We start from the raw sequence: 72,089 nt of genomic DNA, 5'->3' as shown, positions 1-72,089 counted from the left end.
CCGGAAAGCTGTCTGTGGACAAACACCGGCTCCCTCGGCCTGAAAGCAAGATGAGTGCCACACCCCATTGTCATCTTTGACTGGACTGAACCATCCAGGGGTCCTTTACCTTACTACAAACATATAAGACTGGCAGATCAGTTTAACTGCTGTGGCTTCCCTCAAAAAACCCTGAGAATTATTGGTTAAAGATACATGCTCCATTCCCCCCCCCAAAAAAAACCCCAACCCGAAAAACACACAGTTCCCAGGTTCCCTTGGGAAAGTGAATGCGTGGATGTAACAGAATCAAGGCTTTACAAGGAGTGGGTATTTTTGTGGCAGCCCATTTCCCCCCACCTATCGTCTTTGGGCAGCCTCATAAGTCATTTTTTATTGTTTACAAGAATGGTGCACTCAGGCAAAAAGTGCAATACGTGCTGCAAATGTGGTGTAAATTATACTACTGGCTTCCAAAGGTATTTGGAAGAAGGATACACTTGCATTAAGAAGGAGAGTTGCTGAGTAATTGCTCTGCTTGTGTCTCCTTCAAGCAAGAGAGGGGGCAAGCCAAAAAGCAAACAAAAGTTCAGGCATCTCTATGAAATGTTTTCATGCAGTACTTCAGTGCATAGAGACAACTTCACGGTATGATTTCTACCATAAGGATTATAATGGACAGTGTGTTAAATCTCTTCTCCAAGGTACTTTGTGTGGCCCCAATTGTCTGACCAGTAATACTAAGAGGTAGGGAAACAGGAGGTGTATGGTGGCAGAGTCCCAAACTAGACATAACAGGACACTCACGAACATTTTATTCAGATGTCTGCTCAATTTGCATATAATACTGTACAGGGGTGTAAGATGCTGTTCTTTATATCAGGGGTGGGGAGCCTGTAGCCCCCAGAGAGGTCTCCAGCTCTCATCAGCCTCAACTAACATGGCCATGGTTAGGGATGATGGTATCCTCAGGACTCACAGGGAAATTGGTAATGAATACCAGAACTTCTTTCAGTCTGGAGAGAAGTCCTGGGTAGCTCCTGGTGGGACCTGCTAGCTGGGTGTCAGAGCTGGTTCAGTTGCAGGTCAGTACAGAGACTCAGAGACGAGCAGTAAAGCTGATTCAAGGAAACAGAATACAAGCAGAGAAACCTATGGGCAAGACTGGCCCCCAAGCAGTTGCCAGAGCGGACAATTGTGCCTCCCACTTCTCCCTAAGTCTCCTTCCTGGCTGACTGTTCTCCCAGCAGCCATGGGGAGCTCAGTTGGATTGGGGGATTGGGGGAAAAGAGAAACACACATGTGCATAAAGGGTGGTGTGACATGTCCAATGTTGTCTTCTGTTGCATCATATACCACACCACACCCACTGGTGTGAATGAAATTTAACACAACGTGGCAATATAATGATAAAAAAAAGCTGCAGTTCCATAATGTGCCAAGCGATGCAGTGTAACAAGAACGTAACATTAGGAACTGGGGCAGAAGCACTAGATCATAACCAGGAAGGCTAACACAGCAATCCCTCATGTCTGAATTCACTTTCTAGCTCATCCAGGCAGCACTGATGTGGTAGCACTGGGAAAGCATTGCAGAACAAGCTAAACCAGAATAAATTCACTATTACTGTGTCAAGAACATGTGTTCCAGAAAGCACCATGTACATCCACAATTAAACAGCCTGGAGGAGCCCCTAACATAGGAGTTTCTCAATACCTTCTGTAGCCCTTTTGGAAAGCTATGTCCAACAACAAGTTCAAACTAAACAGGTAGGCATGCATACACTGGAGTTTCAACTGGCCACACAAAAAACATGAGCTTATTATGATGGCTTTTCTTTAAAAACCTTTCCCTTCCAGTTTGCTGCTCTAAATCAGTCTTTCGATGGACAAAGATGGCTTGTCATCATCTCCCCTCCTGTTAAGCTGGATTGGCAAGTGGATAAACATGCCTGAAGCAGCTAACAAATCAAATACTAATCAAAGGTGTAAAAAACCGTTCTACAGATGCCCGACATGAATGCAACTGCCCAGTAGTTATTCTACTGTAATTACAAAATACACTCTATTCAATGTGCGAAACTGCCATCAGCAGAATTTCAGGATGAACAAAGAGTTTTCCTCTGTGTATTTCTGGTTATCAATCCTTGGCAACTCAAAAGTCCTCCCCCCCCAATCAATGTAAGGCCAGATTCCTATTCCTACAGTCACCCAAAGAAATTGTGGCATGCAGATTGGAGAGAGAGAGAGAGAGAGAGAGAGAGAGGAATAATTTCTCACACTTTCCTGTTAAATGTTTCATAGGTTACATTCATGCTGCACTCTCTCTTTTCCTCATGTGTGTGTGTTTGTGTATTTATGCTGCCCTATCAAATGGCCAGAAGGGACGTGGGTGGCGCTGTGGGTTAAACCACAGAGCCTAGGACTTGCTGATCAGAAGGTCGGTGGTTCGAATCCCCGCGATGGGGTGAGCTCCTGTTGCTCGGTCCCAGCTCCTGCCAACCTAGCAGTTCGAAAGCACGTCAAAGTGCAAGTAGATAAATAGGTACCACTCTGGTGGGAAGGTAAACAGCGTTTTCCGTGCGCTGCTGGTCACATGACCCAGAAGCTTTATACCGGCCGGCTCCCTCGGCCAGTAAAGCGAGATGAGCGCCACAACCCCAGAGTCATCCGCAACTGGACCTAATGGTTAGGGGTCCCTTTACCTTTACCTATCAAATGGCCAGAGAGGAAAATATATTTTGTTAAACCACACATAAGGCAAATGCCAGCTGATATTAATAAATAACCCACCTGATAGCCGCAATAGCTATCTTTTTTGCTTTTTTAAAAAAACTTACTATATCTAAAGTATATATTTTATCAAATATCCAACATGCATATTTGTATATGTGTCAGAAAACAGGCACTCTTTAAAAGCCCCCACAAACCCCTAATCTTATTCAGATTGCCCTGTCTGGCTCAGGCTAGGCTCTCATCTCTGTTCATTTAGAATCGAGCAGACTTCAGTCTTGAGGGAATCAACTTTATGAAGCTTTATGTGAATTCCAGCTGTGAGGTTCATGTGCCTGATCTGAAGGTATGATATGAGCTTGTCCAGTATTATTTCATTTGTAATCTACCCAGTATTTATTATTTCAAGACGTAATCGTTCCATTTCCTGCTGCCAATTCATCTAGGACGGGAAAGTGGCATTTGGCATGCGATCAACATGACCAGAAGTTTGCTAACAATATATTCAATCAGTATTTTATTCAACAGCATTAATTGTGCAGCAGTGGATGCAATGCAGACCCTCCCAAGCATCCCTATTTTCCAGGGACATCCCTGATTTAGAGAAGCCATCCCGGTATCTGATTTGATCCTTAGGGTGTCCCTATTTTCATTGGAGAAATGTTGGAGGGTATGGAGTTAACTAACCCATGAGCCGGCAATCCTGTATAGGGAAGTTTTTAAAAGAATGTTTAATGTTTTATTATGGTTTTATATATGTTGGAAGCTGTCCAGAGTGCTGTAGCAACCCAATGAGATGTGTGTGGGGTATAAATAGTAATATCATTATGGAATGGGACGTCCCTATTTTCGTCAGAGAAATGTTGGAGGGTATCTATTAACTCTCCAGTGCAGATTCTTGGGATAGACAGAGCCTGCAAGGAGCACAAGAAGTTTCTGCAAATGGGGTATAAGTTGTATTCACCTTGTACTATTATAAGGTATAAATGTGTATCCGTCTTACACGCCGCCGCCCCCCATTTTTGGGGGGAAAGTGCTAAGGATTCTATCAAGGCACTGAAATGGAAGTTTGCTAGTAAGCATGTAAGCAATAAACAATTACTGTACTTCCGAATGGAATGATCAGGCCCAGATTTGTCCAACAGCAATTTTTTTTCAGAAGGAGAAAAGGTCTGCATTTGTGTTACTTTCTAATAAAATATTAGAAAGCAAAGTAATAGAATAGAATAAAAGAAGCAGAATGAACACATACCATTATGGTGCTTAAATTTGATTTGAAATATACTCAACTTTAACTCTTCCAGCCCATTGTTGCTATGAATCTAATTTTTGGTTTAGCCCCGATGCCTTCCTAGTTGATATAGAGTTCAATAAGAAAACAGAGAGATACAATTCTGGGTTATGTTAATGTCTGTCTTAACAAGAAATAGCATCCACATTCAATTGAAATCTTGAGGGTTTCTGATTTTCATCTGAACAAAGATTACTAAGGGGAAGATGATTTATTTTGTGGGAAAAACCCCCTGCAGTTGGTTTTCCCCCATAGAAGTCACAGTGATGACAAATATGACACTTACCAGTATGATTCATGAACTTCTTTGGGAAAAAGGGGAAATGACAGTGCCTCATTATCTAATAGCTTTTTCTTTATTAACCCAATTTCTGCAATTCTAATTTAGACAGCCTCCCTTAAAATGAAGATTTTTGTAATGCAGAAATATTGCTGTATTTACATCTGATGCTTTATTGCTATTGGTCTCACCATAATGTTCCCCTAGGGCACAGAACCCATTAGTTTCTAATAATATTAAAGCAGATGGGTGGGGAAAACAATTTTGATGGAAAAGAAATTCTAAGCAACCCACCAAGAAATTCATTTATAATCTTAGTGTTCATCGCAAAGATGATGTTTTCTTTGCCATCACATCAGAGCACAAAGTGCTTGTACCTTTCAGTGCAAAATGGGACTAACTTAATTTCGCCCCTTTTTCCACTGGTAGTTTCAAAGTTATATAAATGTAATCTTGCTTACTCTTGCAGTTCCAAAATGATATAAAACAACCAATTTGTCAAGAGTAACAAGATTGTCTTTAAATTCAGGGGCTCGTGTTTTTTTTTACTTGCCCCACTACCAGCAGTTTTACAGCGATAAAAGAAATTTCAAACTGCATTCAGTTTGGGTGTAGAGTGTACTCAAAGCTCCTAGCTCCCTTCTAATAGTAGGAAAAAATGGTTCTGATTTGTGCATTGGTTACAGCAATTTTCCACACGTGTTGCCTTAAGTGAAGCCCTATTCAGGGATTGACTTCCATGTGTTTTCATTGGAGAGAGCCACTATTTGGGCACTACTACATGGAACAGTGAAGTGTCTCACTTTCTTTTTAGGCTTGCCTTCAGGGATGGGTTGGTTGATTTCAACAAAGGCACTGGCTAGCTGTGGATTTTGAAGTTTCCCCTCCTTCTTTATCAGAATCAGAAGAGCAATTCGTGAATGGTTGAGGATAAGATAAGGCACAACCTATTGTCTGGTAGTGCACTGTCCCAGGTTAAAGGTGTTAGATTTTGGGTGGAAAAGGAAGTAGCTACTACAGTCCAGATATTCTAGGCAGGGGTATCAGGTGACTTTTTGACGGCAACTGTTGAACAAGAGAAAAGTATGTTCTTTGCTCATTGTATAACTTTAAAGCTTATCCCTGATGGAATCTATAAACATTAAAAAATGGTCTGAAAATGCTTTATTATTATTAAATACATTCAATTTTTCATAGTGCTCACCATCACCATCTAGTGTCACATTGTATATTGCACCTAAACACAATTAAAACGTTTTATTTGCAGTACAGTGGTACCTCGGTTTGCGAAAGCAATCCGTTCCGCAGAGGTGTTCGCTCGCCGAGGTATTCGCTCGCTGAAGGTATGCTTCTGCGCGTGTGCGAAGTGCCGATAGAGCGCTTCTGCACATGCGCGAGCTGTGCAGATCACGTCTGCGCATCCAACGCCATGTAACCCGGATGTAAACACTTCCGGGTCCGTGGCGTTCGTAAACGGAGGTAGTCGTTAACCGAGGTTCCACTGTATAACTGAGTCCCCTAACTGATTCAAATCACGTTTTGCCAACACCTCTATTTAGGGCAGGCCTCTCAAGCTATAGAAATAAGCAACCACTGATCTTTAGCTCTTGCTTGGTAAAAACATCTCTCAGAAAGTAATTTTGTCTCTGGGCGCTTTATTTAGGAGGCTGGCAATTGTTCACCCCTCTGTTCCATTATTAGCCAGGAATATTTGCTGTGGAAAAATCCCCAATGCCTTTCTTGTCTGCCCTTTATGCTGATGTTTGTCTGTAGCTCAGCCGGATTCCTCCTCTCTTCACATTTTGTCGTACTGTGAATATATACCGTGTTTCCCCTTTTTTAAGACACCGTCTTATACCTTTTTTTCCTCAAAAAAACACACGGTGTCTTATTTTCAGGGGATGTCTTTTTTATTATTCTTATTGCAGTACCTTACAGCTGTTCTTGGTAATATATGGGAAGCCAGAGCAGGTGGAGAGCATGCAACACTGTCCAGGACAGGGGTCAGCAAACTTTTAATGTGGGGGGCCAGTTCACTGTCCCTCAGAATTTGTGGCGGGCTAGACCGTGCGCGCGTGCACACACACACACACATACGCCCATGCCTTCCTTCCCTCCCCGCGTTCAGATGGAGCAGGCTGGGCTGAGGAGGGGGCACCCTGTCAGCGCTGGGTCTCGGCTTGTGCTGAGGGGCCGCAGCCACCCTGCCAGGAAGGGCCCCTACCCCGGGGTGTCCATGACCATGCTGCTAAAGTGCCACCGCCAAGCAGCACAGAGGAGTCCTCCTCCTCCTCCTCCCTCCTTGCAGGCTCTCTGCTTCCGCGGCGCTGCTGGGCTCTCCGAGCGCTCTGCGCTGCAGCAGCCGCCAGTTCTGGGCTGCAGGGAGAGCAGGCAGGGCGTGTGCGTGCAGGAATCAATGCACTCCCATCTGCGGCACGTGAAAATGGCCCGGGAGGGCCACCTCCGCCACCTCTGCTGCCAGGTCAGGTCCCTGCCGTAGCTGCAGACTTCCCGCGGGGGCCGCCTGCGAAGCGCCGCACCGAGACTCCCCGGGAGAAGGTGCGCGGGGGCTGAAACCAGAGGCAGCGGGGAGCGGATTCCGGCCCCGCTGATGTCAGGCGTGTGGCAGTCCCCTGAGCCGAAGCGCAGCTCGGGGGACTGGCGGCAGCAGCGGGGCTTCCTCGGGGAAGGCAGGCAGGCAGGCAACAACAGTCCCGGAGCCGAAGCTCAGCGGGCGCTGCTTGCCGCCTGCCTGCCTGCCTTCCCCGCCAGTCCCCCGAGCCGAAGCGCAGCTTGGAGACTGGCGGCGACAGCGGGGCTTCCTCGGATCGGCAGCTGGGCGCCGACTCGGCAGGCCACCGGATCAAGGAAGTGGCCTGCCGGGTCGGCGCTGATCAGTGCTGCACGGAGCACCAGATTGAGGAGCCGGTCTGCAGAGTCAGCGCCCAGCAGCGCCGCACAGAGCATCGCCTCCCACGGCGTTGCTGGGGGCTGACTCTGCAGACCGGCTCCTCGATCCAGTGCTCCGCGCAGCACTGATCAGCGCCGGCTCGGCAGGCCGCCGGATCAAGGAAGCAGCCTGCCGGGTCGGCGCCCAGCACGGGTTGAGGAAGCTTCCGGGGGGGGGGGGGAGAGAAAGAGGAAAAAGGTGTCGGCAGGGAGGGAAAACGCGCAAGTCCTCTCCCCTTTCTTTCCTGCTTAGCCGGCTTGCGGGCATTTTACAGGAACAAACAACGTGAATAGAAAAAAGAGGCAACGAGCCCGGTCAGTGGTGTCTCCCTCCCTCCAACTCCCCCCCACACCAAATGGAACTTCCCGACCCCCCCCAACTTTTGGCCAAAGGCATCCTCGGCCCCGTTCCCACCTTTGCTGCTGGGTGCCTGCATGTCTTATTTTCGGGGTATGTCTTATATTTTAAAAATCTCAAAAATCCTGCCATGGCTTACTTTATGACTACGGCTTAAAAAAGGGGAAACACGGTATATATATATTTAGTATATATAATCTATCACCTACCTACCTACCTACCTACCTACCTACCAGTATCTCAATCTATATCTATCTATCTATCTATATCTATCTATCTATCTATCATCTATCTATCTATCTATCTATCTATCTATCTATCTATCTATCATCTATCTATCTATCATCATGTGGAACTTGGGCTTCAATCCACTGCCAAACTCAGTGGCAAAGCTCTTTTCAGTTTCAAGGGCTCAGGAGTGACATTGGGGACCACAGAGTTTTGCACAATATTGCCAACTCATCTTCTAGCAAAGCAAACAGGTCAATGTCAGGGCAACACAGCACTCCATCGCATTAATGCTTGCATGCAGAAGTGCTGAAGTCACCTGTTGTTTTCTTAAGAAGCTGAGCTAACCTAAATGGAAAAGTCACTGAGATTCATTATCTCCAAAGGAGAGTAGCTCTGTCTCCCTGCTGAGAAGCTTCCCTCTCTGAAATCAGCTGGAAAACATGTAAGGTCAAAATGCCCCAATGTAAAAGGAAACAATTATCTTTTTGAAGCACCCACACTCGTAAGATTCAGCACTGCTTATGATGATCGTATATTGAGATTTACAAGTAACTTATATAATGTTGTGGTTTGGTTTGCACTCAGTAAAATGTGTGCTTACTCAGGCACTCTTTCATGTTAGAAGGCCTCCAGCTTGTCTAGAACTGTTCTGTTGAAATATTCAGGCTTGTGCACATGGCAATTTGCTACAGAGGCTCTTCAGGGCAAGAAGCAACGACACAGTTTCGTGGACTGAATTAATAAGTCGCCATTCACACTGCATAATTTCTGCCAGTCCCACAATTGGATAGGCAGTTCTAATGGACTGGCATGGGCTGGCATTGCTGTTACTTGTGGCAGAGCCATTTTTCAGGGACAGGGTGGGCCTCTGTGAGCAAGACTCAAATCAAGGCCAAGGGAAGAGCTGAATATCTTTTTACTCAAAAAGGCATTCTCCTTGCCCCTAACCCCTGAAACAAAGTGGCAGCTCGAGAGGAACATGCTGCTCTCCAACAATAACCATTGGGGTGGGTAACCTCTGGCCCTTCAGCTCCAGTTATGGTTGCCAACTCTCCTGTATACTGGAAGGATTGTCCTGTATTTCAAGGCCTCTCTCTCTCTCTCTTTCCCTCTCCCCCCTCCCCAAGTTAGGGATTCTCTTCAAATGCATGTGTTTAAAAGGGTTTCAGAAAGGTCAAGTATTTAAGCTCTGGGTAGCAAAGCACAGAAAGATTTACACATTCATGTGTGTGTGTGTGTTTGTGTGTGTGTAAGACAAACTCCAGAAGGGCCATCCTGTTAGACTGCAATAGATCGGAATGGATTGCTTTGAAGTCATTTCAGCACCAGATTTTTTTTAAAATGCCCCCCCCCAGCTCCGCCTTGCCCTGTCCTGTATTTGCCAGAACAAAGGTGGCAACCCTAGCAGAATGACCCATGGTCAGGGATGATGGGAATTGTATTAGACAATGATTTGTGCTGTGATAGGGAACCTCCTTATGTTGCATGTTGGAACATTTATGCTTCTGGTAGGAACCAGGCTACATGGACAGTTGAAGGCATAGGGAGGGTTCTCCTCCGAAACGGGTCAGTGGCAGTAAGTAAAATCTGGAAGACACTGGCCAAATTGCCAGGTACAAAATGATTCTCTTGGATCTGCAAAAAGCTTTGATGCTGGAGGCATAGCGATGAATCATTGATGAGATTTTATCTACTGAGATAGATTAGTTCCATCTGCCACAATAATAAAAACAATAATCCTTGGCAACAATTACATATCCTCTACAGTTTTCAAAGTGCTGTGCAAACATTAACTAATCTGAGAACCAGCTGATGTACATTTTTAAAAAGAGAGTTTATATCAAAGTTTGGCTCTGGCCATACCGGCTTTTAAACTATTTCAGTAGGGAATGCAAGCGCGGCAATGAACGGTTCGTGGCTTGCTTCCTGTGAGGCCAGGTTCGGTAGCAAGCAACCTATGCGCCGCAGCATGAGAAACAATACCATCCCTGGCAATCGCTGAGCATCACTGACAGTTACTGAGAGAGGGGGGCAAAGCAGCAGGGAGCTTGGCACACTGTAGGCACAGTGGTGGGGCATTGGGATTGGCTCCACTGCCATGACCTCACTGTGCCGCCGCCACTCCCCTCTCCCTCTCAGCAAGCCAGGTGAGAAATGCCATCCGTTGAATAAAATGGAGCGCCTCTCCGCACAGTGTGAGCTTCCCTATCCACTCAACAGATGAGGCTCCTTGTCCTTGTTGGGATCTGGTGTGTGCAGCCTGGAGGCAGGCAGTAGTTTTATTGGCAATTAACCACCAGAAGTTGCCCATATTTGAAAAGCAATTGCACTGTGAGATGCTTAGCATTGAACATTCATTTATTGTGCTCTTAGATACACATGTATTAAGATTAGGGAGTTAGCCATCTTTGTGTGCCCTTCAAGCCTGTGGCTTTATATCCATAAGATGGGGTTTTGCCGTGACCCAAGTAGTCTCTTTGTCAAGTTAATGGTCCTTGATAAGTCTGTGAAAACATTTGTTTACAGTACTAGAGAGCTGGCCACGTACAGGTGTGTTGCCACTAGTTAGTGATGGAGGGGGGGGCAGGCCTCTCTCTCTCACCTGGCTGGAGACCACTTCATCCGAGTTGTACGTAAGGAGGGCATTAGACTTGGGATCTGTCTTGTTACGTCTGGGCTGGGATGGAGGTGGGACGATGTGGAGGCTTGTCTTGTCCTCTCTGCTAAAACCAAAGCTATGCCTTTAGGAGCCCCTCTGAAAACTTTATGGAGGAGCAAGATTGGTTGGAGTGTTAAATGATGTGAGAGCACACATACTTGTGTAAATAAAACCTTATGCCACAAAGGCACCACGATCTCTAGTAACCTTCCTTTCAAGGAAACCAAATTGAGGTATGTTCTGCCCCCCCCCTGAAGTCTTTCACCACTTGGGATGCATGCACAGAAGGCCTTCTCGGTGGTGGCACCCGCCCTGTGGAATGGCCTCCCATAAGATATCAAGGAAATAAACAACTATCTGACTTCTGAAGGTTTAGGGAAGTTTTTAATATTTGATGTTTTATTCTGTTTTTAATCTGTTGGGAGCCACCCAGAGTGGCTGGGAAACCCAGCCAGATGGGCGGGGTATAAATAATAAATAAGTTGTTGTTGTTGTTGTTTAGTCGTTAAGTTGTGTCTGACTCTTTTCGTGACCCCATGGACCAGAGCATCCTTAAATTATGTGCAATCTTATACATATTTATTCAGAAGTAAGTTCCATTGGGTTTAATGGGGTTTACTCTCACGTAAGTGGGTATAGGATTGTAGTCTGGATTTCTAGTTGTAACCATAAATTCTAGTTGCCTAATTTTACTCAGATAAGGAGTTAAATGACATGAGATCCAATGGCTGATAATCATTGTTTGTGTAATGACTATGAGATGCATTTGACATATATGTTCAATCACACTGCATATGGGCATATATGCATTACACGTTCCATATAGCAACCTGTGCTTTCAGACCATAAATAGCCCTGCTAAGATATAGATGTCAAATTTGCAGCCTGATTTTATTGCACAGCACTTTATGTCCTTGACGGACAAGGTGCTCTTTGCATTGCTGCTTTGTAAATCTGTTTATCTGTATACGTCATAGATTAGACCTCGGGTTTACAGTAAAACCTGCTTTAAGCAAATGGCATTAATACCATTAACTTTTCTCCTAACATGAAGAAGTAGCATACAAATTGCCAGATTGAACAGGGCAGTATGTGTGCCTTGTAAAAAGTGCATACAACCTGGAATTGCTTCAGGCATTGTGTTTTACCTATTATGAAAATAGACCAAGAGGGTTTTTTGTTCTTTTGTACAGTATTAGTAAAACAGGACATTAAAAAAGAGGGTGAAAAATGAATTCTGCTTGCATACGAAAGGGGGCACAAAAAAAGGAGAGTTTATAACTCCTGGGATGGGACTGCAAACTAATGATGGGTGGGGTGGGAGAGAGAAATGCTTAAAAGCTGCCAGGCACTTTGACAGACAGGACTGGTGGCTTCCCCTTTACATGGATTGCTTTTTGAGACATTAGTCTGATGGGAAGAGAGAGACAGACTCTAGGGCAGTGATCAAAGATGTTTATTTAATTACCAGAACATTAAGTTCTTCCATATAGAGCCATGGGGGTAAAAGGTTTTATGCGAAAAGAACCAACCATAAAACATCAAGGCAGGGCTTTACATTTTACAAAACAATCTGTGCTGCAGAAGGACATTAGGTTTGGTTTGTGCTGGCAGAGTACAGAGGAACTGTGTGAAGACAGCAGCGCACACTAATACATTTTGTAGTGGCTGGTGGATGGCCTGCAGTTACCTGGGCTCAACAGCCGCCAGAAAGGACCGATGCATATAGTTCATTGTGCTTGGTTTTCAGGAGCAGTAATGCTTCTGAATACCAGTGGCTGGGAAACACAAGAGTGGGGAAGTGATGTTGCGCTCAGGTCCTGCTTGTAAGCTTCCCATCCCACAGGCTTCTGTGTGGCTGGACTACTGGCTTGAATAGTAGAACTATTCTTATGGACAGGGGGAGACACACATCCACAAAATTGACTGCCACCCGAGCAGCTAAGCAAAAACACTGTGCTCCTTCTTAATCTTTCTTTTTACCATTCCCCCCCCCTTAAGGCTAACTCCTTCTACAGTGGTACCTCACAAGACGAATGCCCTGCAAGACGAATTTTTCGCAAGATGAATGCATCTTGCGATCTGATGGTGACTTGCGAATCACGGTTTCGTCTTGCGAATCACGGTTTCCCATAGGAATGCATTGAAATTTAATTAATGCGTTCCTATGGGCAAAAAAAGAAATTTCAATGCATTCCTATGAGAAACCGCAATTCGCAAGACGAATTTTTCGCAAAACGAATCGACTCGCGGAACAAATTAAATTCGTCTTGCGAGGCACCACTGTATAGGGTATACTGCAGGGGTGCCCACACTTTTTTCCAAAGAGGGCCAGATTTGATGAAGTGAACATGCTTGAGGGCCGACCAAAGTTGTTGACCTTTTTTTAGGATTGAAGTTGTTGAGCTTTTTCTTATTATTTTACCCCAAAACTAAGCTTCCCCCCCAATTTACCCCAAAGTTTTTGAGCCTCTTTCTAGGCACTTCTTTCAGAAAGCTACACCTTCCCCCTTAAACCTTTTCCCTTCCAGACAGGGGCTCTATGTCAAAACGAGCCACAAATACCTGATTTTTCTAGGTGCATATTGGAAACATTAAGTTTCTGTGTCGTGGCTATTGGTTACTGTTCTGCCACTTGCTGTCCGCCCTAGTGGACCGTGGGGGGGGGGGAAGGGGGACTTGTACCTGTGTCTGGGTTGTGATTTTTCACCCTCCCTCCCCCACTTCCCCTCCTTTGAAGTGCTCTGGGTTTTGATTCGTCTCTCCCCCTCGCCTCAACCAGCTTGGATCTGAAGCTGAGTCAAAGAACAACCTATCTGTATTTTAAGTCAGTGATGTTTTCTTTACAGTGGTCCCTTGACTTACGAATTTAATCCGTTCTGAATGCACATTCGTAGGTCGAAAAGTTTGTAAGTTATAAAAGCGGTTTCCCATAGGAATGCATTGGAAACGGAAAAATTCATAGGTCGAGTAAACCGTATCTAAAATTGATAAAACCCCATCTAAACCGCAACGGTTTTCCTTTCGGATGTCGAAAAAAAGTAAGCATGCGGCCATTTTTTTTCCCATTCGTAACTCGGAATTTTATAAGTCGAGTACTTCGTAAGTCGAGGGACGACTGTTTATAAATACTAAGTCTGGATGTTTACAGGGATTCCTGCTGTCCTACAAGTACCAATTGTAACAAGTCAATTTGTTCTTGGCTATGTGTACACATTACTGGAATGAAACACAGCTAAGTTGTTGCTTTTCTCAATTCCAATTGAATCTGGTTTGGGGACGAATAGATCAAAAGGCCCAATTTCATAATAAACCACAGGATAGTTACAGGTAAGAAATGAATTGTGGCTAACATTGTGTGTATACTGCTTCCCAGACCTGTGATGGGAGCACCTAGATGCAATGTAAATGGGAGTGTCTACAGACCCTGAGTCCATTTCGATCAAATTTGTGTGCTAAACAACTGCATTATGCTCAACTCATACAGCTGCATTGTAGTCACCTTTTTAAGATGAAGTGGATTCTTCTTCTTCTTCTTCTTCTTCTTCTTCTTCTTCTTCTTCTTCTTCTTCTTCTTCTTCTTCTTCTTCTCCTCCTCCTCCTCCTCCTCCTCCTCCTCCTCCTCCTCCTCCTCCTCCTCCTCCAGAGTCCATTTTTTTGGTTTGTTGTTTTAAACAAACACCATGTCCCTGTGGTTGAAAATGTCAAACTACATTTATGTCTGGTGAATTGATGCTGGACGGCTGCCCTTTTACTGGGTATCTGCCCAAGTTCCAGAGCTCTGTAATATTTTTTAAAAATAAAAATTAATGAAGTACTCAATGCAAATGCTGCTTGTGTGGCGTACTTAAGTTACCAGCTGTGTAACTGAGCAGGAAGGAATCCAGAGCTTAGCAGCAGCCCAGCATAATAAATGAGGTTGTTTGTCTTGCAATAATGGAATGATAATTGTGATAATTTCAGAAGTCGCTCTCATTAGGCCCCATGAGATCTCGTGCTTGCTTCCCATCGTTTAAATATGTATGTCGTCTCCCTGAGAGTGTCTTCTTGATGAGGAAATGTAAGCACAGAGATACTGGAAAAGATGATGGCAAGTTTCTCCACCCCCCACCCTCCGCCCATGAGAAGCCTTCAAAGGACAGACTAAAGTTTCACCTGAATTTGCATTGCCAGTTGCATAAAAAAGCCCTGGCAGAGTAGAGAAGGAGGACTTGGAAAAGACTGCTTTCTTTTCCTTGGCAGACAATGTATATATTTACTGACTTGTAAAATAACAGTAAACCGTCTGGTATGTAGAGACAGCAGATGGGAAAATAGTATATTATGGGTATTGATTTTCATTTTCTTACTCAAGCGTTAGGCATTTATTAGCCCTCTGCTTTCCCCAGATGTAAAGCACAATTCTACACCTGGTTTCTACCAAGTGAGGGGCTATAGGATTTGGTTACAGGTAGGTAGCCATGTTGGTCTGCCATAGTTGAAACAAAATTTTAAAAAAATTCCTTCCAGTTTGTCATTGGTATGAGTTTCATGTGCATACACACACTTCTTCAGATATAGGATTTGGTGACAGCCCTCCTCAGGCAGTATATAGGAAGAGGCCTTATATCTTAGTCTGAAGATTAGTCCATCTAGGCCAGGGGGTCAGCAAACGTTTTCAGCAGGGGGCCGGTCCACTGTCCCTCAGGCCTTGTGGGGGGGCCGGACTATATTTTGAAAAAAAATATAGACGAATTCCTATGCCCCACAAATAACTCAGAGATGCATTTCAAATAAAAGGACACATTCTACTCATGTAAAAACATGCTGATTCCCGGACTGTCCACAGGCCGAATTTAGAAGGTGATTGGGCCGCATCTGGCCCCCGGGCCTTAGTTTGGGGACCCCTGATCTAGGTAAAAAAAGGTCAAGGTCAAGGACCCCTGGATGGTTAAGTCCAGTCAAAGGCGACTATGAGGTTGCAGCGCTCATCTCGCTTTCAGGCCGAGGGAGTCAGTGTTTGTCCACAAACAGTTTTCTGGGTCATGTGGCCAGCATGACTTAATGCTTCTGGTGCAACGGGACACCGTGACGAAAACCAGAGTGCACGGAAACGGCATTTACTTTCCCACCACAGCTTTACCTATTTATCTACTTGCACTGGTGTGCTTTTGAATTGCTAGGTTGGCAGGAGCTGGGACAGAGCAACGGGAGCTCATTCCGTCATGGGGATTTGAACCGCCGACCTTCCAATCGGCAAGCCCAAGAGGTTTGCTGGTTTAGACCACAGTGTCCCATTGGTCCATCTAGCTCAATACTGTCAGCACTGACTAGCCATGGTTCTCCAGGGTACCAGACAGGCATGTTCCCAGACCTACCTGGAGATGTCAGGTATCATGAGCCTCAATGACAACCATTGTCAGAAAAGGGGTGAGAACAGCTTGAGGGGCTGCAGGGTAATGATTCTGGGGAAGGACCATGTCAGTCCCCCAGGAAGCATCAGAGCTGTCCAAGGGAGATTCCACAGGTGAGTAATCCTAACCTGGGAAGGCACCCAGCAGGTTGTGCACCCACCACCCTATGTTAGAACTCACACGCAGTCCCAGCGCCAAGTCACACCATGCCAACTCTGCCACCAGCCCTGCCATTGCTTCTCATGCCACCAGAGCCTAACCCTCTGTCAGTTCTGCCCACCAAGGAGGCGCCAGAGACCCAGTCACCTCCTCTGGGTGGAATTCGACAGGTCACACCATGGGCCAAATGAGAATGTCTGGGTCAGAGGTTCCTCGCTGCTGTTTTATATTACAGTACTTACTCTGAAATCTGAAGTGCATATTGCTCACCTTGTGAAGCTGAATTAATACACAAATAGGACATAGCCAGGACTTCTCATTTAGGCCTTCTAAGGTTTCCAGCAAGGTTCAAGTGCCTGATATTGAATATATTCAAGATTAAATTGCATGTGATGATGATACTATAAAAAACATTTGAAGAGGGCTGTGGTTATTTTTTATGTCTTGTAAAAGCCAGGTATACAGAGCTTGAGGAATATAGTCTGAAATACAGGATAAGAAAGCGATTGACTACTCTTGCCCCTGCAAAAATAGCACTTCAACGCAGATCAATCCAACATTTAGGATTTTAAAGCAACATATATTTCACCTGTTTGTGTGTTTGTGTGTAATTTGTACATTTTGATGCACCCCACAGTTGCGTCAAGGAGTTCGGCTTGTGCCTCCATCACAAACAGATAAGGCTGAGAAATGGTGTTTGGCTTCATGAGTTGCTAATAATTTTAAACCAGGCCTCTCCCAGGTGGCTTCCAGACCTGGGATTGCTCATACAATACAGGATGAGACTCTTAATCTTAGGGTCATGGGTTCAAGCCCCACTTTGGTCAAAAGATTCCCACATTGCAGGAGCTTGGATTAGACGACCCTCGTGATCATCACCAACTCTATAATTCTATGATTCTACTTTTTAGGTGGGATTCAATCACATTCCAGCAAATTCAGGGGCACAATTATAGTTGATTCAGAGGTCTTGCACCTCAAACCCCCTTCCCCAAAGACTGGACATTTTGCAATAAGGAAAGTGATGGGGAAATGCACTGGAAACTGTGCCTTAGCAACTTCACCACAACCAAGGTTGTGTGGGAAGCTCTAGGGACCAAATATGGTACTGGTCCCTGGCACATGGGGGGGGATTGCTGGTCCACCCTATCAGCTAGTTTGAGAAGCACTGGCATAGCATTGGCTTTGATGAAACATCATCTAACCTCCCCACAAACAAATTGGGATGATGCTTAATAAACGGGTTGTGCAGCCAAAGGCAGATACATCCAGCCTTCGTTGTTTATTCTCCTGAATTATTTCCTTTATTTGTATTTCTTTATTATTTGTTTGCATTTGTATTTATTATTTGTTTGTATTTGTATTTATTCATTATTTGTATTTACACACTGCCCTTTGCTTAATGTTCTCAGAGTGGGTTGCAAACAGATCACAGTTTGTAAGTAAGTACAATGTACAATGGAAACCATAAAATAAAAGCAACCAACATCCAAATAACAAAGACAGGAGCAAAACCAAGGTGGAGAATTTGCAAAGCACAGCAAATACAGGAAGTCAGTTCTCCTGTGCAGGAGAAGCCCGGGTATCTCACCTCATGAATAGATTCATTATTCTCCAGAGAGCTGCTTCCCACTTGACAAAGGTCAGTACAGTGGAACCTCGGTTTATGAACACCTCGGTTTATGAATTTTCGGTTTACGAACGCCGCGGACCCATCTGGAACGGATTAATTCACTTTCCATTACTTTCAATGGGAAAGTTCGCTTCAGTTTATGAATGCTTCAGTTTATGAACAGACTTCCGGAACCAATTGTGTTCATAAACCGAGGTACCACTGTATTATTCCCCAGGGATGCAGTAGACACAACCGTATTAAGTTGAGGCTGAACACACTGTTGGCCTGCTGCTGCTCCCCAAGTAATGAAGCTGCAGAGAGGCAGTTTCCCTAGTGCAAACCTAAAGAATGGAATGCTCACAAGTAGGCACAGGACCAGGATCAGAACCTGGCCCTGTGGATAGCTTGATGAAAGGAAACCTGATATCCCCTTGGTCACTGGCTTCCTCTGGCTTTTGGGATGTGCTAATGAAACTAGATGCCCATGGTGAACTGCTAGCTGGTTCCCTGTGAATTCTGACTCATCTAGCAAGGGTCACTTCACTGTGAGGCTGCACAATGTTGACAAGGGTGAAAAACAACAACATTGACCCTACATCTAGGCTGCAGCGCTTGAAGCGTTTTGCGGCTGAGTGCTCCCACTCACCGTCAACGAGCTCAGGCTATAGTTAGTAAGTAGGTTTGAAAACTGAGACTTTGCAGACGTCTCCTTTTACTACATAGCCTCAGCTAATTTTACACCGAACCACTGTTAAATTACTTATTTCTGGTACGGTTGTATCTTTTCTTTTTTAAATATAAAAACCCTCTGCCAGCTCTATGAATCCACCAAAAGCATTGGGCAGAGGTTGTGAAGTGCTTTTACAGCTGTATTATCTTCACGCGGTAATTTCTGAAGTAGTTATCAAGCCGAAATGGTAAATGTGCGTATGCGTGCGAGAAATGTGTAATTAAAAGTAAAAAGATTTCATAGTCTGTAGATGGCTTCGTGGTAGTTTCCCATACCATTTAAAATGGATATTACACTTGCATCACTGAGATAATGGTGATTAAAATGACATTTTCATTGATGGAGATCCCTTTTGAGGGACTTTCAATCTTGGCAAAAGATTTCGGGGCCGGCTGCAGTGCAGGCAAATGCTGAGCTAGCTTCTCCAAAAGGCTGATCCATTAGAGCGTTTGCCTTACTTTGAGAATACAGTCATACCTTGGTTCTCAAACGCCTTGGTACTCATACATTTTGGCTCCCAAATGCAGAAAACACAGAAGTAAGTGTTCCACGGTTTTTGAACATTTTTCGGAAGCTGAACGTCCAATGCGGCTTCCGCTTGGGTGCAAATGCGGCTTCCGCTTGGGTGCAAAAAGCTCCTGCACAGCTTCAGAAGCCATACCTTGGTTTTTGAACATTTCGGAAGTCGAACGGACTTCCAGAACAGATTACGTTGAACCAAGGTACTGTATGACTGTACTCTGGTCAGCTGAATCCCTAGCTGCTCTGATAAAGTAATTTTAAATCATGTTATCAAGTAAAGAATAGAAAACAATGCATTCCATGTGATGTGTATGCAATTGCTATAACAATGTAGTGTAGCAGCAAAATCATTTAGGGATGCTGGGGCTTATCATTGTGTTGGCATGTGTGTGTGTAGGCAGACTTTGCAGCAGTTCTGGGGAACATTTGACCCTCCAGATGTTGGTGAACCACAGCTACCGGTACCATCAGCCCCAACAAACATAGCCAATGGCCAGGGATAATGGGAGTTGTAGTTTTTAGCAATATCCGGAAGGCCAAAGGTTCTCCACACCTGCCCTATGCTGTAGGGAGTATATCAGTGATGGCCAAAGTTGTCCCTCCAGCTGTTTTGGGACTACAATTCCCATCATCCCTGACTACTGGTCCTGTTAGCTAGGAATGATGGGAGTTGTAGTCCTAAAACAGCTGGAGGGCAAAGTTTGGCCATCACTGGAGTATATCACAAGTTGCCTTACCCTAGTTAGACCATTTGCCCATTCAACCAAGGGTGTATAGACTTCAAGCTTGTTTTTCACAAGAACCCTGAGTTCCACCAACCACCACACCCTAGAGTAAATTACTAGCTCGGCTAGGAACGCTAAGAAACAGAGTACCTCTGAGTACATGTCTAGCTCAGGAATTTGTGATTAGCACCAGAACAAACTCACAAGTCCTTTCACATACAAACCCACTCCTGGTTCCTTTCTCTCCACCCTGCTGCCCAGCATTCTTTCTAGGAATCCTAACTTAGAGCTTTAAAGTTGTTTCTATTGTCAGACAACTGGAAGGCAGAAATTCTTGCTCATTTACTGCAAATCACCTGTGCAGTCAAAGCATAGTCAGGGCTGTTAGAAAGCCCTTTGGTAAACAGTCTCATCCTGCTCTTTAAATGTCCAGCTTTTGGAGATTCAAAGAGCCTGGGGCTGTTTGCAAAAGAGCTTTCAAGCAGCCTCATGCTGTGTCACTTGACATCACTATGATGTCATCTGGAGCAGGTCACACCACTAAGAGGTATCTTGCAATGCTATCACTTTGATGTGTGCAGGATGGGTACCAGCCTTGAGTTTGAGACTGGAAAGTAAATGGCTGGACAAGGTAGACAAGCTATCTGATGCCTCCATGCTCTAGAGCAGGGGTGGCCAACTCCAAAGAGACTGCGATCTACTCACAGAGTTAAAAACTTGTTGAGCTTTTTTAGGAAGGCCATTTTTGGGGCGTTCGGGTCAAAGTTGTTGAGTTTTTTCAGGGAGGAGGTAAAACGTTGAGCTTTTTTTAGGGGAGCCACAGTTGTTCAGCTTCTTTGGGGGGAGCCAATGATCTACCAGTGATCTACCGCAGATGTCCAGTGATCTGCCGGTAGATCACGATCTACCTGTTGGATATGCCTGCTCTAGAGGTGTTAGCTTCTTCTTTTTTTTAAGATGAGGAACTGGAGGCAGAGCATTCCTCCACTCAGTTATGGTGCATCAACATCCAGCCAGCAGCAGGATAGGGAGCAGGTAGCTGCCTCCTGTAGGCTGCAACCCTAACCATGTTTATCCAGAAGTAAGTCTCATTTATTTCATTCTATTTCCTAACCAAGTATGCTTAGGATCCCAGCCAGGAGTGACATATGCCCCAGGGTTGCTGTGAGATGAGATGCTGAAGCTAGGAGTGCCTTGGACTTAATAAAGTCTCCTTTGCCTGTCCCACACACTTCTCTGGGAGGGCATGCCTCGCTTGTTTCTGTTTTCTACTTGTGACACTTTATAGCTCAAATGATACAGGATAGCCTGCTGGGTCAGAAGAATCTTGCCATAGTGTAAGGGATAGGATGGTTTTCAGATGCTTTCCAACCCTACAGTTCATCCAGTTCATTCAAGAAGGAACGGTTGCCTCTTTGCAGAAGCTATTAAGGGCTACAGAATGAGGCTACATAATTTGTCTATTCCATTCAGTTCTCTCCAGTTTGTTAGATTTCAAACAACAGGACACATTCACCATAGCACAGTAGCAAGCAAGCTACACCAGAAATCTCCCAGGGTCCCCCCAAATGAGCATAATCTAACAATGAATGTGGAAAGCTGTCACTCCCACGAAAGCCCACATTTATATTTTCTCCTAAGAAACAGGAAGCTGCCTTAACCGAGTCAGAACCATGGATCTATCGAGCTTATAGTCAGACAACTGGTCCATGTTAGAGCTGGAGAAGGTTTAGAAAAGGGCAGCCAGGGATTTAGCAACTCCCCTATGAGGAACAATCCCAATATCTGGGACTTTTCAGTTAAGAGAAAAAGTGAGTAAGAAGAAATGTGGCAGAGGTGGATAAAATTATTTATGGGATGCAGAAAGTGGACAGGGAAAGTTTCTCTCATAACACTGGAACTCAGGGACATTCAATGAAGCTGGATGTTGGGAGATTCAGGACAGACAAAAGAACGTACACAGTGGCTAGAAGCCATTAATTTCCTTTTCCTCCATAAATTTGTCTAATCCTCTTTTAAAGCCATCCAAGTTGGTGGCCATCACTGCATTACATAGAATTAATGGAGGAAAAGGAAATCAATGGCTTTTAGCCATGCTAGTTTGGGTTTCCCAAACTTGGGTCTCCAGCTGTTTTTGAAGTACAGTTCCCATCATCCCTGACCACTGGTCCTGCTAGCTGGGTTAATGGGAGTTGTAGTCCAAAAACAGCTGGAGAGCCAAGTTAGGGAAACCCTAGCCTACACTGTCCAGCCATAGCTCTATCAAGTTTCAGGGATGCGGGTGGTGCTGTGGCCTAAACAACTGAGCCTCCTGGGCTTGCCAATCAGAAGGTCAGCAGTTCAAATCCCTGTGATGGGGTGAGCTCCCATTCCTCTGTCCCTGCTAATGCCAACCTAGCAATTCGAAATCCCATCAGTGCAAGTAGATAAATAGGTACCGTTGCAGCGGGAAGGTAAACAGTGTTTCCTTGTGCTCTGGCTTCCGTCACGGTGTTCCATTGCACCAGAAGTGGTTTAGTCATGCTGACCACATCAATCGGAAAGCTGTCTGTGGACAAAATGCAAGCTCCCTTGGCCTGAAAGTGAGATGAGCGCTCCAACCCTGTAGTCGCCTTAGACTGGATTTAACCATCCAGGTGTCCTTTACCTTTTTTTTTTTAACCTATCAAGTTTCAGCCCTATCTGAAGATGCCAGGAATTGAACCTAGGTCCTTCTGCATGCAAAGGCAGCTGATCTACTACCGAGATATGTCCTTTCCCTGAAGCTGAGTTCAATCACTGATTTACTCAAACATGGATATAGGCTTTTGACAGTTAATGGAACCTGCTCCCTGTCTCCTTCTTGTATTCCTTATGATAAATGTTTCCAGCTCGTTGATAATGATCAGAAGCATCTCTGTGTTGCAAGCTACTGCATAACTTTTTACTTGCATTCCAGATTAAATGTTCTGCCTTCCCAAGTTTTATTGGGGAGGCATGGTGGCACTCCATTGCGGTTCTGGGCTGCTGCTCTGTTAACTTTCTTATTGGTTAGTTTTGCGGTTTCCTTGTTTGCTTGCAAGTACCTAATTCGTACTTGCTTTCATGACATTTTTGCAACCCACCCTGGGACCATTCGCTGAAGTGAAGGCTATGAGTATAAATAAGAAAACAAATAAATGCAATATTTTGAAGCCATTATTTAAGCAGAGTCTTTTTAAAAATAATAATAACCACACACCAAGAACTTGGGAAATTTAGACAGTGGATACTTCTAGGAGGATCGACCTCAGTTTGAAGTGTGTGTATTCAGGAACAGATGCCGGCCCCACTACACATCAATGCATCAGATTTCCTTTTACCTCTGCTGATGACTTTGCTGTCAGATGCATTTATTTTATAAACCAGGACCACAGCCAGTCTTAGTCAAATCAAAGCTCTTCCCTTGCTTCCGCGCAAGCTTTGCAAAGGCTGTCTGTTTGCTGATCGTTTTCTGGGCCTGAGCCAAATAGTCTGGGAGGCGTCTTGCATCTCTGCTTATGTCTGGGGCACTGTTGCAGCATTTCAACAAGGCCAAAGACATTTCGATTGGAGGCTAATCCAGATCAGACTATATTAAATCTAAACAACCTATGATCATAAAACGATTCCCCTGCTTTAGAACTGCATATTTCTCTCTCTCTCTCTCTCTCTCTCTCTCTCTCTCTCTCTCTCTCTCTCTCTCTCTCTCTCTCTCTCTCTGTGTGTGTGTGTGTGTGTGTGTGAGAGAGAGAGAGTTTACCTGTACATTGCAGCATTTAGAGAGAGTCAGAAGGTGAGATCTCGTTGGTGTTTGAATGCAGGGATCAGAAAAGAAATGCATAAATGGGTTTGCCCAACGCTTTCAAAAAGAAGGAGCCCATCTTTTCTCCTTGTATTGTTTGTAACAGTGCTGCCACAGAGATAATGTAACATCTAGTTTTGTTGGAGAGGCAGAAATTTGCACCGAAATATTGTGCATGCTTGCTTTTGGGCATGCCCACCCGCTGGCACACTTGCACTCAACCAATAGCATCCTTGCATGATCCTCCTTTCAACTCAAAGTGAAGTTGGACAAACATTCCTATGGAAATGCTGCTCTTTTCTGTACAATACAACCTCAATCCTTCCTCTAGTCAAGGCATTCAATCCCTTCTTATTTTGAGATTTATTTATTTTTGATGAAACTGCTTGGAAAGCTATTGCTTCTTTCCCTTTTGACACCTTTTGAGATTGCATATTTCCAACCGTCGAAAAGCTGCTTACCCTCAGGTGCCATAAAACCCTTGGTCAGCCCAAGGGGACAATCTCTAGGCACACAATGCAGCTTTACCATTGGTGTCTTGCATGGGCATAGCTGGGGGGTGGGTGGGAGGCAAGGGGCAGCTGCCCCCCCAAATCAAGTAAAACAAAAAAATACTTAAATAACTGAGGTTATGCCCCCCCCAAGTCTGCCCACCAACATAAATCCTGGCTATGCCCATGGTGTCCTGTCATTTTAGTTGTCTGGCTGGAAGAATCATAGAATCATAGAGTTGGAAGAGACCACAAGGGTCATCCAGTCCAACCCCCTGCCAAGCAGGAAACACCATCAAAGCATTCTTGACATATGGCTGTCAAGCCTCTGCTTAAAGACCTCCAAAGAAGGAGACTCCACCACACTCCTTGGCAGCAAATTCCACTGCCGAACAGCTCTTACTGTCAGGAAGTTCTTACTAATGTTTAGGTGGAATCCTCTTTCTTGTAGTTTGAATCCATTGCTCCGTGCCCGCTTCTCTGGAGCAGCAGAAAACAACCTTTCTCCCTCCTCTATATGACATCCTTTCATATATTTGAACATGGCTATCATATCACCCCTTAACCTTCTCTTCTCCAGGCTAAACATACCCAGCTCCCTAAGCTGTTCCTCATAAGGCATCGTTTCCAGGCCTTTGACCATTTTGGTTGCCCTCTTCTGGACACGTTCCAGCTTGTCAGTATCCTTCTTGAACTGTGGTGCCCAGAACTGGACACAGTACTCCAGGTGAGGTCTGACCAGAGTGGTACTATTCCTTCCCTTGATCTAGATGCTATACTCCTATTGATGCAGCCCAGAATTGCATTGGCTTTTTTAGCTGCTGCATCACACTGCTGACTCATGTCAAGTTTGTGGTCTACCAAGACTCCTAGATCCTTTTCACATGCACTGCTCTCAAGTCAGGTGTCTCCCATCCTGTATTTGTGCCTTTCATTTTTTTTGCCCAAGTGTAGTACTTTACATTTTTCCTTGTTAAAATGCATCTTGTTTGCTTTGGCCCAGTTGTCTAATCTGTTAAGGTCGTTTTGAAGTGTGATCCTGTCCTCTGGGGTATTAGCCACCCCTCCCAATTTAGTGTCATCTGCAAACTTGCTCAGGATGCCTCCATGTCATTGGGTCATTGATAAAGATGTTGAATAAGACTGGGCCCAAGACAGAACCCTGTGGCACCCCACTAGTCACTACTCTCCAGGATGAGGAGGAGCCATTGATGAGCACCCTCATTGATGAGACTATGAGCCAAACTAAATGTAGCGTTTGACACATAGTTTGATGTGGTGTGCTTGATTTTTTTTTTTTAAAAAAACAGCCCTATAAGGATTGTGGTGCTGTCTTGCCCCCACCACAGTTCTAATCAGAATCCACCCCCCCCCAATCACGGCTGTTTGCAAATGGGAGAAAATTGTCCACCATCAACAATGGGAGTTTTCCTTCCAACACAAACTACAAGTATTGGCAAGGGGAGGGCATTCTGAACAAGACCGTGATCCCACAATAAACACAGGACTGGACACATTCTAAGGCTGCAGTCCTAACCCTTCTTACCTGGGTGAGTCCCCATTAATTCAGCCCTGACTAGTTGAGCTAGACTAGACTAGCTAGGATTGCACAGAAAATCTCTCCCAAGAGATAAAGATTCAGATACAAATAATTGAAAAATGCTTCAAACAGAAAGAAAAGCCTCCTAGATACTGGAACCAAAATGCATTTTTCCAGCCAATGGAAACTCAAGCAAATGTATATGTTTTCTAAATAACTTATTCTCCTGAAGAAGCACATTTTGAAGGGAGACAAACTTCCTCATTCTTATCTGCTAAAAATGCTGAGTGATACCAATAATGTTTGTATCATTTTGGTGGCTACAGAAGCTAGATTTTGTAGTACAGCATTTTTGAAAATGCCAGCTAAAAGTGCCCATTTATTATAAGGAACTTGGGTAGGTTTCACATCGGTTCGTTGTGTTGTACTCTGTAATTAGTCATTTAAAATCAATTGTTCAGTGGAAAATGTTGCTAACATAGTAGTTATTTTCCAGTCCGTTACGTCATCACACAGCAGAAAACCAGGAATTTATGGCTGAGAGTATCAGAGTTTTTGACTTGCATTTTTTTTAAACACACACACACACACACACACACACACACACACACACACCAACAAGCAATTCTGAGGGTGGGAGTGGATTCTATTCTTTTCCCACCTCTCACATAGTAAAGTGGTTTAGCAATTTGTGAATCATTTAGCAAAAAGCACTGAAGGCTGAATATTAAAAAGTGAGCTTGTGGCCTGTGATAGCTCAGCCTGTATAGCATGAGACTCTCAATGTGGTGGGTTCGAGCCCCACATTGGGCAAAAGATTCCTGTGTTGCAGGGTGCTGCCCTAGATGGCCCTTGTGGTCCCTTAAAACTCTACAATTCTATGATTCTATAAAGAGAGCTAAGCTGGACCACCCTAAAGGTCCACTAAGTCCATTAAGTCCCCCATCTTGCTTCCTAGAGTGGCCAATCAGATGTCTCCAGGAAGTCCACAAACAGGTCTGCCTCTGAATTTGGAGTAATGTCTAGTTGAACTTTCAGCAGCTCTTCCTGAAGATTCTTTCCCAGTCCTCCTAGAATCTAGATCATGTTTTTAACTGAACTAAAATGATTGAACTTGGGATTTTGCTGCATATAAAGCAGATGCTCTAATGTTGAATTTCAGCTCTTCCCCAGATAGCTCCCCTGTTAGGAATTCTGAGTGCATATAACAATGGGCAAGGTCCAAAGGCCAGGCATGCCCAAGGACAGGCCGCTCTGTTATATTACAGCTTGCAACATTACCATCTACTTTGGAAAGTCTCCTGTGTATCAAAATATGCTTGCCATGCAGCAGGGGGTGGGTGAAGTTGTCCTTTGGGAAACACCAAACCTAAAGCCCCTCTAGACATGCAGATCTAGCTGTGCATCTTTTTGGATCTTAGCCATATGTTATCCATGGTAGAATAGCTGGCAGGTCACATTCCAAAGTAGAAATTCCAAATACCTATATCAAGGGTGGGAAACCCTTGATCTTACTTTCAAAGAGATTTGATAATAAAACCTCACGCACAAAATGATTTTAAATTTTTTATCAGTTTTTTGACCATTTTTGAAGTCACTGTAAGCAGATATAAAATTGAACCCAAGCTTTAGAGTCACATATATACAACATTATATAGGGTCATCAAACACACAAGGAAGCTTATTTTAGCTGCAGTAACAGTATAGACGCCGCTAGAGGACGATGTTTTGCTACCTCTCCTGTAGGTGCTTTTCCCAGCATGCCCGGCAGGGGCTGCTGGCTGAGTTTTGAGGTCCCAAAAGGGGGCTTTTACCTTGCGCAAGTGTGACATTTGTATACCCTATGTTGCTAAGAACACTCCCCATTGTGGAATGTGGTGTTGTGTACAAATTTGATACAAAATATATATAGAATTGTTAACACAATTTTATGAAATGGTAAAACGGCATACAAAAAATAAATAAAAACGGTTTGTGCGTAACCATTTTAAATATTTCAATGGAATATACCTCATTTTAGTCATTAATAGGCAAAAGTTCATCCATTTGTGCTACAGGAAATAATTTTTGAGAGAGAAAAATTAAATAGTCACCACCAGACTGCCTGCATTTCTTCAACAAAAAATGGGATGTTTTCAGTTTGTCCACTCTTACATATACTGTACTTGCAACAAAAATTGGGATGTTTTAATACATATGTTTACACATACTCCCCCCCCCTCAATTTTGCCTTTATTTGCCCCAAGCAAAAAAAACTGGTACAACTGTTGAAAGCTCTTGTTTCGACACAACCTAAAATTCTTTAATAGGCGGCACAGATAGGCAGCCTGATAGAAATTTTGTGATCATTGACTTCCTGTCTTGAGGACCCTGGTACATTAGCTCTTATCAAAGTTGGAAGAGCTGCTACAACATAGTCATTGTAGATACTGGATCAATAGCTGGCAAGCTGCCTGAAGGTCAGATAAAGTACTTAGGCAGGCAGTTTGCCAGGCTAAAGAGATGTCAAGAAAATCAATTAGTCTCTAAAGAAAGAGCAAGCTAACTAAAAATCCAATCGTGAAAGGCTCTCTATATTTCAAAGGCAGCTTATTAGCGTTAGCTATATCTTTATCTCTTTAATAAAATTACATTTGCTAAGCAATTAAACCAGACTCCGGTTATATGAGGCTAACACAAAAGGGATTGTAAACACCTGAACAACGCGAGATTAGAAATAGCGGCAATGGGTGGATATTTAATCAAGTTCCTTCCTAGGCACCCTGCTACATAGTTTTCGATTATGTTGTTCCGCCCCCTCCCCCCCTTTGCCATCCCCCATTCTCCCTATTATTGATTGCTCTACCTATACGCATTTGGCGTACCTAAGATACTCTCTCAGCTAAGCGGTAATGGAAAGCTATAGACATAGAATTTGTCTCATGGAGCCGTGTAGGTTGGATAGTAAATTATAGCTGTCTGAAGTCAGATACAAGGAAGGGGAATGTAGATGTGATTGTTTTTGTATACTTCTTCCCCCCCCCCCCCCAATTCACTTGACGGAAACAAATGAGCTTAATCATCGCAATCAAGAGGAGAGCCGGTGGGTTGCAAGTAAATGATTTTTTAAAAATGCTGCCGATCTGTGTAAGCGTTTCCTTGCAAAAACCTTTTATTACAAAGGACTTCATTGTCACAATTAGCCAATGCCTTATGGCTGCTGTGGTGCTTCTGTTGTTGTTCCTGAAGATAGTGCAGAGGTATGACGGAATGGGTTGATGGCGAAGATGCGCAGCGTGGCTCCTTTTCAGTGCCTTCAAAACAGTCAGTCCTAAGCCATTATGATTTCGCCTGATAATAAACATACATAAAGGGGGGAAACCACCCCACCCCTCCAAGATTAGCTGATAATTGGAATGAGGAAGGAAGCAGTGCAAAAGTAACAGCTCCATAATGATAAAAATCCCATTCTTGGTGAGAAAATCTGAAATACGTTGCATAACCTTCCCTGTTCTTTGAATGTGCTGCTGATAACAACTACTACTAGAAAGAGGTTGCCATCTGACGTATATGGAGTTTTGCGCAAGGAATTGCCTCAGAGGGTCATGCACAAGGGGCAGGGCTAGTGCGTCCCGGGGGCGTGGCATGCCACCTGCGGGTGCGTGGCACAAGCACGGGGGGGGGCAGCCACGATGGCACCCCACCGGGATCGTCCTGCTTGGGGCGGTGCACTCCCTCCGCACTCCTCTTCCTCCACCAGTGAATAGAAGTTCACCAACCTGATTGAGCCAATTGTCCCTGAAGAAGAATCACATGCCTTGAAATGCATTGGGCCATTCTGTTATTTTCAGTGGGCCTCTAAAGACTTTCTCCTCTTTGCTTTGCGTTTTCCGCTGCCCACTCTTGTTCCCTTTGCAAGTTATGAAACACATGCACAAAATCTTGTTCTAAAACTCACATTCCAGATATCCAGACGAGGAATGCGTTCGGAGGAGCTTCTCCCAACGGTGCGGGCGAAGGTGTCTGCGGAAGGCACGCCTACAGCGGCGGTGGTGCCGCTCGGCGAGAATGATTTGCCGGAAGCTCCCAGCTTGAGCCTGCAGACCCGCATGCAGGAGGACTTGGAAGAGTTGAAGGCAGCTCTTCCTGGATTCAAACGTTTTTGGTCGCAGCTCTTGCAGCGACGTGTGTGGCGAAGTAGACGATGCCCAGCTGCCACCGAGAGGGCCAGGAGGCGCATCCAGAGTGCAGTGGCCAAGAAGGTTCTGGCCTTGGGTGGGACGATGATCCATCACCCGGGCATTACCTTCTGTGATGCATCCCTTTACAGGCTTGATGGGGTTAATCTGTCTGTGATTGGGAATGATTTGTGGTTGACTGCTGTGTCAGCGGGGTTAAGGGATTGGTTACAGGTGTGAGTGGTTGGCGGCGAGCGTGGGTGCGTGTGTGGCGGATAGGCACTGGTTCAGCTGATAGGGATGGGAGAACGTTCTCGCCATCCCTATGTGAAGGGTATTCCGTTAAAGGAATCCAGGGACTCAAATGGTTTGGTCAACCCCTGAGAGGGGGTTGTGCCCGTGCCTGAGTCCAGGGGGACATCTGGGTGGTGGAAATAGTCTGTTCCCAGCTTTTCACCTATCCAGGTGTTCACCCTTGGCTGACCTATGCTGGTGCCCTGAGTCAGTGCTACCTGCAAGGGTGCAGGGAGCTAGTTGAACCAGAGCCTATGCAATCACTCACTTTCTGTAATTAATAAAGTTGTGGCCTAAATTCTGTCAAAAACCAAAACTAAAATTTGAGTCATATGTGAATTTATTTAGGGGGGGAGGTCTCTGGGTCTGAACACGCAAACAAGTATGGCCAATCAAAAGTGGAAAACCTGCTTAATTAACAATGCATGAGCTTTACAATCTTGGAATCAGCAGGTACCCAAGCTGCATATAAATACAGTACATATTTAAGCAGTTTTTGCCTTCTCCTTCGAATTGTCTTGGTGTGGGAAACTTTTGGCCCTACAACTCCCATCATCTTTTGCCAATGGGAATTGTAGTTCAGCACTACCTGGGGCCCAAAAGTTCTGCACTCCTACTCTAGAAAGAGTTGTTGTTGTTTTTTGTAGTAAATGCATGATGTAGAAAGTGCAAACCTCCTTTGCTACAGACGTGGTTTTTTGTTTTGTTTTTTTACATGTCTGGGAGGCTGGGAGTTTTGCTTTAAATTCAGACGGTTAATTTAGTTGTTCACATGTTTCCTTTTGTCTTGGATCATTAGATATGTAAACTGCCTGCTAAGTTATTATGGCATTCGAGCTCACATTGTTTCATAGGGAGCACTGGCAGACCCACTGAATTTATTGTCCTGAGAGCCAGATGAATGCAAAGGCTGGTTTCTATTGTAATTCAAAGTAATGCTTAAGTCCCTTTGCTTGGAAGTTATTGGAGTGAAACTGTTCATGTTGTGGAATTACTTTTTGACAATGATGCATGGGGAAATTATTCTGCAGGAACTGAAGGGGGGAAATATGATACATGCAGTAAGAAATTCAATAAACTAACCAGCTTAAAGAACGAGAAAACTAACCAGATGGACATGAAGCTTTGGGAGCCTGTTGAAGGGCTTGTTATCACCCAAACAATGATGTCTAGAGTCCAGCAAAAGGTTCCTGCAGGACAGTTGTGCTTGGAATAGGAGCAGATTACCCTATCATCAGATCCTCAAAGTGTTGCTATTTGAATAAACACAGCTGCTGTTTTCAAGAAATATGGCAAAAGAGCAGCCGGGGTTGGGGAGAGAAAGGGGGAAAGGACAATTAGTGGGTTGAAATGCCAGAAAAATTCAAGTTGACACATTTGTATTTACGGGAATATTTGATTATGGTGTTGTGACTCGGGAGAACAGGAGAAAACCTAAAATGTGAATTACTAATGCATTGTGATACAAGTCCAACATTTTAGGATGTGTTGTGAATCTCTGCTCTAAAGACGGCTATATACCTAGTCCTTGTTTTGTGACATGGAAGGGATGCAGTGTGCAAGTGAACTGTTTCCCTTTCCCCCTAGTTGAACTGGTGTAGGTCACACTTTCCCAAAAGGGCAAGAAGGGCAACCACATTGCTGCACATGGTCTACCTCTGAGCTATTCCCTTTTCCTGCAGGAATGCTGGCAAGCTTCAGCTGATGGGCCCATGAACTACTGCAATGCACAGTGAATAGTGTGGTGGTGTCTGTAGGAGTGGTCAAGTCAATCTTCTCCAGACCTTTCTTTGGACTACCACTGCCATTGGTAATGATTGAAGCATCAGGTTGGGGAAGGCTACCTTAAGTGTTGATTGAGAAAGTGAGGAGCACAGTCCCACTTCTTCCCAAGGGGCAAGATTTGCAGGCTCCCTGTGTTTGCCAGGTTGTGTACTGAATTTGTGTTGTATAGGATAACACCAGGTGGCCATTCTGCAATTACTCTGCATTGATTGGTCCCTTTCATGTATGGGATATGTGGGGGAACCTTCCTTACTAACTGATGTCATGCTCACTGTTGGGATGTGTCAGCATTGCTTGTTAGCTCTTGCTTAAAGATGTATAATTTCGCTTTTTCTTTTGCTGCTGGCAGTTAATAGGAACCTGGTGACAATTGTTGATATTTCGTTGGTGTTAGCAACCTCTTCCCAAGCTGGGCCATTGGGCTGCCCCAGAAATAACAAAAACAAGATGGTTCCTGTAGACCTTATGCTGTCAATGGTTTTAAAAATGAGTTGCATTAGCTTTCTGCTCTCTTCCCTGCTGAGACTCACGTCTTATTTTGTTCTGTTCCATGGGATGTTCAATTCTAGGATCGATGCTGTTGGCATCAACACACTTAAGCACATACAACTAATTGAAATTAATGTATTTGATTCAGCCTATCAAATTTCAAGGCTTAATGTGAGCCAACAAAGTTCAGGAGCCTCAAAGAAATGGAATATTAGGTTAGTGTAAACTGCATAAGTAAGCAAGAGTTTACTTATGTGCATTTTAGTGGTATAACTTTGGTATTTCCTCTTTGGGGGTGATCTTCTTTCTTCTCAAAACTTCTAATGTTCCTGGCGTCTGCTGCTTTCCCCAGAGCATTCTGTTTTTTGCCAACACTCTTTAATCTTTGCGTAGCTGATTTCTTTTCTTAATAGCTCATGGTTCTCCCTGAGTTGGATCAGGAGCATGGCATAAGGAGGACATTTCCTCCCACTGGAGTCCTGAAGCAAACTGGGGCCACCTGCATGTGCTGTTCACACTGGGAGGAAAGCTGTGGTTGCAAACTGTACGGGTTTGGAGAAACTGTGGCTTTACAGATGTTGGTCTCCAGCTCCCATCAGCTGCAGCCAACATGGCCAATGGGTTAGGATGACAAGAGTTTCGGTCCAACAGAATCTGGAGGACCACAACTTCCTCTACTTTGGAACAGCAGATGTACCGCTTGATTCAGATCGCAAACCTGGTGGGGGCAAAGGGCTAGAGACCACCTCACCATGCCATGGACTCAATTTGGCGTGGAGCCCCATTTTAAAAAATAATAATCCAACCATGGGCTAAAGTTATGAGTAAGAGATCACATCTTCCTGAGCCCTTAGCAGAGGGACAGTAGTCCGAAAGGATGTTTGTTGAAAGTTGCCTTCTTTCAGTGCCTTTGACAGAGACGGACATTCTTGCTCTTTGCGAATATGATTACATACGCGTTGCAGAGCACGCTTCATGAAACAATGACAGAATTATGTTTGAGATGAGATCATGGCACAGGAGCTGTATTCGCTCTTCAACGTTGTTAATATTTCAGTCAGAGATTCCAGATATACATTATTAAAGGAAATGAAACTGTCACACATTCTAATGTGGCTTGTAAACTTCATTGCCTCATACTCCAAATTAGGTTTTGTCCCTTTCTAAGGTGGCTCCCTGCTTGTGGAATGCTCTTCCCAGGGAGACTCACCTGGTGCCCTCGTTACATATCTTTAGGCGCCAAGCAAAAACATTCCTCTTTTCCCAGGCCTTTCCCCAATCTATGGCTTTTAAAGTGTGGGTGGGGGGGGGAAGAGGAGGGTGTTGTTTGTTGCTATGTTATGCATTTTTGTGTTTTTATATTGTAAACTGCCCTGTGATCTTTGGTTGAAGGGCAGTATAGAATTAATATGATAATGATAATGATAACAATGGGATGTTAATTGTGCTGAGGTAGCCAAAATAGTGAGAGCTGGACCATAAAGAAGGCTGATCACTGATCGCGTTTAGAATTATGGTGCTGGAGGAGACTCTTGAGAGTCCCATGGACTGCAAGAAGATCATACCTATCAATTCTTAAGGAAATCAGCCCTGAGTGCTCACTGGAAGGACAGATCCTGAAGCTGAGGCTCCACCTCATGAGAAGAGAAGACTCCCTGGAAAAGACCCTGATGTTGGGAAAGATGGAGGGCACAAGGAGAAGGGGACGACAGAGGACAAGATGGTTGGATAGTGTTCTCGAAGCCACCAACATGAGTCTGACCAAACTGTGGGAGGCAGTGGAAGACAGGAGTGCCTGGCATGCTCTGGACCATGGGGTCACGAAGAGTCGGACACGACTAAACGACTAAACAACAACAACAACAACAGCCAAAATAGGCATGTTTCATCACAAGACCTAAAGCAGTGAAGGGTGGGAACCTAAAGCCCCAGGGGCTAAACATGCCCCGACCTATTTTTCTTTTCCCTCACCACTCTTTCCAACGCCACTTTCCCCCATAAGCCACACCCTGCACCAACCCTGAACTGCATCCTCCTCAAGCGTTTTTGCCTGGCTGAAATGTGCCATTGAACTGTGATAATGCCTCTTCAGTACCTGGATGGAGGATAGAGAGATGTGCGTCGGAACTTTCACAGAATCTGGTCCTTGGACCGAAATCAATTCCCTGCCCTTACTTAAAGTGACAATTATATGAAACTACATGGAAAGGGTTTAATGAAGGGGGGGGGGGTAATTTCCCTGATTCAACATGCACTTTATAAAGAAACACACAACCCATCACCTTGGGCATTGTGGAAGGCTTGTTGCCGCTGTGCGAATTCAGACCATAACTGGAATAGTGTGTCTTAAGTTTAATTGCAGGATTTTATTGCTTCGTATTCGAAACCACATTTTATAGGCAAGCCAGCAGGTGCGGATAGTTTCATGTAAAACAAAAACCCAACAAAACTCCCCCACCTCCCTAACAATCCAGTATATATATATATATGGACTGTGTAATATAAACTGTAAGGGGGAGTCAAATATGCAAGACAGCAAAGGCAAACCACAAAAGTTGGATTGTTCTGAATTCCTTGTAAGGGTTTCCCTGAATCAGCAGCATTTCATGAGGATCACATTTTTAAAATCTAATGTACCATGTCCTTTGGAAATCCAGATGTGGTTCTTCTAGTGTTCTAGTGCAGTAGGGGAAAGAGCAATATTTTGAAAGGCCGCTGCAGTACATCGGCATAGCCAGGATTTCTGTTGGGGGGGGGACAGGCCTTTTGTTGGGGGGGGGCAGAACCTCAGTTAGCTATGTATTTTTATTGATGGGGGAAGGGGGCAGCAAAGGAGACCATTTGGGCAAACACCTGATCCAAGCCTACCCCCTGCTTTTGCCATTTGGATGCATTTTTTGGGCAATAGGTAACATTTTCTTTTTTGAAAGAACCACACATATAGCTAGTTCTTATTCATCCGGCAAGTTTTGCCATTTCTGCATATTCCATAAGTTTTTGTATCCATTCTTCCTTTGCTGGGACTTCTGCATCTTTCCATTTTTGCAAGATGTTCTTTTAAAGATTTTAAAAAAATGTTTTAAATATGTTTTTTTAAAAACAACAACAACAACAACCAACTCTTCATTGTATTGTTTTACCACTTTGAGGCTTGATGTCCTCAACTCCTTTGGGAAGAACAGTGGGAACAGAAAATAATATAAACAAACAAACAAACAAACATCAGAAGTCAAGCTACTATACTTGAAAGTGAAGAGAGTTAGTGAACAAGGAAGCTGCCTTATACTGACACGGTCCAGTATTGCCGACCCTGACTGGCCATGTCTCCAAGCTTTCAAACAGGTGTCTCTCTAGCCCTGCCTGGAGAGGCCAAGGATTGAACCTGGGACCCTTGGCTTGCAAAGCATTTGGACTACTGCAATGCACTTTACATGGGGCTACCTTTGAAGGTGACTAGGAAACTACAACTAATCCAGAATGTGGCAGCTAGACTGGTGACTGGGAGTAACCACTGGGACCATATAACACCGGTACTAAAAGATCTATATCGGCTCTCAGCCTGTTTCTGAGCACAATGCAAAGTGTTGGTATGCTGGTCTTTAAAGCCCTAAATGGCCTTGGCCCTGTATACCTGAAGGAGTGTCTTCACCTTCACTGTCCAGCCCAGACACTGAGGTCTAGCTCTGAGGGCCTTCTGGCTGTTCCCTCCCTGCAAGAAGTGAAGCTACTACCTTCTTGGTAGTGGCACCCGCCCTGTGGAATGCCCTCCCATCGGATTTCAAGGAAATAAACAACTATCTGACTTTTAGAAGATATCGGAAGACGAGGAACAGACTCCATTTGAAGATCTCTCCCTCATCACAGTTGATCAAGAATATGAAGACGAGCAGCAAACTCTGACAAGCTGGAACATGTCCAGAGGAGGGCAACCAAAATGGTCAAAGGCCTGGAAATGATGCCTTATGAGGAACGGCTTAGGGAGCTGGGTATGTTTAGCCTGGAGAAGAGAAGGTTAAGGGGTGATATTATAGCCATGTTCAAATATATAAAAGGATGTCATATAGAGGAGGGAGAAAGGTTGTTTTCTGCTGCTCCAGAGAAGTGGACACGGAGCAATGGATTCAAACTTCAAGAAAGAAGATTCCACCTAAACATTAGGAAGAACTTCCTGACAGTAAGAGCTGTTCGGCAGTGGAATTTGTTGCCAAGGAGTGTGGTGGAGTCTCCTTCTTTGGAGGTCTTTAAGCAGAGGCTTGACAGCCATATGTCAAGAATGCTTTGATGGTGTTTCCTGCTCGGCAGTGGGTTGGACTGGATGGCCCTTGTGGTCTCTTCCAACTCTATGATTCTATAATTCTAAGAAGGCAGTCCTGTTTAGGGAGGTTTTTAATGTTTGATGTTTTATCCTGTTTTTAATATTCTGTTGGGAGCTGCCCAGCGTGGTTGGGGCAACCCAGTCAGATGTCAGATGGGCGGCTAATAATAATAATAATAATAATAATAATAATAATAATAATAATAATATTTTTATCTACTGAGTATGGCCCTTCACCAAACAAAAGCACCTAACACAGTCAGTAGTGTAACTAGGGTGGAGAACCTGCCCTGGGCATCATCTGGACAGGAGGCAGGGTGTTTGTGTAACACAACGACAGTAACTAAAGGTAGGAAAGAGAGTGAGCAGAGCCTGGACCTTATCTCAGTTGCAGGAAGCTCTTTGAATCCTGGCTCTTATACTAAAGCAAACCGGAGAAGAGCAGAAAGGCCGCACTGTTCATCCAGGACAAACAATGGACACACTCCCATCACCTTTCTCTGCCATGCAGCGATGCTTCTGCAATACATGTTCTGTGCGTTCTTTTGCTCTGAGAAAAGACAGCTTATGGCTGAGGCGCTTTGATGTGTAGCATCTGCCCTCGTGACCTTGGTTTGCGGCAACAGTGTTCTGTTCCCTCTTCAAAGAACATGATTATCAATTCTGCATGTGTCTCAGAGGCACCTTCGACTGAAATCTATCACGGATGCCCTTTCCTCTGCTCAACACACACACACACACACACACACACACACACACTGCTCTGCTCTTAAATTGGTACAATTTGTTCAACCTGATGTGATTAAGTACTACTCAGGACTAATGCACAACTTACTACTTTGAGCAGGACCACGTCTGAGGAGCACAAGGGCTTGGGACGAGGAAGGTCATTCTCTGAGTACGCACAATACATTGAAAGCACATGGCTTCTGTTATGTATTGAAACTACAATTTCCAGGATATTTTTTTTGGGGGGGGGAGGAGCCATGTGCTTTAAATGTACAGTGTGGAGTTGACCTTAGTGATTTTTTTTGGGGGGAAACAAGAAAACCTAATTCTTCACAGAATCATGGAACTATGATTTTAGCGTCTACGCAACTTCTGGTGTTGCGCGGCTGCCAATCCCGGATTTCTCTGCGAGAGACTTGGCAGGTATGCCCCAAAGAATCTTGGGAGCTGTAGTTTGTTAGGGGATGCTGGAAATCATAGTTCTGTAGGGGGAAACTACAATTCCCAGGACTCTTTGGAGCAAGTCATGTGCATTAAATGTATGATGTGTATGCAACCACTGACACCACTGCGGCTTACTTGCACAGGGCCTGGGTGAGGCAGAGAAGTGGTGAGTTCAGAGCTGTGCAGATTAGCACTGATGAAAGCCCATCCTCACTGCCACAGACCTGTCCCAGTAAGCTATGGTGATGATGGTGTTGGGAGGGTGTCTCTGTGGCTCTGCCCCACCACATTGGCTGCTCCCATGCGCTTTGAAGAGGCCTGAGCATTGTTGCTGTGATCCAATGATGTGAGGAGGGCTGATGCTGCACAACCTCCACAATCAGAAATTTGAAGACTGCTTGAATATCTCCCCTTACCTTTCTTCTCCACACCAACCAACAGAGGCTCCTTGAAACTATCGCCCCTTCTCCATACCTCGCACTCCCATGCCTCTCCTCTACCTGAGTGTTGACATTCATCCATCTCCCCATCACTGCTTGCAATGCCCTCATCTCTCCCCACCCCCACGACTGGAAAATTGTGGCTAAGCAGACCAGGGCCGCACGGACAGTTTTTAGTGGTGCTTAATCACTGTAAAATGAGCAGCAGTATTAAAATAGAGGCCTCTTAAAGGGATGGAATTGGAGGAAGGCTGCAAACACCACGGAATATGATACTAGCACATTAGTTCGACTGTTGCTACCACTCTAAGGAACCAGCTATTCTTTCTGAATTCCATGTTTTGCAAACCCTATCTATAAGGTTAACTTGAACAGCTGGGAGAATTTAGTTACTTAATGTTATCATATCTGTTCCACATGATTATTATTATTTTTTTTAAAAATTGACACACACATCTTTGACAAGGAAGTAGATTAATTCTCTCTCTCACGTGCCGCCTCTTACTGACCTCAGTCTTGCAGGGTAAACACTATTGATTATAAAGAGAGGGTTTCCACCTTTAGCGTTATAGATAGCAGATGCGTATCAAGAATTAATAGCATTTAGTAGGTGCTGCAGAGCTGATCTTTCCCATCAATAAAAAGGAAATGCTGTTGCTTTTGAAGTGACCCTTCAGGGGCAGAAAGAAAAAGGGAAGTGCCTAGAATCAGGTTCCCAGTTGGCAATGTTGTTGTTTAGTAGTTTAGTAGTGTCTGACTCTTCGTGACCCCATGGACCAGAGCACGCCAGGCACTCCTGTCTTCTACTGCCTCCCGCAGTTTGGTCAGACTCATGTTGGTGGCTTCGAGAACACTTCTCTTCTCATGAGGTGGCCAAAGTATTGGAGCCTCAGCTTCACAATAGGACATCCCTATTTTCATCAGAGAAATGTTGGGATGTCCCTATTTTCATCGGAGAAATGTTGGAGAGTATGCAAGCAGGTGATTGGCACAGAAAGCAAGCCAGTTCCAAGGTAAATCTACTTTGAGCCCTCCACACCCAAATTGAAACCCTGTATGAAAACTATGAATGAGCATAGCTTAACCACTACGGCAGATCAAATGTTTCAACTTGAACCAACCTCTACAAAGTAACTGGCTGAAAAGGTTCATGTTGGTGCTGCACTCCTACGCATGCATCCAATATTTTATAATATTGCTTAATCATGTGAACATGGGATTATGGCCTCACCTAGAAATATTTTAGGCTTCTTTTATGACAAGATTTCAAGTGTGATGATCATAATTACATGTGGGCTGGGTGCCTACAGATAGTAGCAGGTTGGCAGAAAGAAGATTATGGCTCTGACTCAGTTAAAGATAAATGGGAATGTGCTCCTCAAGAAGAATGTGGAGACTCGCAGTGCAAACAACAGGAGAGGTTGGCAATACGTCTAATTTTACTTTATATCTCTGGATTATTTTTTTTATATTGATACCCAACATTCTGTGCAAGTAAAAGTCAGTTAGACACAGAGGCTACTTTCAGTCAAGCCAAATCATGGCTGTTACATTGGTAAGCAATTCATTTCCTATGAGTCTCCCCTAGGTGGTTTTCACCATGTCACTATAAATCTTTTGGCAACTAAATGTATTGCTCTGCTTTCACATCAGTGATGACTGCCCAGGCCTGCTTCCCAGAGAGAAGGCACACTCCATTATCTCTTGAGATAGACAGATGCCAACAATAATGCCAAATACAGATGAAATGTAAGATTTCCAATCAATTTACCGATCCACTATGCTATATCTTCACATGTGTGGAAACAGAGTAATTGGGTCAATTAGCTTTTTGATATGAAAATCAACTTCCGGGTCATGTGGCCAGCATGACAAAGCTGCTTCTGGCAAACCGGAGCAGCGCACGGAAACGCCGTTTACCTTCCCGCCAGAGTGGTCCCTATTTATCTACTTGCACTTTGACGTGCTTTCGAACTGCTAGGTGGGCAGGAGCTGGGACTGAGCAACGGGAGCTCACCCCGTTGCAGGGATTTGAACCGCCGACCTTCTGATCAGCAGGCCCTAGACTCTGTGGTTTAACCCACAGCGCCACCTGGTACTTACCGTAATTGGCAGTCTAGGCTTGTGAGGACATCAGGGATCAAACGTCAAAGGACCTTGAGGTTAAAAAGTGGCCTATGAATGCTGGCCAGATCAAGTTTCCCACCCCTATTTTTAAACTATAAGAATTCAGTTAAAACTGTAATAAATTCAAAGTATCATGGATGTGAATTTACTTGTGTAAACACTTTTGCAAGTGTATTCCATTACCAAAGTTTAGTGACCAAGGGAAAGATAGGACCTATGATAAAAGACTGACAAACATTCTATAATGTGCAGAAAATGTGTTTCTAACTTGCAGAAAGGAATATATGACTCAATTATGTGGGCTGAAAAGCAAGCAGACTCTGATGGCTGAGTAATTAAGAAGCATTACTCCTGATAAAGAAATACATAGATCCCCCCCCTTATAACTATGTCCTGTGCTACTTAATACACTCCTACTCTATTTAGCTTCTCCACAGCCGTCAAAATACATTTTGCTGATCAGACTGCTAATTAGAAATGAGTTTGCCGGTCTGCTATTGCACCCATCCTACATGTTATTAACATCTTCTGTGAAGTCAGTGAAACATGAATGAGCACTGGGTGCACTGCTGTGCTAAAATATCTCTTCCAGTTTCTCAAAAGCTTTCTTGCATTGCAAAAGGGGCTTCCATCTCTCTCTCCCCCCTTCCTCTTTCTCAGGGCACTGAAGAATGTCTTTAGAATTTTTGTAGGTGTTGGGTTTTGGATTTCTGTTGTTGTGAGATGGCCAAGAGTTGTGTGTGTGCTTTTATTTCTGGTAACTTCTCCAGCACTCTGTAGCCTCCAGGATTGGGGAGTGGGGGTGGGACCCACCATGGGAGGAATTAATTCAGGGTGTCCTTCTCAGGCACCCAGGAAGACAGCAGAGTGTAGACCTCTAGGGAGATGTTTTGTGGAAGTAAAGAAAGGTCACTCCCCAAAAATAAGCACAGCAGAAACCCTACAGACCATCCATGAGCATTTCACGGACATTTTATTTCCTCTTAGATATTTTTTTGAGGGCAATTTCTTTTCTCATTAACTGATGGAGAATATTCCAGGTGGGCTGGATGAATTTGAGGAGAAATTTCCAGAACAGCAAGACTATATACCTGAAGTTTTACCCTGTGGATTATAATGAATGAGAAATGCAAAACAAGGATAATGGACACTTTTTTGCTGTATCAAGCGTATAAGGAAATGCAGTATTGACAGGCAAAATGGTTGCTGAGAATATTTATGGACAATGTGACATAGGGTGGTTTGGTTTGGCCAGTTTACTGCCTATGTCCACAAGCTTTTGAACCCCAGTTCAAAAACAGGTGTTATGCATCACCTTAACCACAGACTATGAAGGCAAATGAGGCCACCATCTTGCTGAAGCTGAACCAGTCTGGATCTGCTTAGTGCCCGGAAGCGCGGCCAACCTGAGAATCACAAGTTTGCTACTCTGGGTTCCATAATGGAAGAAAAGTGGAATAGAAATGTAAGGAACTAAACAAAATCAAAAACGAAAACAAAATCACAGCAAGATATCCCACCTCTGCCACTTTCCCAAGGTCACAGGAGTGGTTTATGCTGCATCTGGCTAAGGGTCCATCTGGTCAACTGTACCATCTCAAGCAGTGACCAAACATCCGAGAAGCAGGATGGACATACAGTAGTTGCAGGACAGCTGGCTCTCATGCAATAGGCTTCCCTCCCTGCTTGCTCCAGGTTTCCTTGCTTTCACCATTGTCTCTTCATTCTGCCTTTCAAAATGTGGTGCACCAGGGGTGGGAATCTGTAGCCCTCTAGAACAGGCATGTCAAACATGCGGCCCTCCAGATGTTTTGGACTACAATTCCCATCTTCCCCAACCACTGGTCCTGCTAGCTAGGGATCATGGGAGTTGTAGGCCAAAACATATGGAGGGCCGCATGTTTGACATGCCTGCTCTAGAAGTTGTTGGGTTCCATCTCCCATCAGCCCTTAGAGTTGCCAGACTCAATAGAGGACAGGACTTCTGTGCTTTTAATTTCCCTGCTCTCTTTTGAGTCTGGAAACCTTAAAGAGAAACCAGCAGACCCTTTGTTTAATTTCCAAGCGCAGGGTCTGCTGGTTTCTCTTTAAGGTTTCCAGACTCAAAAGAGAGCAGGGAAATTAAAGGCACAGAAGTCCTGTCCTCTATTGAGTCTGGCAACCCTATCAGCCCTATCCAGCATGCCCAATGGTCAAGGATGATGGGAGTTGTAGTCCAACAAAACCTGAAGAACCCCAGGTTCCCCATCCCTGTTCTTTACATTCAAGTGTGGTATGTTTTACACAACAGAATCCTTGCGAATATATAGCAATAACATACTAAGGCTGTGGAACCTTATACTCCCGCTCCTGCAGCCTTCAAATATTGGGTTTATTCTTGCACCTCTCTTACATACCATTCATATCCTGTGTGAACTAAACCATACATACATGAATAGGATGAAGTGAACTGTGTTGCCTTCATCATCATCATCATCTGTCCTGTACTGTCACATAAAAAAAAAAAATCCCAGCATTGAACGGTGAAGCAACATGGCGGCAGTGTTTTGGGGCTGTTGTACATCCCTATTATCTTTACTTTATGATTTCCCCTTGGGAATAAAGTGCTATTTGTTTTTACCGTCAGTGAAGGAAGCAATGCTTGTATTCTGCTGAACTAGCGACCGTTGAGCAGTGTCATTTTACACAACAAAGTCAGAGAAGAGTTTGTAGCACATTGATTCAACACATCAGAACCCAGAGCTCATTTTACATGTGACTTAAAAGATATTATTAAGCTTTGCATTGGTTCTAAATTAAATATGAGTCAGCTGGATATGGAAATAGTAGCTTCTTTAATTTCTTGCTGAACAGCTGTGAAAGTGTCTGCAAGCATTACCTGCCTAGTTATGCCCAATAGAGGAAAATACCAATCATATTTATGATGCAACCAAATGTAAACAGATCAATCTATAAGACATTAAATAGCTATAAGTTAATATCCGTGGAACTTGCTTTTCCTGGAATTGCACATTAATTTGGTGTTTTAATTTTCAAACAACACTAAAGAACGAAAAACAAATAAATGGACAAATATGCACACAAGCACTAAAATCCTAAACCTACTTACTAGGCTTAAATACTACTAAACTTCACAAGACATTTAACAGTAAAAATGCAAAGAACTCCATGGTTAAAATGGTTTCCATGACAAAAAAAAAGATCTCTGATAATGTAGCTAGAGTGCTGAAGTGACAAACAAGCTATCATGCAATGAAATGTTTTAAAATATACTGATTTTAAATGTAGCAAACATGAATTTTACTGTCAATGTGTAAAACAGAGGAACAGAGGAATCAAATGGTCGAATCCTGACCTTGCCTAATCTGCTACTTTTATGGGAGTCTTTTAATTTATTGATGAGAATAATTTGCCATTTTCAGAAAAGAAGAAACAACCTTGATAAATCATAAAAAGAATAATTAATCAATTACAACCCAAAAAAACCTAACAACAAGCAAACACAATGAAACAAAAACAAACTGAAAGAGCATTAGAGGCTTAAAAAAAAGTGCCAGGAATAAAGCAAGTGTCAGCATCTGAAATGAAAAGTTGAGAGATGGGAAGGATATAGTACAGTGTAACAGATCTGCAAAGGCAATATGCAAAATGCACACAGAATGCATTTTGAAGGTAGCAAAGCATGGAGCATTGGAGACTGATGGGCAAATTGCCCTCTTCTTGATTTGGCTCTGGGTCAGGAATTGCAAACCTACCCTCTGCGCCCCCCCTGTTCTAAATTGACTCATAATGCTGGCTTGCAGTGAGTCATATTGACTTAACATTTCATCTCCTTTTTGCGTGAGCCCTGAACACTAATTGCTCTTCCTAAAGAGCTGAGGAAACACCCCCACAAAGGGAGGCTAAAGCTTCAAGTAACTGTAGACCAAACCCACTCAAACTGTAGAACCCCCCCGCCCCCCGCCTTGGGGGGAAGGGGGATGTGAGCTCTCTCAGTTTCTCTGACCGAGCCCTGGAAATGTAAATGTATGCAAGCCAATCACTTGCATTTATTTATTTATTTATTTATTTATTTATTTATTTATTTATACCATTGATCAGTCACCAAGTAATAGAAGATAACACAAGATAAAATTATTATCTATCTATCTATCTATCTATCTATCTATCTATCTATCTATCATCTATCTATCTATCTATATCTAGTGCTATTTTTCACCATGAACTCATGAAACTTTGTTTCACTCACCATGAACTCATCTTTGTTCTCTTATAATAGTAATGGTGCCCAGCTGAGAAGTTCCAGAACTGAGTTCTGATGAATTCTGGCTGGGAAAAAAGGTATCTCTATCTCTATCTATCTATCTATCTATCTATCTATCTATCTATCTTCTATCTATCTGTCTATCTATCTATCTATCTGTCTATCTATCTCTCTATCTATCACAAATTCAATAAAACAATAAATAAAGCAGCAAGCAAAATTACAAAATGCCTGAACAGATCATAGTGACCTAGAGATTAAAACACCACGGCAATAGCCAGTTTACTAAAGATAGCTAAAGTGATACATTTTGCAGAGCTAAACAGCCGTGTGAATACCACAGCATAAAGCAGGTAGAGGATCAAAACATTTTAAATGCCTGGGAAAATTAAAAGAAGACCTATGTCTAGTGCTCAAAAGACATCTCAATGGATGCCAAGCAAGTCTCTCTGGGGAAAGCTATTCTACTGTACAACTAAGGGACTGTTGTTGAAAGGGCTGGTTTTTTTTGTCATGATCACAAATGATGCTTGTGGGAGCACTCAAGGAAGAGTCTTTGCTGATGATCTCTGGGCACAGACAGTACACTGTGAGAAGAGGTAATCTTTGCAAGCTATGAAGATGCCAAGGTTTCAATCCACAAAATGTCAAAAGCAGCAATTGAGCCTGAAAGATGACTAGGAGCTAATAAAGATGATAGAGTATTTTCATAGTATGCTCAGTTCCTAATACCCTATCCCTGCAGTTGTGCAGCCATATTCTGCTCCAGCTGAAGTTTCAGGCCTATCTTACAGAAATCCAAAAGGGAGTTTGCCTGGGCATGTAATCGTTGAAGTCGGGTTTTTTTCTGTCCAGGCTGGCCCTTTCTGCTTCTAGTGAGAAAGATGGGTCAGGATGCACTGCTGAGCTACAAACCTGGTCCTTTACCAGGAATACAATGGGTTGAACATCGCTTTCCTGGAAAGAAAAAAACCATCCAACATTGCCTCCACCTTGACTGAATTGAGCCTTGGTTTATTGGTCATCATGCCATCCATTATCACAGCCTGGTAGATTTAGCACTTCTCACTGCCTTGCTTAAGTTTGATGAAATGGAGTTGTATATCATCAGTTTATTTGTGACAGCACTTTCTAAACTCCAGGATGACTTCATTCAGCAGTTTCATGTAGATGGGGGAATGACAGTTTCAGTGCCAGCAAAAGAAGGCAATGAAGAGACCTACAGAGGCAAGAACAGTTGATAAGTATGCAAAGAGCGTCTGTGTCTGCATGCTGTATGCTGAGATATAGCAAAATATTAGAAGGCAGTTGTGTGGCACTTACATGAACACATTTTCTCTCACCTTGTAGATCTGGGCTCTCTTTCCCTATCTCTTTTCACTTTTTGGCCATTTGATTATTGTTTCCGATTGCTGGGTTGAAAAGAAACACTCCAGAAATCATACGCCTATAAGTCCCCAAAACGAGTCTACCAGTATATTTTGCTAAGGGCTTTCAGCAGCATACACGAGGGTTGCTAAAGACAACAGAGCCTTGTGGCACTTTAAAGATAAACAGATTTATGGAGTTGGCATTCAGTTTTACGTACTGGATACATGATAAAGTGTTATCCTCAGCTGGCAAGTACACAGAGGGGGAAACGGTAAATTGTGGGGCCAAAAGGCCAGGAAATGCAAGATTTGCAGCTTGTGACTTTTTCCGCGCAAAGCAAAATTGTATACAGAATAAACACAGCGACTGTCCTCAGCAATAGTTGTGGTGCTACAACAATGCAATCTTCCTAGTGTAGCTTTTCTGTACTAACCTTCTGCTGTGAGAACTGTGTATGTATTTGTAAGCCAATTTCAAAAATAAAGAGTTTCATAGCTTGATAGGAGGATGAACAGCATAATCCTGTGCAATGACTAAGCCCCATTGAGTTCAGGTATGTGTGTACAGCAGCTTTCACTAACCTGGTGCTCTTCAGGTGGTTAGAACAACAATTCTCACCAGCCCCAGCCAGCACAGAGGGCATTGGGATGGCAAGGCCTGGTCTTATAAGCATTCCAGCCGAACAGCACAATCATTTGGCAGTCATTTTTTCTTCCACTCGTTTATTTTCAGGTAAACATCTCTTCCCTTCCTTATTAACATTGCCTGTTTTTAATTAAAATTGCGAAGTGTTTCTTGAAAAATGGACGGCTGAGTTGTCTCCGCTACATTAACCACAAGTACTCACTGAAAACCCGAGAGATGCCATGCTCTAACCCCCCCCCCACTTTTCCGTTGTTTTGACTGGATGCAAAGCATTTTCTGGACTGCTGTTAATTCGCCTGTGTTGCATTGTTGAGATTGTCTCAACCTGAATGTGGTGTTAACTTATTAATACGACAGTTTCCCCAGTACTTCCACTCGCTGGAGGACGCTGCACAGAGAGACCATGGTCCCGAGCTTGCTGAAGCTATGAGGGGAGCAATGAGGGATGAAGGCTTCCATGTGTAAAACAAACCATTCTTAAACACATTAGTCTTTGCTGTGCCTTGATTTCCCAACGGATTTCCCGGCTCCGGGTGAGAGCCTGGAACCCTCTGAAATCTTGCTACCATTCAGCAGAGCCTGTGGGTGCAGTGTAACCATAATGTTCCACACAGGTGATCAGTGTGGTCCCTTCCAAGTCCACAATTCTACGATTCCAAGCTATATGGTGTATATTTGGCTGTGGTGTGCCAAGCAGAAGGGAGTAGTCATGAAATAAATGGGGCTGAGGAAGAAGGCAAACCTATTTATTAAACAGGCAATGTTCAGCTCTTACAAATTTGAGTGGTTTTTGTTAAATCAATTATTTTTCCGTCTACGGATGACAGAATAAAGGCTGGAAGGATGCATATCTACCATCGTGACCATTCTTCAGCTGAATGACAGATGGGTGTCAGATTTGGGTTTGCTGTCTGTTGTAGCCTTTGATGTTTGTCTAGATTGAGTTAGAGAGCTTCTCGGTTTGTCTACTACTTTATTTGCATAACAAGGTTATGCATGACAGAGCAGCTAAAGCCAGACGTGTTGGCTCCAAGATCTGCAATTTAAGGAGGAAGTGTGTTGCAATGGTTGAGAAAAGGAAGAAGAACCAGAGTTGCACGTGCAAGCTTTTCTGAAAGACGGCTATCAGCACCAGCATCATTTCTTCTTGCAATCTGCGGAGCTGGCTGAAATTAAGAGTTCCTTTTGAGAGTGACTTTGCTTTGGGCATCGAAGCTACAGCAGAGGAAGAGCATGTACATAGATACACAGTAAAGTCACCTTCCAAAGGTGGCTGAGCTTAAGCTGCAGACAACTTGGGAATCCCTTGATTGATGTTTGCACAAATGTGTTTGATGGAGAGTTCCCAGGAAAACAAACACACAAAAATTCAAGACAAGAGAGTATATTTGAACAATCCAAATCCTAATAATTGGGTCCCCCCCAATTAAACTGAAGGGATTCAGGAAGCGTTTCTTCACATCACATGATTTGTTTCTGGCATTCATTGCTGCAAGATATGGGGGTCACTAAGCTCAGATGCTTTTCGTAGGAGATCAGATAAATTAATGGAGAAATACCCCTACTACTACTATTATTATTACAATTGTAAAGTGTCCATTTCAGCGATGCTTGCGAAGAACCATACAGTACAAATTTTTTTATTATTGATAACAGGCAGGCTTCCAGATAAGGTCCTGATTTGTTTTTTTTAAAACCCGGCCTCAAATGATAACACCTCAGAAATGTTTCATGACCCTGGTTGCAGTTTTTACAACTGGGAAGACTACAGGAATGTTTATCTTGCTGGAGAAGTTACTGGATTCCAAAAGGATAATAAAATTGCAAGTGCGCAAAATTATATGCTGTTGCTACAGTCCTCTGCTGTTCAAAATGGGCAATTAGCCATGTTGGCAATATTGGACATTCATGTTTAAAGACAGTATACCTCTGAATACTTGGGGAGCAGATGGCGCTGTGGTCTAAACCACTGAGCCACTTGGGCTTTCTGATTGGAAGGTCAGCAGTTCGAATCCCTGCGACGGGGTGAGATCCCGTTGCTCTGTCCCAGCTTCTGCCTACATAGCAGTTCAAAAGCATACCACCGCAAGTAGATAAATAGGTACTGCTGTGACAGGAAAGTAAATGGCATTTCCATGCACACTTGTTTCTGTCATGGTGTTCCATTGCACCAGAAGCAGTTTAATCATGCTGGCCACATGACCCGGAAAGCTGTCTGTGGACAAACGCCGGCTCCCTTGGCCTGAAAGCGAGATGAGTTCTTCAACCCCATAATAGCCTTTGACCGAACTTAACAGCCCAAGGGTCCTTTACCTTTTACCTTTACCTCTTAATACTACATGCTACATAGCAACAGCACTACCGGTAGGAGAACTCCAGCCTTCACATTCTCCTTGTAGGTTTCCTGGCTGGTAAGAGTGGGAAGCAAAATGCTGGACTAGATGGAAGTTGAGAGTTATAAGATTGCTTTAGCTACTACCGTAGTGATGGAATCCACCATCTTAATAGTTGTTGGCAAAATTAGTTGTTGGCACAAAATTAACAAAAATAAATAAATCAAAACAATGGCATGGGAATTCAACCATTCAGTATTCAGTCCTAACCATATTAACATACAAGTAAAATTATGTATGTATATATGTATGTACAGTATGTATGTATGTATGTATGTATGTATGTATGTATGTATGTATGTGTATTTACTTGAAAGTAGTCCTCTTTCATTTAATGGAGCATCTGAGCGACAATGCTTAGGATCACAGGCTAAGTGGCAATGGCAAGTCATGACAGATTATTCTACCAAGGATTAATCTTGCCAATCAGAATGAAGTACCTTTGGATTCTTTCAAAACTCTCTCATGTTTCGCGAGTCAGAAGACGAATCCTTGACAAACTCGTTTACTGACACTGTCATTCACTGGGAGTCTGCTTGGCCATCCTCTCCTTCAAAGCAACTGTGCCGCCCTGCAGCATCTAAACCAGAACAAACAGCTTTGCTAGGCAATCTAAAAATATCTTGACAAGTTCAACCATCCTACTTTAAACCCTTGAGCACTTGCCACATTAACGGATCCTGCAACTGTGAATTTTGCTGCAGTGCATTAGGTCATATGCTTGTGTATCCCAAACTAAGCGAGTTGCTGTGGACGCCTCACCATGAAAACGAGGGCCTGAGCTCCATGGGTCAGAAACCTTGATGATGGATGAAGTTCAACTAATGATGGCATTTAAGTGGGTCCAGAGGGTAAATAATGTGAGTCATGGACTGTACGCAGCATTCCCCCCCCCCATCTGTTGTATAAATATTAGATCCAAATGTAAGAGGTCTCCCAGCAATGATCATTGTTCAGTGACAGCATATCAGAAACATGATATGCAAAAGAAGGAAAAAGCACTGCCCCTCCTCCCACCTCTCTCTCTCACCCCAAGCTCACAATGCCTATGATAGCAGCGAGCTATCTGTATCCCTTTCACTCACACCCAACAGGTGTGAGTGAAAGGGATGCAGATTTAGCAGTGGTCCCCCCAACAGTCCTACTGTTGCCCAGCTGGGGTTTGGATTGTACCTTGAGTTCTGATCCACACCTTCATCCTGGAAGTGTGAGTCAGGCCAATTCATATTGGAATTTGCCACAATCAGATTCATACTGTACCTGCCAAGTTCCTCTCTGAAAAATAAGGGACCGGACCGAAAGTAGCATACCGGAAGTAGTGTGACGGCCATTTTGGAACTGGGCGGAGCATGCTCAGAAGTGACTTTTGATGCTGCTGTGCCCAGTTCCAAAATGGCCGCCGCACCAGAAGTCGCACTGCAGCCATTTTGGAACTGGGCAGAGCAGCATCAAAAGTCGCTTCTGAGCATGCTCCGCCCAGTTCCAAAATGGCTGCCACGCCAGAATAAACCGGGGAAAAACAAAACAAAAATCGTTTTTTCGGCTGGGGACAGCTGGAAAAACGGGGGTTTCCCGGGGGAAACGGGAGACTTGGCAGCTATGATCAGATTCCACAATCTGTCAGGGACAGCTTAGGCTACCATAATGGCGTAGTTAAAAGGACAGGACTACTGCACTTTGACAGTTGTGTAGAAGAGGACATTTCATCTTAAGGTGTGGCTCAAGAATCTAAATAGAGTTCTGACCCATCTAGTCCAGCAGCCTCACTATGGGAAGCTCCCTAGCAGGGCATGAGATCAATAGTCACTTGCTGAAATGCCCTCTTCTACACAACTGTTAAAGGTGCAAGAACCCTTTTCTGTTTTTTCCCCTTCATTTTCTTCACCCAATAAATATCCTTAGCACCCAGACTTTTCTTTGAAAGTGGGGAGAGACTGGAGTTGGAAGAGTGAACAGAGGTTATCCTGACAGTTCATGGGTAATGTCACCACAAAACACCCTCAAAGCACTGACTAGTCACTAATATTTTAAGACTTAGGTGAACAACTTCCTATCCAAAGTGACAATTGTTGTCGGACGGGAAAGAAACTCAACCTTCTAAAGTTCTGAAATGTTGCTGCTCGCCGTGTCATTTGTCTTGCCTTGTCAGATGCAACGTGGCTTACTCTGAGGGAAAATGAAATCTGACTAATTTTTTATTTATATGGCAGATAGTTTAGCTAGGAAATTTGGGGAAAGAGTTGTTGCTAATAATAAAAAAAGTACATTAACACTTGTGGACAGGGGAGATAATTTTTAAAAGTGTGCTGCATGTTCTTCTTTCTTTCTTCCAAAACATTTTTTTTAAAGGAAATATTTATAAATTTGGTGGGAGAGGGGCAGAATAGGTCGACATTTTCTGGCAAGATATTCCATTCCAAGAACATGAATCCTGTCATACTTCAGAAAGATAGCCTCAATTTTTTTCCACAAGGGGAACTACTACAATTTTGGGGTAGGTAAAAAAGGAATCTTCTCTAGCATTTTGTGACCAATTGGACCAAAAATTGCAGAGAAGGGAGAGGTACCCCTGGGTGTCAGGTAACAACAAAAACAACAACAACAACAACAACATACCCCATCTTTCCCCCTGATTGGACTTAATGCAGCTTACAGATAAAACCAAGAACTTCAAACTTTTCCCAACAAGGACCATGTCGTTTGATATATTGTGGTGGCAATTTGGCAGATGTGAAGAGCATCCAGTTTGTGTGTTGCCCTTTAAGAAACCACAAGGACTCCAGTGGAATTAATTGGTATAACAGTCAGGGAGTAGATACGGTATATCAGAAGCCTGAAGTGCCCTTTTTTTACCCTCCACATTCAATAAATCAAGCTGTGTAGTGTTCCTAGCGCCAGGGCAGAGAGACTCTCAGCATACCATACCACGAGTGCCTTGCAATGAAACCAAATAAAAAAATTCCTTCAGTAGCACCTTAAAGACCAACTAAGTTTATATTTTGGTATGAGCTTTCGTGTGCATGCACACCGATACTGCTGGGAGTAAATGAGTCATGCATGGTGCCATAGCTGTGCAGGCAGTCTCTGAGCATACTCAGAGTTCCTTGCCAAAAGCATACTCAGTTCTGGCACCTCTCAGGTGGGCGCGGTTGCCGTTATAAGAGAACAAGGGAGGCATTCATGGTGAGTTCTGGCACCTCTTTTTCCAGAAAAATAGCACTGGTGCAAGGGGAGGAAGCCTGGGCATAACTAACTGTGCCTGAGTATTCTGTACTATTGGACTATGGTATATCAATAAGCCTGCAAGATTTTTCATTTTCTTTTTACTGAATGTGGTGGGTACTGAAAGGAGAGGGAGGAAAGAAATGAATGCATGGTAGCTAAAGAGGGCACTCCCTCCATGTGTATAGATAGCAATGATTTAGCAACTGCTCATGCTGTCTGCATAGTTTGCGGATATGGTAGGGTTGTCATATTTCAAACAGTGAAGAAAGAAATGCCATTTTTTGAGGTATTTTTATGGGAAATCGGCAAAAAATGGCACTGCCGACATGAGCTGCCATATGTCCAGATTTTCCTGGACATGTAGCTGATTGCTGCTGCCAAATGTAGTATTCTGGATATGTCCAGGAAATTCTGGACGTATGGCAACCCTAGAATATGGACACTTGCAAAGCGATGTCTGCAAAAGCGTTTTCAGAAACCTCCAAACCACAGCACTTCAAAGGCTGAAGTGTTCACGTAGCCCAAGTGTGGGAATTGGGGAAAGCGTAATGATGAGGCTTCGTGGCATTGTGACGAGCTCTGTTGTGTTGACTGATCAAGTGGCTTTTTCAAACGCCTCAGTTGTCTCTGATATCCACCCGTAGCCGGTTGCAGCAGATGGGCAACGCAGCGCCTGTGGACAGGCTGATGGATCTAATTGGGATGCTTTGCTGCCCCTCTCTTGGGCTTGGCCGCCCCATCTGCCTCCGTTTAGAGCAGTCCCTGCATCTTTATTCCACTTGATGGCTCCCTAATCGAAACAGCGCTCTAAATGAGTCAGTGAAAGTGTCAGGAGGACTGGGAATGGGGGAACAGTTTTGTTTTTGTTTGGTCTGTCAGGATCATCATTTACAAACTTCAGATGAACATTGACCAAAAATGCCCTTGGTGTGTTGGTTGGCAGTGCTTTTATCAATCTTCAAGGGACAAGCATCCACGCTTTACTTCTGCTGTTACAGCCGATTCAATTTTTACAGCAGCAATGCATGCTACAGAGATAAATCAAAAGCTATCATTTTTACTGAGTCACAAATACAACAGCCTCTGATACTCTTTTTCTTTCAAAATGCTCTTAAAGTTTCTACAATGGAAAGGCGGGGGCTCCTGTTTGGTGGATTCTGTTCACAAGCAGTTGCTCCAGGGTGTTTGGGAAGAGTCCTAGAGACTTAAGTAGGCCCTTGATAAGACCAGACTACTGCAGAGTGGGCAGCTTAGTGAGAATTTGCTGGTTGTCTCAGTTGCAGAAAAACAGATTACGAGCTTGATCCTGCACATGTCTGCCACGTTTCTGGCTCTCTTAGGAAAGCATCACACCCCTGGTATTTAACCAAGATGTAGGTTGTGTACGCATGTAACCTTTAAAACACACAGGGCTAGGTTTTCTTTTCATAGTGTTCTTTTGACCATAAAAAGGTAAAGGGGGCCCCTGACCATCAGGTCCAGTCATGTCCGACTCTGGGGTTGTGGCGCTCATCTCGCTCTATAGGCCGAGGGAGCCAATGTTTGTCTGCAGACAGCTTCCGGGTCATGTGGCCAGCATGACAAAGCTGCTTCTGGCAAACCAGAGCAGCGCATGGAAACACTGTTTACCTTCCCGCCGGAGCGGTACCTATTTATCTACTTGCACTTTGACGTGCTTTCGAACTGCTAGGTGGGCAGGAGCTGGTTTTCGAGCAATGGGAGCTCGAAAACCAGGGATTTGAACCGCCGACCTTCTGATCAGCAAGCCCTAGACTCTGTGGTTTATCCCACCGCGCCACCTGACCATAGGAGGTTGCAATTGTACACACCTTTGCACAATGACGTCATCTCAAGCAGAAGCTCCTGGCAGTCTTGTCTGCACATACAAGTGGGTGTGTTTTCAAATCTTTCAAATTCTTTTCACAATATTTTGAAAGAGAAGGGCTGGACACTGGTCTATATGTATCGGCATTCAGAGGCAGCTAAGTTATCCTGCTGCTTCCTGGTTTGCCGATTTCATTAACAGGCAAGTGAAACATGGTGAAGGGGAGTGGCACAGCCCTTGCATGTCAGCCGGCCTAAGAGGTGGCCTAAGAAAGTAGGAAGCAAGCACATGAGAAGTGCATTCCCAGCACAAAGTGGATTATAACCATCCCAGCAGAAGGTGCTTCAGATTGACCAATACGGTGGGACAGGGATGACATAGGGATGACATCATGTGTACAAGGCCTTGAAAGGGTGCTGCACACAGCCCTGAATGCCCTTCATCACACAGTTTTGTACACTCCCTATAAGCATTCCAGCAGAAGGCACTTTAGATTGGCAAATAGCATGAGGCAGGGATGGCAAAGGGATGATGTCATGGCTACAGCATCCCAAAACGGTACCTGCATCCAGCCACGGATGCACATTGCCACGAAGTGTGCAGGCAACCTTAGTTATGAGCTAACTAGGCAGTCTAAGATCTTCCATGATTGAAGTGTACCTGCCTTGGTTTCACTTTGGCTTCTGACAGAAAGACTGCTTCGCTTAAAAATAAAGTGAAAGGGGCACACACACACACACACACACACACACACCGCTCGTCAAGGCTTTATTTACTTATTATTTAGGAATATTTATTGGTCACTTTATCATCATGATCTCTAAACAGTTTGCATACAATCATAGAATCATAGAACTTTAGAGTTGGAAGGAACCCTTGAGGGTTATCTATTTTTTTTATTGGGTTTTCAGTTTAACATTTTGAAATAAACATTTTACATAATACCATATAATCAATGACTTCCCTCCTTCCCCTTCCATGGTGTTTATATATTATACTTGCATATTTCACTATACTGTAACCATTTTAGTCAGTTCTCCAATCATACAACACTTGAATATAAATTAACCTGTTGAATTTATCTTAATGCTGCCAGCGTTTTCAGTTTTGTGCAATTATTTTCCATATACTTGACAAAGGTTTCCACTCCTCTTTAAATACATGTTCTTCTTGCTCTCTTATTTTATATGTTAGACCTGCTAGTTCCACATATTCGATCTTCTTAAGTTGTCAGTCCTCCTTACAAGGGAACTCCCTCACTTTCCATTTTTGAGCTAACAAAATGCAAGCTGTTGTTGTTGCATACATAAATATATTTTTCTGAGGGTGATCTGATCCAACCCCATGCAGTGCAGAAATTTCAACTAGACAGATGACCATTCAACCTCTGCTTAAAAACCTCTAAGGAAGGAGAGTCCATCACCACAGCTCTAACGTTCAGAAAGTTATTCCTGATGATTAGTCGGAATCTCATTTCTTGTAACTTGAATATATTGGTTTGGGTCCTAGCTTCCAGAGCAGGAGAACACATCTTCCACGTGGCAGCCCTTTAGATAATTAAAGATGGCTGTCTTATCTCCTCTTAGCAGCTCTTCACTAGGCTAAACATACTCTACTCCAGGCATCCCCAAACTTCGGCCCTCCAGATGTTTTGGACTACAATTCCCAACTTTCCCAACCACTGGTCCTGTTAGCTAGGGATCATGGGAGTTGTAGGCCAAAACATCTGGAGGGCCGCAGTTTGGGGATGCCTGCTCTACTCTCTCAACCGTTCCTCATAAGGCTTGGTTTCCAGATCCTTGATCATCTTGCTTGCCCTCCTCTGCACACATTCCAGCTTGTCAATATCCTTCTTAACTTGTGAGTCAAAATAGAGCTATTAAGAAAAATCAGATGAGGAAAGCTAGGTCGTGCTCTATTATACCACTTAAAAGAGCAGCACTTTCTTGTTAACTCTACATTTTTAAAAATAATGGATGTGCTCAACTCTAATTGAAAGAAAATTGCTTCCCTGGGTCTCAACAAAGTACATTTTTTAAATATTTTGGTACAGTATGTTTAGTAAGATAAATGTGTGTGGATATTTTTGCCCCTCTTAATGTTTGATTGTAATGTTCCATACTCAGATTTCATCCCTGTTCAGCTCTCTAACTTACTTTTTTCTTATTTCCCTCTCTTCATGCTTACTTTCAGCCTGTGGCACAGAAATTTGTTGCATCAAATTTGGGTTGAGTTTCCTTCAGGCAACAAGGTGCCTAAGTTTCAGTGCACAGCTCGTAACATCTAACAGCCTTAGCCTGGAAGCCTGAATCTCTCCCTCTCTCTTTCTCCCCTGCCCCTTCTCCAGCTCTTAGACCCCTGGCTTTCTGCCCCAGGTAAAGCACCAGCTGCATTTTAAAACAGTATAGCTTATAAAGCCTTGCTTTTCAAATTTGTAGCTTCTTTTTGTATTTTACAGCTTCATACTGCAAGCCAATTGAAGAAAAACATGTTTTCTTTATACCACCAATTCCAGAATTCTTCCAGGTATCATAAAAGGAATCTACTGGTATTTATTCTTTTTCAGACTTCTATGCCTCGCTTCTCTTTTTTCTATTTGCAGTAATTTCTTAGAGATGTTCCCACAACCAGCTCAGCCTTGGGCAATGGAGACTCTACTGAGCCTGCCATGTCTGTTTTTCTGTCATAGCGTTTAGCTATGGAAAAGCTATCAAGCTTTCAGCTCAGGAATAGGAAACCCGTGGCCCTCCCAATAGTGGACTCCTAACTCCTATCAGCCCCAGTCATCACAGGCAAACATTGGGAGGGCCACAGGCTCCCCATCTCTGGTTTAGCTAGTTGACACCATCAGCTGATCATGTGGTCAAAAAATTACACCGATTTCTGGAAGCAGACTTCATTTTGGAATGCTATCAGTTCCTTAAACTATCAGTTACCTTAAAACGAATGCTGTGTGTTTTAGGACTCCTAGCTGCCTGGATGCTTATTCCTTAAGAGTGACTAAGGCTATGTACACATGAGTGTCTTAAAATGCAATGAGCCCCCACCCCAGTACATTCCAAGTCACATGCTGTTAGGGAACAGGTAGAGAAGTCTTTGCCTGACGTGCATTACCTGTTTGGTTCCCCTGCACATGCAACCTATTAATGAAGCTGTAATCTGTGCATGTGCAGTTATCCATGCATGGTCAAACATACACACCTCTCAGATTAACTGCAAAGTGAATGTGGATTAAGTTTTCCCAATGCCAGCATTTCTCAAGGCTACGACACATTGGATTGTGACAATGGCCCTTGCTCTGCTTTGGTGGAGAGTTATGTGCATGTGGGGGTGGGTATAGAAAGCCCTGCCTTCTGTGTAGGTGGGGTGGAATGGACAGTCACATCCATTGCACTGCCCACTTTTCCTTCCGGCCCCACTCACGGCAGACATGCGGCCCTTGGAAGGCAACATAGGTGGCCCTCCGGCTGGAAAAAGAGTTCCTCATCCCTCTTCTAGATTATGGATACATACTACAGCTAACATGATCGTAGAGGGGGTTTCTGCAACTGACACAGTCTTATGCCTGTTCTAAGAATCTTCTCGCCACCCACAGCCTGTGTAAGCAAGTCCTTGTATTTAAAATGATTAGGTACGGTAGGCAGCACCTTTGATCAAAACGTTTTTAATCTTTTGATCGAATCCATTCATTGGCTCCACATTGTGGCCCTGTTGAAAATGGTAGCATGCTCTGTCAGGTTACAATGGGAGGTTTGGTATTCACAAGGCAGCATTTAGAAATGAAAAGATGAGATTTTATTTTGTTCAGAAATGAAAACACAGGATTTATAAAAGCATCATATTCCATTATGAATCCCCAGAGCCAGCCAGTCTCCCATTTATGATGATTTATATTTTCTGTGGCTTCCGTAGGGAGCAGACCAACCTATCAATGTTTTCTCCCCTTAATTACTTCCACTCTTATTTAATACAAAAATAAGTAATGCTTTTGGAATATAGGGGTATTTTCTTTACAAAGGAATATGGTAAAAAAGAAAGAAAGAACCCCAGTCTTTGTGTGTGTGTGTGTGTGTGTGTGAGAGAGAGAGAGAGAGAGAGAGAGAGAGAGAATCTGGCAAGCATACATTTGCATCAGTGTTGGCCAACCTGCCTCCCTCCAGATGTTTAACTCCAGCTCACTTCAGCTCTAGCCAGCATAGCAAGGGATGACAGGAGCTTTTCCAAGAGCCTATTCCTATGTATGCTTAAAAAGGTAAAGGGTAAAGGGACCCCTGACCATTAGGTCCAGTCGTGACCGACTCTGGGGTTGCGCGCTCATCTCGCATTATTGGCCAAGGGAGCCGGCGTATAGCTTCCAGGTCATGTGGCCAGCATGACAAAGCCGCTTCTGGCAAACCAGAGCAGCACATGGAAACGCCGTTTACCTTCCCGCTGTAGCGGTTTCTATTTATCTACTTGCATTTTGATGTGCTTTCGAACTGCTAGGTTGGCAAGAGCTGGGACCAAGCAACGGGAGCTCACCCCGTCGCAGGGATTCAAACTGCCGACCTTCTGATCAGCAAGCCCCTAGGCTCAGTGGTTTAACCACAACGCCACCTGGGTCACCCTGTATGCTTAGTCATAAGTAAATCCTTCTAAATTCAATGACGTCTGGCCTTGGCAATGTAAGAATAGAATTGCAGTAAAATAGTCAATGACTGCAGAGTTATGGGGTTGTTGTTGTTGTTGTTGTTGTTGTTGTTGTTGTTGTTGTTGTTGTCTTCATTATGTATTTTATCTTCTCCATTTTATTTCTACGTTGTCAACCTCCCTGTGATCTTTGGATGAAGGGCGGTTTACAAATTTAATAAAGAACAATAATAATAGCACCAGGTTATCTTGTAAATATCGTAAGGGCCTAGAAGGCAATTAGATACAACCAGTTTTATGTTACGTGATGAGAAATAATACCATTCTCCTGAACAGGAGTAAATAAAGCCAGGTGAATCTACACAATCACTGGGATGCTATATTCTTCAGGGTATCAGTGACACAATGGCATAATGCAGAATTAAGACATTTCCAAAAATGAATGACCATTTTGATATGGGAACTATAAAAAACGGCTGAAGGTGCATTTTGGTGGTTCTGGATTTCAAGGGCTATCAGAAATTCAGGCTTGCTAGATACCAGTGTGTATATTAAGATTCCTTGCGTAGAGAAAATGCAGTAATTCCAACATTCACAAAAAGGTAATGTCTAAATTACCCCCATTGCTAGCTTCTACTTCCATTTAAATTCCTTCCTAGAACAACCTACCACATCCTTTCATTATCCCTTACTTATGAGTGAAATTGCATTGTCAACAATATCTATTCACCTCTATATGACCTTGGTGCCTTAAGTATAGCCCTAAGGAACGCATAATTATATTCCTGTGTAAGTGAGGCATAAAAAAGACAATCTAGACCACTAGTCTCAACCAACACAGGATTTGATCCATGGGACTTTGCATCATGCATTTTGCACCTTTCTTTGCCATCATTCAACCTTTTCAGAGGCACAGAGCAAACAAGGGTGGAAAGGGGCAATAGCATCATCGCCACCGACACATACAGGGTGCTTTGAGTATGTTGCTAATTTGGGGTGCGGTCCAATCACACACTAGCAAATTCAAGTTGCACGCTATGGTTGATTGGGAGCTCTTGCACAACAAACCTTTTTGCAAGAAGGAAAGTGACAGGAAACTATTGGAAAGTGGTGGGATAACACTTACTTTGATGCAATATCATCTACCTCCTCACAAACAAATCAGAATGAATGCAGATTAAATAGCAAACAACTCAGGATGCATGCAGAATAAACGGGTCACCTGGAAACAGCTAAAGATATCATTTATACCAATGAGTGGAAACATGAGTGTGAAAATGTGTTGGCTATAAATTACAATTCCTTCCATATGTCATAGCTGCCAAGTTATCCTTTTTTTACAGGGATTTTCCCTTATGCTGAATAGGCTTCCTCGCGAGAAAAGGAAAAACTTGGCAGCTATGCCATATGTAGGATTATTTTTGGAAGTATTGTCTTTAGGAGAGTGACACTCGGAGACATGCTGTGTAGTTTGCCTGCACCTTAAAGTTTTTCCTTCTTTTTATTTTTACAAACTTGGGCAGGGATCTCTATACTGACAATATTCAAAACAGAAATATTCACTTGATGCAAAGACTGTAGGGCTGCTGGTTTCAGTTTGAACATATATGCTTTAAAAAGAAATTAATTATGGGCACAATCCGGTGCCTACTTTCCTGGAAGCAAGTCCCACTGAATAGTACGACTGACTTCTAAGTAGACATGCACAGAACTAGACTACCTAGGTAACAGAACCCAGGCATAAAATACTGCTTTGAAGATGTTTATATCCAAGATAACATGTTTTTTTTCTGGGTCATTTTATTTGGCCTAAACGCTAAGGACAAATGGAGGCCCAGCATCACCATTGTTGGCTACTTGTGAGCTTCCAGAGGCATCTGTCTGGCTCCTCTTGGAAACATAACACTGGACCGGAAAGACCTTGGTCTAATCCAGCAGAACAGTTCTTATGTTCTTATGTTCCTTGCCTCGGGGGAGACAAAAACAACCCAACAATCTGTTAAATATTCAATCGAGACTTCTGTTTTTAACTTAGCCACATGGATATGACTCAAAGGAAACAAGTCAATAACTAGTAATGTCTCTCACGCTCACAAACACATTCACACACCCCATTTGCAAAAGTGAGAGCCATGTGATAATTTGCATCCTCAGGTGGCCTAGAGCACTTTACCAAACTCTGGTCCAAAAACTTCTCTCCTAAGGATTTTTTTTTTTTACTGAATTCTTCTAACCACTGCACACATTCAACAGTTAGTACCTAGCAGAGGCAGGCTCCTGTTGCATTCAAATTCTCTCTCCTCCACCCCACACCCCAGCAAGAGCTGACAAAAGGTAAAAGATTGCAGTTGCCGATAGTGGCTTTTCATCTGTTCAAATTGCGCAACTAAAGACTTCCAGTCAAAGCTGCAGTTGGTGAGATCCATGAAGAATTAATAAATAATGAATAAAATATTGAGGCATTGAATTTTTTTGAGGGGGTGGGAAGGTGCATTCCTCTACTAAATGAGCTGGAAGGAAAATGTTCTGTGGGCATTCTATTTGGAGTTAGGAATAAGATAATTAATAACTACAAAAAATACCAGTGACATTCCCATTGATATTACATTGCGGATAATGGGCTTCTTTCCTCTAGAGCAGGGGGAAGGGCTTCATTCCTCCGCCCCCGGAAAGTTTCCATTCACAAGTTCATTAGTAAAAATAAATGGATGCCAGGGACAGATAAATATTAGGAAAGCTTGGCAGTTTCAGTGTGTTTAGCGGTTGTTTACTAAATACAAGAAAAATAAACATTTTTTTTAAAAAAATGAAAACCACCCTATGTAAACTACTTAAGATATACAGGGGAAATTCCCAATTCATTCCCCCCCACCCTAGAAAACCAACATCCCTGAGAGCAGGTAAAGGTAAAGGGACCCCTGACCATTAGGTTCAGTCATGAACGACTCTGGGGTTGCGGCGCTCGTCTCGCATTATTGGCCGAGGGAGCCAGCATACAGCTTCTGGGTCATGTGGCCAGCATAACAAAGCCGCTTCTGGCGAACCAGAGCAGGACATGGAAACACCATTTACCTTCCCACTGTAGCGGTACCTATTTATCTACTTGCATTTTGATGTGCTTTCGAACTGCTAGGTTGGCAGGAGCTGGGACCGAGCAATGGGAGCTCACCCCATCACGGGGATTCAAACCGCCAACCTTCTGATCGGCAAGCCCTAGGCTCTGTGGTTTAACCCACAGCGCCACCCGCATCCCGAGCAGGTAGGTGCAACATTTTAAATGTTCCTACCTTCATCTACTCCCTGCTCCAAATACAGTGGTACCTTGACTTACGAAGTCCGCAAACCCGGAAGTATTTTTGCCGTGCGCATGTTCTGCACATGCGCAGAAGCGGGGGCACGTTCTGTGCATGCGCAAAGCGCAAAATCATGCTTTGTGCATGTGCAAAATGGACACTTCGACTTCCGAAGGATTCGACATCCAAAGAGCACCACGGAACGGATCGCCTTCGTAAGTCGAGGTACCACTGTATTCTGCCTGAAGAAGCCTGCTTCATTTTCCTGACTGGTATGGGCTACTTCAAGACTCATCCTCTTGATTTGTCTACTCTTTCAATGCTATGTAAATCTGGAACTTCTCAGACGCCACAGCAAGTTCCTAGGCAGCATATTATGATGGTTACTGCAGAGACTGATGGGTGAGAGAAGGAGGGGGATAAGTGCTGTAGTTGATGTGAAGATACCAGCTGCCCTTGGGCCTGGTCCAGAGGTGGCAGCTGGTGAAAAATGCTGTGACTAGACTCTTGTTGGGGACAAACTATTGCCAGCACATAACTCTAGTGCTCAGAAGTCTGTACTGGATGTTCACATGCTACTGGGCTAGGTTCATGTTTTTTTGTTTAGTTTTTGTATTAGTTCACAAGGCCCTTAACAATTTGGGTCCACCCAATCTCTTAGGTCTTCAGTAGAGTCACTGTTAATGGTCCCTCCATGGCTCAGATCCACCGGGAGCAATGCATTTAGCATTGTGGGCCCAATTTTTAAGAGCTCCCTTCTAATTGAGGTCAGACAGGCCTCTTCCTTACTGAACTTCTGGAACCTACTGAAGACTTTATTTTTTTTAGATCCATCAGATGTTTTAATTGATGCTTGATTTTATAAGTCTAACTGACTTTTTATTTTTGTATCGTATCTTTGTGAACTGCTTAGGGACTATTATAGTTAAGTAGGGCTGTCATATTTCAAAAAGTGAACATCTGGACACAAAAGTTGCTGAGCTTTTTTTTGACCTATGTCAGGATTTCCCTGGATATTTAAGCGATTTCCGCCAAAATGACCGAATCCTGTCTATGTCCAGGAAGTTCCAGACATATGACAACCCGGAGTTAAGTGGTATATAAATTTTTCAATAAATGCAACTTGCCCCTTTTGTTCCAGGACTGGACCCTTTGGGCCAATCCTACATGCTACAGTAGGTGAGCAGTGAAGTCAACCTAAGGCCCATGGGCCGGAAGCTGCTCATGGAGGCAGTTTAACCGGCCCACAAGCCACCTCTGAACCAAGCAACCCGCTCGGGGAGTCTCTGCGCCCTGCGCTAAACTGGTGCAGCGTGGCATGGCGACTCTCTTCTACGGCTCTAGAAATCGCTTCTGAGCATGCCCAGACGCCGGAAATCGCTTCTGCGCAGGTGCGGTTTTCGGCGTCTGGGCATATGCAGAAGCGATTTCCGGCGTCGTGCTGTGCCGGCCTGGCCCACGGAGGATCTCTGTGGGAGTGATCTGGCTCATGCCCGGTAAGCCTTGCCAACCCTTGGAATACTGTCAAACTTTTTCCGACCCCAAACCAGGATGTGTGTCTTCCGGGACACACTCCCAAGAGAGACACATGACCTTTACCTCACTCTCACCCTGAAGAAAGTGCTTTTCTCGGGGTAAGATCTTGCGTGGCACCCAAAAATGTGCCGAGATCTTGTGGCTGCCGAGATCTCATTTGAAGGTATGTGACTGGGCTGATGTAGCATGCTTTCTCATTCATAGTTTGCTCCTCTTCCTACGTCTTGAGTGTGCTTCAGAAATAACTTGGCCATTGTCTAGTCCACGAAACCCTAAGCTTTAAAACCCTCTGAGTTTTAAAGAATTTGCACTGTGAGTGGGAGAGAGTTGCATAATGAGACTATTTTGTTTACATTATATATGAGCCTGGAAGTCTGCCATTGGAAAAGTCCTACGCATCTCATGCTGCATTAGGGAAACACTAGGGTGTGTATACATCAGATAAAGGAGATGGAGCCTTCACGCAGAAGGCCAGAACTTGCCCAAACAAGTAAATTACATCTACCGTGTCCCACTTTCCCCAAAGAGAGAGAAAAAAGTAATTATAAAAGGAATACACTGTGTGTGAGTGTGTATGTGGGATGTGCGTGCGCAATCTAGGGTTGGCCCCAGGCAGCTCCTATTCATTCCTTCACTCTGGGATCTTGACACTCCCTTTCAGATTTCAGTTTCACATACACAGGAAATGTTTTGTGCTATCCTTACGATGCAACATTTCAGATAATGAGTAGAGCATACTGGTAATTTGCTTACACCCACCTGCTTTAATTTAAGGCTCCTTGCTTTTATGTAAATGGTTTTGGCATCAGTAACGCACACAAAAAAAGTGTGGTTGGTTACAAAACAATACAAAGACAGCATAATTTTAGGGGCTATTTCCGGTTGTCTAGGCAGCCATTAACAAATATTTAGTGTTGGGCTGTACACTGCATAGGAAAACGCAGGCGACTGCAATTTTAATGCTCAGTTCATGCTGACAGCAATAAAACTCAAGTGCTGCAGATTTTGAGGAACATTAATATCAATATGGGTTATTCAGATGAACTTGAGAAAATCAAACTGGTATTGATAATCCAGAATGGACTTGCATGTAATTACTGTGGCTTATGAGAAAAAAAGAAATAGACCATCCCTACCACAGTTTATTGCTAATTTTCAATTTGGATATTGAACGAGGTTGTAATTCAGCAAACACTTGGAACAGAGAGAATTGGTTGTATTTATACACATGAATTTTCTATGCTCCTGATTCGGAGGTTGAGAGAAAATGAGGTCTCTTTAATTTCTTTATTTATATAATTTTCAAGACAGTTTACCCTCAGTGAACGTAACTTTCAAGTTTATCTCTCTCTTAGAAATAAGAGTGCATCATACCTGGCTGCTGCACCAGCAGCAGAAAGTGTGAATGGGAAAAATATTTGCACTCGCAACTATACACACTTAGGTTTGGATGTGCAGTTGGGAAGCCTGCACAATCTGGAGTCCCAATTGCACATGCCCAGAGTACATACAGATGAACAGACATGAAGTTCTGTTTACATACTTTCAGCTATATGTAGCAGGCTGGAAGACCGGGCAAGCCTTTGGATGCAATCCTCTTCATTGAGTCAACACATTTTAGGAAGTGAGTATTTGGCTGTGTGTGCTTCAGTGGCATAAAACACAGCTAGGCCATTATTTCCCCCTGTTCAGATCAAACCTGGTTTCAGGGGAGAAATGGATCAATATTCAGTACAGTGGTACCTTGGTTGTCAAACGGCTTGGCTCCCAAAAAAATCGGCTCCCCAATGCTGCAAACCTGGACAGGGCCGGCTCTAAGGCAAGGCTGGGTGGTGCAGGGCACACCTTTCAGGCCACTGCATCTCTCGCTCCCTGCCCCGCCTTAGGTGTTAGTTTCTTGCCTGTTAAGAGTTTGCAGGTGCATGACATAACGAGACTTCCCCATAGCCCACATAAGATCCCACCCCACAAGGCAACTCCACCCCACACTAAGAATGTCAGGCTTGAGGATGCTGGAGACCTGGCAATCTTATTCCCAAGCCTTAAATAATGCTCATTTTCTCTCCCATCAACAGTAGCACTGATACTATTCAAAATCATATTTATGAGTTAGTTATTGAATCGGACTCAGTGGGACTTGATGAAAGGAAGTTGTTCCAGGACTGCAGCCAAAATTTGCTAAATGAAACCCTTCATTGGAGTGAGGCATGCCACTGAGAGCTCTGTAATATGTTTGAGACATGCGATATTAACACTGTGGCACAGCAAAAGCACTTACTAAGAGGGAAGGAACAGCATGTGGCTATGTCATCTGCCACAGTGTGCTGTGTGTGAGAGAAAAACAACAACTTGCAGGAAGGACAAGTTTTGCCGAATGCAAACACTAAAACGATCCCAGTATCAAAATGTGTAAGGATATCTTGAGTACATTTCAGAGTTACTTCCAAGCAAATGCATACCATTATAATTATAAGCAACTATTAAAATAGATGAAACCATCCGGAATGTTAGGCCCACTGTTTCCAGAGCAGCAGGTGTCCTCCCCCTCCCCCTCCCCCTCCCCTCCCCCTCCTCCCCCTCCTCCCCCTCCCTCCTCCTCCTCCTCCTCCTCCTCCTCCTCCTCCTCCTCCTCCTCCTCCTCCTCCTCCTCCTCCTCCTTCTTCTTCTTCTTCTTCTTCTTCTTCTTCTTCTTCTTCTTCTTCTTCTTCTTCTTCTTCTTCTTCTTCTTCTTCTTCTTCTTCTTCTTCCCCCCCCCCCCTCTGCTTTCCCCTGGAAAAACCTGTAATTTAGCACTGAATTGGAGCAAATGGCTGTTGGGATTGCCGTTTGTCCTGATTTGGTGCTAAAAAGTGGGTTTGCCGGCGGAAAGAGGCAGGGCAATGGCAAAACCACTGAGACCTGTGCCTAGACAAGCGGGAAACAGCAAACAGGAAAATAGCTGTGCTCTGAAGTTCCTACCCTGCCCACCTGGCCAGGGGTTTGGGAGAGTGATCTGGTTCAGTGGCCAGAAAACATCCCCCTTCCCTGCTGTAACCCTTGCAACTATATCTAGATCAGCAAGGTAACAGATGGGAATGTTTTTGAACACTTAAATGATGCTATGTAAATGTTTCTATGATTAGATTTTGAAGGTTATTCCGTTCTATTTGGTCATTCATTTGGGGGCAATCTTTATGCTCACTTTGATTACATACTTGCTGAATCAGAGAGCATTGCATTTGGATCCAGGCCATCTTAATCTTCTGTTTTAAATGGATATTAGCCTCAGTCTGTGTATTTGGTCTATCCCAATTCCAGTCGTTTAATTAATTAGCAAAGTTTGCATTGACTTTGACTGAAAGAACATTTCGTCTTTAACAGCCAGGATTGTTAAATGCTAATAGATGACTTAAAATGCAGTATTTTGATATTGATTGATTGATTTAATTATTATTTTAAAAGTAAAGGACAATCTTTTTAAGTCAAACACTGCCCCCCCATTGATTTGAACAGAACAAATATGCAGAATTAAATTACTAATACTAAAGTAGATGTGAGTGAACACATAAGCTTAAATCTACTGAAATAAATGTGAAAAGTATCAAGTACATTGTGGACCAAGAAATCCTTTCATTTAGTCCTCAGATTTTATTTTATTTTCAGTCAGATCCAACTTGTTAGCTCTCAATGCAAAGTCAGCATAATTTATCAACATGCAACACTACTGAAGAATGGTAGAATTCCATTAAGCTGTAGATATTAGTTTTAGGACAAAATAATCCATCTTCAGGGTCTAAGGTAGGATGAAGATATCATTTTTTATTGGTTTGAAAAAAACATCACCTTTTTTTAAAATAAAAAAACACCCACAGTGCCTAATTTTTCAGAAAATACTGGCAGGAATGTGATTCACCAATTCAATCCTGAGACTGAGTGGTCAGTGATCAAATGCATCAGCAATAATTCATTTCCACCAAGAAACGGAAGATTAAATTTACATTAGTTTTACCAGGCATAGGCACACATCTATCTTTTGTTGTGCATTAGCTAAGTTTTTATCTATGTATGAGAAATGGGGAAAGTGAAAGGATAGGGAACTTGTTCAGCACTTTTGAAATCTATCGTGATGGAAGGTTGCAGATGATTGGCATATTTATGGTTGCGTAACTGCAATCTGCATATCATTTTAATGCATATAGGAGACACCAAACCAGAAGGGATGGGCTTGTTTTGCCAGACATTGGAAGAAGAAGAAGAAGAAGAAGAAGAAGAAGAAGAAGAAGAAGAAGAAGAAGAAGAAGAAGAAGAGATGCCACTGAAATTCGCAAGCCTAGGGTCTGGATTAAATGTTCTGACGTATCATAATGCCTGCTTCAAACATGAGGGTCCTCAGAGTCTTCTTTGGCTCCAGTTTTAAAGCAAACTATAAAGAACCAACCTCTAATGTCCATTTGAGCCTCCAAAAGTTCATTCCAACTCCGACCCGCAAATTCCAAACTCCCAATATTTTAAATGTCACAAACTGAAGTATTAGTGCTCCAATGGTAGTAAACCACGATGAGCATAGCTGTCAAGTTCTCCCTTTTTTAAAGGGAAATTCCCTTATGCTGAATAGGCTTCCTCGCGAGAAAAGGGAAAACTTGACAGCTATGACTATGAGGGGGAGGGGGGGGAAAAGAAGGTTCTCTTCCTTTTGGTAGTACAATGGTACCTTGGTTCTCAAACTTAGTCTGTTTTGGAAAGTCCGTTCCAAAACCAAAGTGTTTCAAAACCAAGGCGCGCTTTCCCATAGAAAGTAATGCAAAATGGATTAATCCGTTCCAGACTTTTAAAAACAACCCCTAAAACAGCAATTTAACATGGATTTTACTATCTTAACTAGACCATTGATTCAGAAAATGAAAGCAATAATCAATTTACTGTACTATAAAATAAATAAGACAGTATTATAGATGATAAATATTAAAATTAATTTTTTTCCTCACCTGCACTGATGATAGTCATTATTTGGCAAATTAAACAGAAAAGCCTCAAAAACGAAAACGCAAAATTAATAGCAAAAACAAAAGCGCCAAACTTAATCTATTCCAGAAGTCCGTTTGACTTGTTCCAAAACCAAGGTGCAGCTTCTGATTGGTGGAGGTGCCCCAGAAACAATAGCTGGCAGCCACATCGAATGTTTGGCTTCCGAAAAACATTTGAAAACTGGAAATCGGGTCCTCCCTCAAAGTGTTGTAGTGAGACCTGGAAACCGACAACCTGTGTTTTGGGTGGGTAAGATTGGTCAGCCACAACACCCGATTGGTAGGTCCCTCAATGTTGGGTTCAATCTGGCCAATGGGGTGCAGTCCAAATGGATCGAGGGACCTATATATGCCCATGCACCAGAGCTTCCTCTTTCGGTGCGTGCATTCGGAACAGCAACAGCGTGTCCTCTGTGCAACCGAGGGAGAGAGAGCGATTTACCTTCAATGGATCATCCTGGTGATCTTTTTCCTTTCTTCCCCTTGATTCTTCCAATAGTCATTACCGGTATTTTCTTCTGGTTAATTCCCCTCTTTTCCTTGTCTTTCCCTTTCCCCCAGAGGGGCTTTCGCCCCACAGGTTTTCAGCTGACGCGATCGCCATTCTACCTTCTTTCAAGGGGAAGGTCTTCACCCAGCTAATTTGGCAGAAGCGACATCTTTATTTGGTGGGGGTGCCATCTTGCTTTGGCAGGAGCGCCATTTTGATTGCGGGGTGCCCCCTTTTAATCCTGTTTGCTGGTCTGACTCTGTCTCTTGCACGTCGTTTGCATCAAAAGTCACCTCAGTTCTCTCAGGGCTGGATGAGCATCTTTGAACTCACCTTGTCCACTAGGCACACAGAGATTGTTCCAAAGCATCACTTTTCTTTGACGCAGAATCAAAACAGCTTTGTGCCAAACTGAATCTGGGTGTACTGACACTTTGCATTGTTGCTGGATGCTGATCAAGGCATAGACTGAATCAAAATCCCAAACCCATCACAAGGGCTAAAACTGTATTGAAGGTTCTGTGAGTCTGGAACAGGCATCCCCAAACTGCGGCCCCCCAGATGTTTTGGCCTACAACTCCCATGATCCCTAGCTAACAGGACCAGTGGTCAGGGATGATGGGGATTGTAGTCCAAAACATCAGGAGGGCCAAAGTTTGGGGGTGCCTGGTCTGGAAGAACAGGAAGCCTGCATTCAGTCCCCCAGCTCTGTTTCTCTCTATGATGCAGGTTAATTCATGCCACTGGAGTACAAGCAGTAGCGGACTTTGGGCTCTCAAAATTCAAATTTCTCAAATTTCAGCAGTGCCCTGTGTGGCACTAACATTCGGTGCCTCTCACACTCCGTTCTACAGCATTGTTGTGGTGCTCCTTGCAGAGCGGTGCCCAGTGCAGCCAAACCGATCATGCTTCCCTAAAATTACCCCTGGAAGTGCAAGTAAACTTGCATGGCACACAAAAGAAAGGTTGGAGGAGGTTGTGAGAGACATGCACAGTTCTTGACATTCCCTGCAATGGTGCTTTATGTTGCCAGCACATGGGCATAAATAATAATGGAAAGGAGAAGGGCTTTGTTTGGACCTTGAAAAAATCTTCTGCACATGGGCACTGCATTGGATATGGACTGTGTTGTGCCTGTATTGTTGCCCATTCCTAATCTTAAAACCAAACATTTCAGTTGGCTTATAAATGGCTTGCATTGCAAATGTCTTCACTTTTATAGAGAAGTACATGCAGACTAAGCTCCAAAATCAATATAGTAAATTCTTGGGAGCATACCAAACTTTATTATGGCTTTTGACACATCTTCAGGTGAGACAAAGTGCCCGTTTCTTTCCATGCTTTACAAATCCCCTTAATCACATCAAGGTACATACGATTTCTAATAAACTGAATTTATAGTCCCCTTACTTTGTTTAATGAACAGCTTGTGGGGTAGTTTTCAGTGAGAATCTTGGATTTCACTATGTGTATTGGCTGTCTGATTGTACAAGGAACTCGGGGTTTCTGCATACCAAGCGGCTAGACTTGCAGTTAAGCTGTTGCAGCTGCAATTAGCATGATGGCACTTTCTTGCAAAATTCATAACGATCCCTTTTCATTTTATGCACGGCATATGCACACACATTAGAAGTTTAGTGCAGAGGACCAAAGGATGTGGATTCCTAAGAGACAGATTGTGTATACCAGGTGTGTGGGGCCTTTTCCAGCTCAACGGCTGCATCCCCGTCAGGGCAACATCCCAAGGGCTATATGCTAGCGGTGAGCAGAGCCACAGGGCAATGGATGTGAATGTTACCTTTGTACACTAGGCTACTCTGCAACTCCCCCCCCCATCCTCCATCCTGGCAAGGAAGAAGCATCACCAGAGCTTAAGGACACATTCCAGCCAGGCAAAAACACACAAGGAGAGTGCTAAGCAAAGCTGGTGAGGAAAGCTGTCTGCGAGGGTTGCGTTTGAGGAGATAGAGAGGACTGGGAAGACATCCCTGATGTATACCGCTATGGCAGTTCAATTTCATTGAAAAAGACACTCAGAGGCTCATGAGAAAAATGCAAGGCAGGTGATTTTGAATTCCCTCAGTCACACTGGTCAAGAAAATGGTGACAGTTCTTGGCCATGGCAGGCCCTAGCCCTGAACATGTGGTTGTATGACTTGTTCATGCGTATTCTTGCTGGTGCAATGGACTTTTTGAAATTTTATTTTTTAAAAAGCTTGAGAACAAAGGAGAGTGGTTCCTGCTCCAGGTCTTAGTTCCTGGTGCTTTGCGGGCTTAATGTGCTTTTGTGAGTTGCCAGTACTAGTCCTCCCTTACTCTCACATGAGCACATCTAGGCACAAGGGATGCTAAGCCTTGCTCTGTATCCATCAAGCATGTGCAAGGAGGTCCCTGCCTTGTAAGCAGAACAATAGGATCTTCTGTACTTCATCTCAACTCTGTTGCACGTAGAAGTGTGTGCATGTGCTTAGAGCAGTCGATGCAAACTGAAAGGTGCTGTCAGGGGACTGCACTAGTGGCACCTACATTCATTTTCGAATCTAGGTGGTTGCAAAGAAGGTGGTGTGTTGAGAAGCACCCCCCATTACTTTCTATTATATTCCCTCACCTAATCGGCAACAAAAATCCAAATGACTGGCAGCTCATTTTTTATTACCCTTGTATCTTTCCCATCTATTCATTTTGTGTCTATTGTGCTCTCTGTGGGCGAGCGCTGCTGAGTATAAATAGAACTGAATGAGGGTTAAAAAGAGTCAAAAGGCCACCCAGCCCAGCCTCCAACCTAAAAAGAAAGGAACAACCGGCTGTTAGAACAGTCCAGGCTAGACTAACCCATGAGACACACAAGAGCAAGCTTTCTACATATTGTACCCAATGCTTTGTGCAAGAAAGGAGGGAATGAATGACAACGTATTTCACTCTTTAACTTTTTAGTTGGATTTTTTTTTCTTCACATTTCTATCCCACCCATAATACAGGAAATCTTGCAAGCATCGAGCTGTTCCTGGAACGCTGGACCACGTGCTGACTTTAAAGTATGAATAAACATTCTTTTAAAATCATGCTGGGAAATACTTGCATTTGGGAGAAGCACATGGGAGCAGCCAGTCTCTTGGAAGAAGGAAAAGAGGCAGTCACACAACTCCTGCTCTCTATTTCCTCCAGGCCACCCACCTCCT

The sequence above is a fragment of the Zootoca vivipara genome, chromosome 1 (genome assembly GCF_963506605.1).
Source record: "Zootoca vivipara chromosome 1, rZooViv1.1, whole genome shotgun sequence".
NCBI lineage: Eukaryota > Metazoa > Chordata > Lepidosauria > Squamata > Lacertidae > Zootoca > Zootoca vivipara.
Note: the sequence above shows the minus strand (reverse complement) of the source record.